The following is a 67,637-nucleotide window of genomic DNA, read 5'->3' on the forward strand; positions in this document are numbered from 1 at the left end:
TCAGATTTACAGGAAGGACTGAGAGAAAGATCTATCCGCTGGTCCACTCCCAAAGACCGCAGCTGAGCTGACCAGAAGCCAGGAATCAGGAGCTTCCTCTGGGTCTCCCACATGGGTACAGGGTCCCAAGGCTTTAGGCCATCCTTGACTGCTTTCCCAGGCCACAGGCAGGGAACTGCATGGGAAGTGGAGCAACTGGGACAGAACTGATTCCCTTATGGAATTCTGGCACTTGCAAGGTGAGGATTTAGCCACTGAGCCTTCATGCCAGGTTCTTTTTTTTTTTTTTTTAAAGATTTATTCATTTTATTACAGCCAGATATACACAGAGGAGGAGAGACAGAGAGGAAGATCTTCCATCCGATGTTTCACTCCCCAAGTGAGCCGCAACCGGCCGATGGGCGCCGATCCGATGCCAGGAACCAGGAACCTCTTTCGGGTCTCCCACGCAGGTGCAGTGTCCCAAAGCATTGGGCCGTCCTCAACTGCTTTCCCAGGCCACAAGCAGGGAGCTGGATGGGAAGTGGAGCTGCCGGGATTAGAACCGGCGCCCATATGGGATCCCAGGCCTTCAAGGCGAGGACTTTAGCCGCTAGGCCACGCCGCTGGGCCCATCATGCCAGGTTCTAAATAAATGTTTCAATTTTTTTTCAGGTTTTGTTGCATGTGGATCCAGGGCGTTCAGGTGAAAGATGCTCACCCTGTACCACATCTTGGGAAATACACTTTTCTGAGCCTGCATTTCCTTGTCTGTAAAGTGATGGGTAGCAACAGTCACTACCTTACAGGCATGTTGCCAGGACTACTCGTAAATCTCTCCTTAAGTACCTTAAGTATTTCATTGAGTGCTTACTCCAATGCGTGGAGAGAGCTCAGGAACCATTCGCAGTTAGTTGTTCTCGTTTATTAACATTATTTGTCAGAGGCCACAGGAAAAGGGTGACCCCAAGCCACACAAATTAGAACAGGCTCCCTTGACCGGTAATAACCGTGGTCATGGTGCACCTGCTACATGTCAGGCCAGGCGCCTGCATCACCTCCTTCAGGTCATCGCCAGCCTTCGGAGGGGGCTGCGCCATAGTCAAGTCTGACTTGGTCACTGGGAAGCCTACAAAGGCTAAGTGTGCCTTTGCTCAAGGTCACACAGAGCCAGCAAGCCTCACAGGCTTGTTTATTAGCTTAGTTACCACTTACAGGGTTCTGGCTGCGTCTCCCCAGGGGGCGCCAGGGAAACAGCGCAGAGCCCAGCCTCCAGGAAGCTTCAGTTTCCAGAGCTGGGGCGGGGCGGGAATGGTAAATAAACAAATCGTTGTGATTCCGCGGTAATTGCTTTAATAAAGGTTCACTACGAAAACAAACAGCAACAACAACAAAAAAAGTGGTGCTCTCGGATCTCAGATCCCCGGACGCGCAAAGTACTGAGAGCTTAAAAAATAGCATAGCACGACGGTTAAGGAACACACAGATGTCCCTCGACAACGCGCTACGCCCAAGGCACTCTACAACCTCGCAGGCTAAATAAACAAACAAATGAATGAATGAATGAATGAATGAATGAATAAATAAATAAATAAATAAATAAATAAATAAATAAATAAATAAGTAAATAAATAAATAAATAAATAAATAAATAAAAAAAAAGTAGAGGCCCAGGCTTGCTGGTCAAGGGCCAGTCTGACAAGACCGGGCAGAGCCGGAAAGGGGTTAAGGCGAGCAGGTGGGCGGGGCGCTCGCGGTGATTGGCAGGGGTGGAACCAGGCTCGTCACCCTCACCCCCTCCTCCCTGCGCCCGGCTCCTCCAACCCCAGGGCGGCCGGGGGTACAGCCTGGGCCGTGGCCAGGGCCGGGACGCCGGGACGAGCCGCGTCTCCCCTCTCCCCGCGTCCCCTAGCAGTCTTCCGCGGGCTGGAGGCGCCGGAGAAGTTGAGCGACACCCGGGCAGGGCCTGGGAGCTGACAGTCGCCAAAGTTTGGCCCGAAGAGGAAGTGGTTTCCAGCCCCGGCAGGTGGCGGCCGGGCCTGGACAGGGGCGCTAGCGGCCTGCGGGCCGGCGAAGACGAGGGCGCGTCCCGGTGTCCCGGCGCACGGGTTCCGGACCGAGTGCTGGGGTCTTCGGGCTCCGGGAGAGAACGCACGGCGGCGTCGGAGCAAACAACTCAGAAGTTGGCGAGAGGCACCGCCCCTGCTCCCGGGTCGCCGCCGCGGCCGCCGTCTCCCTGCCCCCAGCCCTGGCATCCAGAACGTCGTCGGTCGAGCTTGGGCCATGCAGCCCCCTCCGAGAGGTGGCACCAGGAGGTCTGGGTACCCTGAGCGCAGCCGCTTCCTCCCCACTGGGTAGGCAACAAAAACTCTGGGACTCTTCCTGCTCCTCCGGACGCTCCACGATGCTGCCGGCCACCTTCCTCTTCCTCCTCCTCCTCCCGGGTAAGGACCCAGCAGAGGCTAGCCGGCCCCGGGGCTGTCATCGGGCCCGGACGCTCTAACTCTCTCGAGGCCCACCTCCTGCGTACCCTGCGGGCCTGCCGCTGCCCCCCTTGCCGTTCCGTCCAGCCCTCCTGCTCTCCAGGGACCCGACCACCCCCCACAGGTCCCGCGGCCGGATCCTCCTGCCCCCTTGTTTTCTGCGCTCCTGCCCCTTCCTACAAACTCACCGGAAGTCCCCGAAGGAAGGCCTCCCCTTTCCTCCCTGTGTTGTGCAGGTGAAGCAAACTCCTAAGGGTGACTCGTTCTCCTTTCTCACTCCTCCTCTAGGGGGCGCTCTGGCTCACCTAGACGGGATCCTTTTCCCAAATCGCGGTGAGTAAGGGAAGCCGGTGGGGGCTCGGTAACTTTGGTAATAAAGAGGGGGGCACCCAGGAGACTGTCTTCCCTGAGTCCTAAGGGAGTGTCAAGAGTCTTAGAGTAGTTTCCATCCGCTTTTACAAGAGGAGTAGTTTCATGGACCGTTTTTTAGGTTCTTTCTGGAAGAGCCCTGCTTGACTTGCCTAACAAGAATGCAATCTTTACCCTGGGGTAAAGGCAGTACCTCCACTCCTGCTGACCCTGAAGTGGTGTGATGGTGTTGATACTTCAAAGGGCTGGAACTAGGGTGGGGGGCGGGACTCAGGTAGGCCTAGAGCCCAGGGCAGGTAGGGAGGAGGGAGGGAATCTGAGGGCCTTTCTACCCCGTCCCTGCCTCATCTCTCCAGCATGTGAGGATTCCCCTGTCCTGCTCTCGGAAGTGCAGGGCACCTTGCAGAGACCCCTGAGTCGGGACAGCCGCAACTCCCCTGCCAACTGCACCTGGCTCATCCCCGGCAGTGAGGAGCAGACGGTCACGGTCAGGTGAGAGGCCCGGCCAGAGCCCCTCTGCTCCCGCACAGCCTCACCACTCCTTGGCCTCTCCGAGAGGTCCTCAGGCCTCCGCTTCTCCCTGGAATTGCCCATCCTTGCCGACAGGGGGCTTGGCAGGGGTGGGGGTGGAAGGGAGACTGTCTATGTGCAGCACCTGGCGATTTGCCTCACAAGAGTTTACCTGCCAGGAAGGAGGGAGTAAGGAGAGAGGGCAGTCTAGGGCCAGAATGCTGGGAGCTCAAGGCCTCCTGGGTGAGCTCCTTGGGTTGGTTAACTGCGTATCCATTCAGCTGCTTAGAAAAGCAGGTGCTTGTTGCTGCTGGGAGCTGGAGGAGCCCAGCAGCCAGGAGCAGCCGCAGCCAAGAACATCTACTCTCCTGGCCCCTTCCCCTCTCTCGTTTCCTCAACACCCCTGTAGATTCCAGAAGCTGCACCTGGCCTGTGGCTCAGAGCGCTTAGTGCTGCACTCCCCTCTGCAGCCACGGATCTCCCTGTGCGAGGCTCCTGCCAGCCCCCTGCAGCTGCCGGGCGGCAATGTCACCATCACTTACAGCTACGCTGGGGCCAGAGCCCCCATGGGCCAGGGCTTCCTGCTCACCTACAGCCAAGGTATGCCAACCCGGGGCTTCTGACGGGCAGTGGAAGCCCCCAAGTGGATGACTGGGGGTGGAAGAAGAGCTCAAGGACTGCATGCCTCACAGCCCCTCTCCGTGGTGCTTGTGCAGATTGGCTGATGTGCCTGCCGGAGGAGTTCCAATGCCTGAACCACCGCTGTGTGCCTGCTGTCCAGCGCTGTGATGGGATCGACGCATGTGGCGATGGCTCCGATGAGGCTGGTTGCAGCTCAGACCCTTACCCTGGCCTGACCCCAGCCCCAGCCCCTGCGCTGCCCTGCAATCTCACCCTGGAGGACTTCTATGGGGTCTTCAACTCCCCTGGATACTCCCACCCGGCCTCCATTTCCCACCCACAGTCCTGCCTCTGGCTGCTGGACCCCCATGATGGCCGGCGGCTGGCAGTGCGTTTCACGGCACTAGACTTGGGTTTCGGAGACTCAGTGCATGTCTATGATGGTGCAGGGCCCCCCGAGCCACCCCGGCTGCTGCGCAGTCTCACACACTTCAGCAACGGCAAGGCCGTCACTGTGGAAACCCTGTCTGGCCAAGCAGTCGTGGCCTACCACACGGTTGCTTGGAGCGGAGGTCGGGGCTTCAATGCCACCTACCACGTGCGGGGCTACTGTTTGCCTTGGGACCGGCCCTGCGGTCTAGGCTCTGGCCTGTGGGCCTCTGAAGGTCTGGGAGAGCGCTGCTACAGTGAGGCGCAACGCTGCGACGGCTCGTGGGACTGTGCCGATGGCACGGATGAAGAGAACTGCCCAGGCTGCCCCCCTGGTCATTACCCCTGCGGTGCTGCCAGCACCCCTGGTGCCACAGCCTGCTACCTGCCCGCCGACCGGTGTAACTACCAGACCTTCTGCGCCGATGGGGCGGACGAGAGACGCTGCCGGCACTGCCAGCCCGGCAACTTCCGGTGCCGGGATGAAAAGTGTGTGTACGAGACGTGGGTGTGCGATGGGCAGCCGGACTGTGCGGATGGCAGTGACGAGTGGGACTGCACCTACGCCCTGCCCCGCAAGGTCATCACGGCCGCCATCATCGGCAGCCTCGTGTGTGGGCTACTGCTGGTCATCGCCCTGGGCTGCACCTGCAAGCTCTACGCCATCCGCACCCAGGAATACAGGTCGGTGGGAGCAGGGCTGGCTGGAGAGGAGTGGGGACAGAGGGGCAACACAGGGCCTGAGTGTGCCTGGGAAGAGCCCAGCTGTCGGTTGGGTCAACTGTGAGCAGTATAGGGAGCTGAGGGGGACTCCTGGGAAGAACAGGGTGCTGGTGCAGGCTGGGGGTACTGAGTTTGGAGGGCAGAGGCCTGGCGGGACCTGGGACAAGCTGCTCTGCTGGGAGCTTGTGGGGACCCACAGACTCTGGTTGCTTCCAGCATCTTTGCCCCACTTTCCCGGATGGAGGCTGAGATCGTGCAACAGCAGGCGCCCCCTTCCTATGGGCAACTCATCGCTCAGGGTGCCATACCGCCTGTGGAAGACTTCCCTACAGAGAACCCCAATGACGTAAGTCAAGTCATGCCCCCTGACCCTAGAACTTCCCCCTTCCCACCTGGCACTGCGGCCCCACCCCTGCCCTCCATCCCCAGTCATCCTCCAAACCCCCCATCGCCCAGCCTCCCACCTTTGACCCTGACCTCCACTTCCTCTCCTCACAGAACTCCGTGCTGGGCAACCTACGCTCTCTGCTGCAGATCTTGCGCCAGGACATGACGCCAGGGGGTGCATCCGGAGCCCGCCGCCGCCAGCGGGGCCGCTCTGTGCGCCGCCTGGTGCGCCGCCTCCGCCGCTGGGGCCTGCTTCCTCGAACCACAGCCCCAACTCGAGCTGCTGAGACCAGGACCCAGGGAGCATCTTCCACTGTGACCCCTGAGTCCTTGGAGAGCAGTGCAGGTGCAGCCCGAGAAGGCGGAGCAGTGGGTGGACAGGATGGGGAGCAGGCACCCCCGTTGCCTGTCAAGGCCCCGCTGCCATCTGCCAACACCTCCCCAGCCCCGCGACCCATGGCTGAAGCCCCAGAACCCATGCCCTCCGGACCCCTGGAGCCAGCATTACTGTCCGGAGTAGTACAGGCCCTGCGAGGCCGCTTCCTGCCTGGCCTGCGGCCTCCCGGCCCCACATGGCCCCCACCTGGGTCTCACACAGCAGTCCTGGCCCCAGAGGATGAAGATGATGTGCTTCTGGTGCCGCTGGCTGAGCCAGGGGTCTGGGTAGTAGAGGCAGAGGATGAGCCACTGCTTGCCTGAGGGGACCCAGGCTTCCCTGGGGACTCTAGTCCCACTGGCACAACCCTTTAGCGGCTAGCTCAACTTCCTCTCCACCAGTTCCTGCCATGTCCATGGTGTGTGGGGACTGGGGGCCTGCCATTGGTGCTGTGTGGCTGCTGTGACATTTAGACACCCCTCAGTCAGGGTGAGGGGGTCAGAGCTCCCTGTGCACATGACCCAAGACCACAGCCCTGCACCACCACTACCCTGCTCCCATTCCCCTCCAACAAGCTGGATGTTGTTTAAAAGCAAAATTGTGAAAGGACCACACCCCTGGGCATGCCAATCGTGCCAACACCAATACCCGAAAGTGGCTTAAAACACCAGAATGCCAGTTAGCTGGAGACCCTCCAGACCTCATTGGGATGGTCTGAGCAGGGCCTGAGGTTTTGCCATCTGCCATGCTTTCTCCAGGGCATCCTCTGTCTCACACACACAGAAAAACAAGAATACAGCCAATGCTTTTATCCCATAGCTGGGGCACTACCCAGGATGTCAAGGTTGAAAATAAAGGAATCCTAAGTGCTGAAATCTGACCTGTTGGCTCTGCCTCTCTAGCTCATCTCAGCTTATGTTAACCTTTTCTGCTTGGTCCTTCGCCTCCTGTCCTCTTTTTTTTTAAAGATTTATTCATTTTATTACAGCCAGATATACACAGAGGAGGAGAGACAGAAAGGAAGATCTTCCGTCCGATGATTCACTACCCAAGTGAGCCGCAACGGGCCGGTGCACGCCGATCCGAAGCCAGGAACCTGGAACCTCTTCCAGGTCTCCCACGTGGGTGCAGTGTCCCAATGCATTGGGCCATCCTCAACTGCTTTCCCAGGCCACAAGCAGGGAGCTGGATGGGAAGTGGAGCTGCCGGGATTAGAACCGGCGCCCATATGGGATCCCGGGGCTTTCAAGGCGAGGACTTTAGCCGCTAGGCCATGCCGCCGGGCCCGCCTCCTGTCCTCTTGCTGTTCCTCTAACAACCACCCCACCCCCACCACTCAGGAGGTTAAGAGCATTCTGGGGACCATAAGGATCACTGTCTCCACCTCCAGCCACCCATTCTGCCTGAGGAGCAACACCACGGTCAGCTCTGTAGTGACTGCCACCAGGGATGAGCACCCAGCCGGCAGCATGCCTGTCACTGGAGTACTGACTGAGCACAGACTTTGGAAGCAGACTGTCCCTGGGGAGACACAGGAGCCTTCTCCCATGCCTGCCGCCTGCCACCCTGTCCAGGCACTGGGAGGTCTGTTGTGCAGGACACCCCCCAGAGCAGGCAGAGGGGGAGCTGGGGAAGAGTCATGAATGTGTAGGGGTGGAAGGTGCTGGCAACACCCTGGTCAAACCCAAGAGTTCTTCCTGGACCAAGGTCCAAACTGGATTCTGGAGAAGTTGTGAGTACTGGTAAGAGACGTGTGAGTGCCAGGCAGGGTGAGAGTCCACAGGACAAGTCCCCTAGGGACACGTGCAGGCTAGGGTGTAGGTTGGAGCACCTGAATGAAGGAAGTAGGAACACAAGTAGTGGCTGGGGCAGGTGATAGGGGAGGGAATGAGCCATGAGAAACTCATGAGAAATGACGCAGGCCTGGGTCCCAAGTGGGCAAGGCCACAGGGCTGGGGTGGGAATGATGCCTTGGGAGCAAGCCCGGACAGTTGCCCAGCAAGAGGCCACTCAGGTACCTGTCTGACCTGGCCCCACCTCCCTGGTGGATGAGTTCTGGCAGGTTCACCATGTTAGCATCCACACACATCCAGCACCCATCGCTCGCTCCATGTTGCTCTGGCTTAGTAAGCAAGCATTAATGTTACTTTTTCCAGTCATAGTGATACTCCTGGCTGATAGAAGGAAAGGAAGGACTTGACCTTGTGTAGGGGAAACTAAAAGAGGGATTCTGTCCTTCATCTGGGCACTGGACACAGGTATCAAGGGAAAATAAATGAAGCAACTTAGGATCCTGTTCAGACACCACTGACCAAGGTGCCTGGACTCAGGGTGTGGGTAGGGCTTTTGGCAGAGAGGGTTAAGGTGCTGTTCTGGGTAGGGCAAGGGACCCCAGCCACAGACACAACCCGAGGCTATGGGTACACCAGGTCTGCTGGAATAGGGCACCTGCTGGGTGCTAGGCCCTTTATCATGAGCTATCGGTGCCCACAGCACAGCTTGTACCACAGTCACTTATGCAGTGCCCATTCCCAGGGTCCCAGATGCAATGGGGAAGCTACAGGCTGGCTTGGTCTCCACAGTAGTTTATGGTAGACCTTGTCCAGCCTCTTCTTACTGGGAGGAGGGGCTTCTCCACAGTTAAAGTGGGCCTGTTCCTGTGGCCTGCGGTGGGTTGAGGGCAGAATAGTAAAGAATTCTGGATGGGGCTGAGAGTGGGGAGAGGAAAGAGGAAGGCGGGATGGCTCAGTGGCTAAACCTTGACCTTGCAAGTGCTGGAATCCCATATGGGCATTGGTTTGTATCCTGGCTGCTCCGCCTCCCATCCAGCTCCCTACTTGTGGCCTGGGAAAGCAGTTGAGGATAGCCCAAAAGCTTTGGAACCCTGCACCCCCGTTGGAGACCTAGAAGCAGATCCTGGCTCCTGACTTCAGATCAGCTCAACTCAGCTATGGCCATTGCTGTCACTTGGGGAGTGAACTAAGGGACAGAAGATCTGTTTCTCCTTCTCTCTGTTAATTTGTCTTTCCAATAAAAATAAATCTTTAAAAAAATAATTCTGGCTAGGGCTGGTGGGGGGCGTAGGGCATGTGGCTTGGCTGTGGTTTATGTCCTAGCTGCTCTGTTTCTGATCCAGCTCCCTGTTGATGATGGCCTGAGAAGAGCAGCAGAAAATAGCCCAAATCCCTGGGCCCCTGCACCAAAGCAGGAGACCCAGATGAAGCTCCTGGCCTAGGCCTAGTTATTGCAACCATCTGGGAAGTCAACCAGTGAATGAAAGATCTCACTCCCTTGATCTCTCCCTCTCTGTAACCCTGCCTTTAAATGAATAAATAAGGGCCCGGTGCAATAGCTCAACTGGCTAATCCTCTACCTCCAAGAGCCAGGATACTGTATAGGCACCAGTTTGTGTCCCAGCTGTTCCACTCCCATCCAGCTCCCTTGCTTGTATCTTGGGAAAGCAATGGAGGACGGTGCAAAACCTTGGAACCTTGCATACCCATGTGGGAGATCTGGAAGAAGTTCCTGATTCCTGGCTTCAGATCAGCTCAGCTTCAGCTATTGTCAGCTCCAGTCATTTAGGGAGTAAACTAGTGGATGGAAGATCTTTGTCTCTGTCTCCTTCTGTCTGTAAATCTGCCTTTCCAGTGAATATTAAAAAAAAAAGAAAATAAATCTTTAAATTGTAGCTGGATCTGCAGCCCTGCCTCATTCCTAGCAGGTTTTATGCAAATAAATCCACACATCTAGTAAGTTTTCCCAACACAGGAAGCTCATTCCTTTATAATTTGAAATGCTTTAAAAACTCACTGTGGAAGGAAATGTTTCTGATTTTATATTAGTCTTCAGCATATGTGTAATATAAAATTTTCTGACTAGTGGAGCATTTATAGAAACCAGTGGTTTCTCTGCGTTAGTATCTTCAGCAGTTATAACAGGTGGCGTGGGAGTGGGGAGCTTTTGCCTTCATGCTGAATGACTTCACACCATTAGAAAGTTTGGTGTTTTTTGTTGTTTTTAAAAGCCACAGTGACAGACAAGTAGACCTCCATTGCTCACTCTGCCAAATACCCACAATGGCCAGGACTGGGCTAGGTTGAAGCCAAGAGCTAGAAAACTCAACCAAGGTCTCCCATATGGGTGACAGGAACCAAACCACCTGAGCTGTCCCTCGGGGTCTGCAGGAAGCTGCTGGTGGGAGCAGAGCTACAGAACTAGATGTTAAATCCAGCACCCCAACACAGGATGAGAGCATTTAACCTGGATTCTGGTGCCATATTATGGTCAGCTAAGTTCTGCCTTTGGTGCCAGAATCCCATATGGACTCTGATTCTATTTCTGGCTGCTCCACTCATTCAACTCACTGCTTGTGGTCCTGGAAAGCAGTGGAGAATGACCCAGCACCCACATGGGAGACCCAGAAGAGGCTCCTGGCTACAGATGGGTTCAGCTATGGCTATTGTGGCCATTTGGAGAGTGAATCAGCAGAGAGACATAGAGAAAGATCTTTCATACTCTTACTCCCAAAGTGACCGCAACAGCTGAAGCTGAGCTGAGCAAAGCCAGGACCTCCTTCTGGGTCCCCCAACTGGGTACAGGCTCCCAAAGCTTTGTGCCATCCTCCACTGCTTTCCCAGGCCACAGGCAGGGAACTGGAAGGGAAGTGGAGCAGCCAGGACATGAGCTTGTGCCTAGGATGCTGGTGCATTCAAGATGAGGATTTAGCTACTGAGCCATCGCACAAGGCCCAAGATTTCTTTAATTTTAAAGTTACAGAGAGAAAGGAAGAGACAGAAATAGAAAGGTCTTCCATCCACTGACTCACTGTCCAGATGGTTGCGATACCAGTTACTAGCCCTGGCTGAAGCCTGGAGACAGGAACTTTATCAGGGTCTCCCATATTGGTGGGTGGGCAACAGCGGCCCACCCACAGTGGGTGGGTGGAGCCATCTTCTGTTGCTTTCCTGGGGACCTGATCAAAAGTGGAGCAGCCAGGACATGATTCAGTGCTTATATGGGATGTAAGCATCACAATGGGTTCACCTACTATGCCTGTGTGTCAGCACCTCCCTGACTTTTTAAATGCTTTAGAAATGAATGCTTTAGTCAGTTTTCTTTGCTTGTTGGTTTTTTTTTTTTTTTTTTAAGATTTTATTGTTATTGGAAAGCCGGATATACAGAGAGGAGGAGAGACAGACAGGAAGATCTTCCATCCGATGTTTCACTCCCCAAGTGAGCCGCAACGGGCCGGTACGCACCGATCCCGAAGCCGGGAACCAGGAACCTCTTCCGGGTCTCCCACACGGGTGCAGGGTCCCAAAGCTTTGGGCCGTCCTCGACTGCTTTCCCAGGCCACAAGCAGGGAGCTGGATGGGAAGTGGAGCTGCCGGGATTAGAACCGGCACCCACATGGGAGCCCGGGGCTTTCAAGGCGAGGACTTTAGCCGCTAGGCCACGCTGCCGGGCCCAAAAATAAATAAATATTTAAAAACAAAAAACTAATACATCAGAAGAACATGGACAGCAGTAAGTGACACCCGATGTTAGAAGGAAGTTAACACAACAAAAACAACAAGCAAAGGGCCCAGCAGCGTGGCCTAGCGGCTAAAGTCCTCGCCTTGAAAGCCCCGGGATCCCATATGCGCACCGGTTCTAATCCCGGCAGCTCCACTTCCCATCCAGCTCCCTGCTTGTGGCCTGGGAAAGCAGTTGAGGACGGCCCAATGCATTGGGACCCTGCACCCGCGTGGGAGACCCGGGAGAGGTTCCTGGTTCCCGGCATCGGATTGTACAGAGAGGAGGAGAGACAGAGAGGAAGATCTTCCGTCTGATGATTCACTCCCCAAGTGAGCCGCAACAGCTGGTGCTGCACCTATCCGAAGCCAGGAGCCAGGAGCTCCCTCCAGGTCTCCCACGCGGGTGCAGGGTCCCAAAGATTTGGGCCATCCTTGACTGCCCTCCCAGGCCACAAGCAGGGAGCTGGATGGGAAGTGGAGCCGCCGGGATTAGAACCGGTGCCCATATGGGATCCTGGCACGTTCAAAGCGAGGACTTTAGCCGCTAGGCCACTGTGCTGGGCCTTTCTGATGTATTAGTAAAGGAACACACATGGATACATCGGTAATGAGAATTGGTAATGAGCAGTAAACCATAACAGCAGCCAGAAGAAACCTTCCCAAGCTGCCAAGCACATGTACATTTCAGCCACTAAGGGGTGCCTAATGTTCCCCCTGGCTTCCCTGTTGCCTTGTGGTTGACTTCTAGGTAAGTGGAGGGTCTGCCCAGAATTTTCAAGATTACTATTGGTCTTTCCTTTTGAAAAAGTCCAGTAAGGACAGTGATATAGACTGTTCCTAATAATAGGAGACACCAGAATATTTGAGCCACAGGCAGCACTGCAGTATAGACATGGAAAAAAAAAAAAAAACGAATCTTTGGCTTGCACAGATCTGGGTGAGAAACCCGGTGGCTCGTCCTCCCATTTCAGGATTGTCTTGGGGCCACAGCCCTACACCTGCTGCTCTGAACCCAAGGGCAGAATGAAGAAAATGCAGAAGTGCTTAACACAACACCTGGCAAAACAGAGCGAGAAATGGAAGGCAATCAGGCGTGTACTTGGGTTCTTTGGGATGTTGGGAGAAGACTTAGAAGTGGGAACTTTCTCCCACCCCACCCCAGGAAAAGTTAACTGGGATGAAAAGGCCTAGCAAAGGCGGCATCCTGGGCTGCTGTGCAGACAGTTTTGTCTCCCTTTTTTCCTGCTCTGATGAACCCAGGCTTGGAGCATCTGGTGAAGGCAGGGGACAGCAAAGGAGGCCCCCGATGATTTCTGCCTCTTATGTGCCCACTAGCCAGGCTAGGAAATGGACACTCGAGAGCTCCTAGCTCAGAAGGGGCAGGGTAGTGAGAAGGTGGCAGGGGTGCTGGCTCTCTGTCCCTGCATCTTTTTGGTCCCTTGGGCTTCCAGATCACCATTTAGTCTTTCTGCCTCTTGCACTTTCTGCCTCTTTCTTATCACTAAGGATCACTGTGGGCTAGACCCTGGGCTAGGGGGCTGCAAGAATTGACACAATTGAGGTTGAGTTCAGGCTCCCTTGGGTGTCAGCCTCCTGCTTCCTCAGTTTGCTTCTCACAGACACTCCACCACCCCTCGGCAGGCACCCTGGCCCTCTGTCCCTCTGATTTTGTCCTGTCCTGCTGTCCGGTCTCTCCCAGGCTCTGCAGTGTATCTGCTACTCAGGGGAGGGGGGCGGGTGGGAGGAAGCAACACAAAGGAAAAGAGGGAGGATAAGGGAGGGTGGAGAGGAGGGAATCCCACTGACATCATTGCTCATTAGCATGTGTGACCTCATCAAGGGGCGGGACAATTTCCCCAGGTGTATGGGGGGAGGGCAAGTGTGTGTGTGGGGGGGTGGCATTTAAAGCAAAAAGCTGACAGTGCTGCTGAGTGAAGCAGTGAGCGCGAGCCGCGAGGCTGCACACGAACACGCACACCGATGCACACGGACCTCGACAGCGGCATGGACACGGACACAGAAACCACAGCACTCTGTCCTTCCGGCAGCCCCACGGCCTCCCCACCGGAGACACCCGCGCCAGGTGAGGGCTGACCTGAACAGGCTGCAGCCGCGGCCAGGCGGGTGGGAGCTGAAGCTCCAGTGCCGCTGGCAGGTTGGGGGGTGGGGGGTTCAATCAGCAAGAGGAAAGGGCGAGTCAGGATGTTGAAAGGGGAGAAAGACCCAGCTCCCAGAGGGCTAGGGTTGCTAGGCTGGGGTAGAGGAGGACTGCGTGAGTGTACCCTCCCGTATCTCTCCAGGGCTTGGCTCCTGGGGTCAACCTCCTTTCCAAAAGGCTGGGACAGGCAGGGTAGAGGGAGGGGAAGGCCAGAGACAGCTGGCATGTCTGGGGATCCCGGGCAGGGGGCTGCCCTGGGATCTGTTGGAAGGGTTTCTCCTGGCTCCAGGGAGGCCCTGGCTGCTGACCAAGTATTGATCCTGGGCTATTTCCAGCCTCTCTCTTTGTTGTGTCTGTTCCTCCTCCTCCGATTACCCTGACCCGTGCATTGTCACTCTGCATCTCTTTACCTCTCCCCCAACACCATGTTCTCTCCCACTGACTCACAGGGACAGTCAGGGACACAGAAGAATCTCTTGCTTATACTTCTGCTCTGGGGGGCTCCCAGGTTAGGCCCACAGCTGGAGGCCCCCTCCTCGTGCATACTCCCGGTGCAAAAGCCTCTCCTGGAAAACAGACTCCCCACAAAGTTTATCTCTGCCAGTGCCTGCTGCCCAGAAGCAGGGCATAGCTGCAGCTTCACACCCTCTCCATCTCTTCTCCATGTGGGAACCACCAAAGCAGAAAGCAGTGCAGGCAGAGGGCCTCTAGGCGGAAGGAGGGCCACCTTCCCTAACCCAGCTCCTCTGGCGAGGCTAAGGTCGTGCCTGCCTGTCAGTGGGTGTGTGAACCTATACACGCAGGTGCCCCCACCCTGCCGCCATGCATGGACCTTGTTGTGGAGACCACACTGGTGGTGCCATCATGGCAGCTTTGAGGAGACTTTGTCAGTTCAGGCTTCCAAAGCAGTTTAGTGCAAGAATCAGACTTCTCTGTTTTTCTGGGTCACCGCTACTGAACAGGTGTAGCTGGCCAGAGCCCTGTGCCAATGACCAAGCCTCCTCCACTTATAGCTTCCTCTTCTCTGCCCTGTCTCTCTCCCTCAGAAGCAGATGCCACTTTGCTGAAGAAGCCAGAGAAGCTGTTGGCAGGATCGGACCGGGGTGGGCCCCCCTTGGCCCCTGTGGTTCCCAGGCGAAGGGGCAGTATGCCTGTGCCATATAAGCACCAGTTGCGGCGGGCCCAAGCTGTGGATGAGCTGGACTGGCCACCCCAAGCCTCCTCCTCTGGCTCCTCGGACTCCTTGGGCTCAGGGGAGGCGGCCTCTGCCCCGAAGGATGGCATCTTCAAGGTCATGCTGGTGGGGGAGAGCGGTGTGGGCAAGAGCACCCTTGCAGGCACATTTGGGGGTCTCCAAGGGGATGGCGCTCATGAGTCGGAGAACACAGGTATGCAGGAGTTGGGGGTGGGATGTGGGATGCTGAAATACTGGTCAGGGATGGAAGTGTCTCATGGCCCAAGCAGCACCTGGCAGACAGAACCTGGTGTTGGGGAATCCCCTATCCCCTGATGGACTTCCTTTCCCTTATTTCCCAACAGAGGAGACCTATGAGAGACGCATCACAGTGGATAAGGAAGAAGTGACTCTGATTGTGTATGACATCTGGGGACAGGTGAGAACCAAGATGTGGCTGTGATGAAGGCAGGGAAGGTAGGGAAAGGATAAAGTCTGGTGACAGGCTAGTGGCAGTGTAGGACCTGATTTTTTTGCTTGCTCTAGAACCTTCCATTCTTGTCATCCCAGAGCTCGAAGGACCTAACCCATGTGTAACCCGTGGCTGGAGCACCTACACTCTTTCCAGGATCTTTGGACCTAGGTCAAAGTCAGGGTCTGGATCTGGCAGCCCCAAGCCGGGCCTCTCACCCTGAAGCGGATCCCTGTCTATTCTTCAGCTTAGAAGGGTTCTGAAGTGACTGGACAAGAGCTCAAGACCCTGGAGTAGTGAGGAACTGAAACAAAGTGGGAACTTTGGAAACCCTGGACATAAAATTCCCATGCAGAAATGGGAGGCCCAAATACAGACCCTGGAGCTGCAATTGGTTATGATGCATTAGCTGAAGCACAGGCAGGTGGGGTGGCTGCCCCAGCCGAGTCCCATCCAGGGGTTCCTGACCTGGGTCCCCTTTACAGACACGCTCAGGGCATGGCCTTGCTGCTGTTGTAAGCAGGAGTCTTTTCCTTCCCAGCTCAGTCCCTCCCCTTCCAGAAGTAGGTGCCCCCAGCAGGATCCTTCCTGCCTCCAGCCATAACAGTCCACCACCCTCTTGCCCATCAGCAGGGGGACACAGGTGCATGGCTGCGGGATCACTGCCTCCAGACTGGGGATGCCTTCCTCATCGTCTTCTCCGTCACTGACCGAAGAAGCTTCTCCAAAGTCCCTGAGACCCTGCTTCGGCTGCGGGCTGGCAGGCCCCACCACGACCTGCCTGTCATCCTGGTGGGAAACAAGAGCGACCTGGCCCGCTCCCGGGAGGTGTCACTGGAAGGTGTGTGTCCCGAACCGAGACCACGTACTAGCCACCTCAGGGAACACACTCCCTGGTTGGGCCCCCTTTTCCCACTGGCCTGTCACACTGCACACATTGCTTTGTGTTGGGCTGAGAGCAGACCCCCAAGGCCCTGAGGATCTCTTCTCATTGTCCCTCACCCCCTCACCTCTCCTTCAGGTCCCCCCCCACCCGCCCGCTCCCTCTCCGCACACCAGCACCATCCCACATCAGGGGATATCCGGGTCTCATTGGCTCAGTTGTGGGATGCAGGGATCCCCATCTCTTCTCCATTCCCACCCTGCCCCAGTCAGGGCACAGCGAGTGGGCAGCTGCCTGAGCCGTTCCCTTCCCGCAGAGGGTCGCCACCTGGCCGGGACGCTGAGCTGCAAGCACATTGAGACTTCTGCCGCGCTGCACCACAACACTAGGGAACTCTTCGAGGGTGCTGTGCGCCAGATCCGGCTGCGGCGGGGCCGGGGCCGCGCGGGGGCTCAGCGGCTCGAGTCTGGCAGTCCCGAGGGTCCCGCACCGTCCGCGCGCCGCGAGAGCCTCACCAAGAAGGCCAAGCGCTTCCTCGCCAACCTGGTGCCGCGCAACGCCAAATTCTTCAAGCAGCGCTCCAGGTCGTGTCACGACCTCTCTGTGCTCTGAGCCACGGTCGCCATGGCCACAGCAGTTGCCATGGCTACTGCGCCCTCCGTGCACGCCCTTGCCCCGCCCCGTCCGGCTTCCTCGGTTGGAAGCCATCTAGGAAACCAAAAAATCCCAGGATGTCTGGGTGTGCCCGCGGGCGCTGCCACCACCGCGCGTTCTCCGGACGCCTGGCACACCGCGGGAGTGAGCTGGGCGTGTGGCCAGAGGGCGGGACGGGCTTGTGGGTCAGGACGCCAGGTGACTCCCTAATGGTTCTTTTGCTCACTTCTGAAAAAAAGAAAAGAAAAAGAAAAAAGAACAGACCTGGGAAAGTGCTTTGTAGACTCCTTGCCGGAGTTTACTTCCTTTATATTTTGTGTGAATCTGCCTCACCTTTATTAGAGATACTTAAAGGTAAACACTCAGAAACCTTCCTCTTCCAGAGACCTCTGAAAGCACTCTAGCTCTTCTCTGCTGCACTTGTCCACTTTGCCCCTTAAGAAGCTTTTAAAGGCAGGGGAATCCTGGGACCGCTATTCTTGGTTTGAGTCTGTGGTTTACCAGGCCACCATGGTACTTCCCCTTTAAGGCTATTAAATGTAAGGTGTGGACAGATTTTTCTGCCTTCTGATGCCAGTGTGAAAAGCTGAGTGGTGGTTAACCCCCTTTGGCCAAGGCCCAGGAGGCCTCAGCAAGGGGCCACCCTTTCCCTTTTCAATAAAGAATTTTTCTACTGCAACTGTTCGCGTTTAAGTCTATTCCCTGAGCCCCTAGGGAAGAGATAACTGTAGATGGAAACTTGCTGTTACAAACAAGAAAATTCAGGTCCAGAGGAGTAAGAAACATTCAACCCTGGGGAGGATTTGAAACTGACAGGGCCCTGGGGTGGTCCAGATAATCCTGTCTGCCTAGTCCATTTGACCATGAGAAAACAAGTCTGGACAGCAACATGGACCTGGGACACAGCACACAGAGTCAGGGTCCCACCTTCTCATCCCACCTCAACCTGCAGGGAGCAGGCCAGGGCACACGCAGTTAACTCCCAGAGCTACTCAGGGTGCTGGTGTACTTCAGCTGGCTCATGTTGGGGTGGGGGTGAGGGAGGCAGGATATTTACTGAATGGTCCAGGAGCAGGGACAGGTCTGCCTGCAGCTCCCTGGGCAGGGCCCAGAACCCTGGCTGTCACCTGCGGAGCCTATGTGAGCACTGAAACTCATTGCCTCCTCTGGGGACTCCCACGCCTGCTGCTGTCTGAACCATGGGTTTGAACAAAGGGAGCTGAGGTGGCAGCTCTCCCCCCTTAGATATTCAGTACAGCTACCTGAGCACCACAGGGCTGGGCCTCCACCCTGGAACTTGAAAGAGGAATGAGCTGTCTCCTGAGGCTTTGCATCTGGGCTAGGGTAGGCAGCCGTGTGTGGAACGGGGAGCAGTATAGTACAGGTGGCACTGAGATGATGCTATGAATGACGACACTGCCATTAGGCTTTACATGCTTTATCTGTTAAGCCTTTTAAGACCATATAAGGTGTTGCTACCTTACAGTGGAAGAAACGGTAACACCTGAGCTCACCCAGTAAGCAACAGAGCTGAAATTCCACTCCAGTTGGCTTGATACTCAGAGGTGATTTTTTTTTTTGCAACTGTACACTTACTGCTCCCCTGCCCATCAGGATGGGAGGAGGGATGCAGGAACCTAATGGGCATGGCTGTTGTGGAGTAAGCAAGCTTCAAACTTGGGGTCCATGACCAGAGAGAGTTCAAATGTTAGGACGCAGGGAAGCACATAGCGCCCATTACAGGATCAGATGGTTCTCCAGCTGGGCTGGAACCTTAGGGACAGGAGAGAAGGTTCAAGCGTGGAAAAGAAGGGTTCGAGCCCTTAACTGCCAAGGACCTTCTCTGCCAAGCAGAGTAGTGTATGCCTAATTCTGAAGGCAGTGAGTCACTGCAGGTCTGAGTATGGAAGTGACATGATTTGGCTGGTCCTTTGGGAAGAGGAGGTTGGGAGAAGGATGTGGAGATTGGAGTAGCAGAAGCGAGACCTGAGGAGCTGGGTTTAGGGTCCAGGAGCAAGAATCTAGAGGGCATTAAGGACCACTTTAAAGGGGGCGCTGTGGGAAAGGGCGGTGGGATAGTATTATAGTGATGTGGTACAAGAGTGGCCAGGTTTGGATTGGGAGGTGAGGAATTTGGAATTCAGGGCAGGGGAGGGGGAAGTGAGCTGCTCCTTAGGGGCAGAATTTGAGCTGTCAGAACAACTGAGTCTGAAATTCAGACCAAGTTAGGCCAGGAGACCCAGAAAAACAGTCTACAGACAGAGGTGGTGGGAGAGCCTGGAGAGAAGGGTATAGGGGTGGCTTTCCAGATGTGTGACCTGGGCAGCCACACAGGACGCCCTGCTCAGCTGAATGCTCTTGCACCTTGAAAGCTCTATAGCCAGGCGCTCTGCATTTTCCTTGCCCAGGAATTCTTTCCAGGGAGTGTGTGCCATCGGGCTGGGCTCCCTAAGGCCCAGACCACAGATGGGGTCTCTGGTTCATGTGAATGGTGCATCCCATCTGTGATGTGTGCCATGCATTCGTCTCAGAACAGAGCTCATGGGCTTAACCATACTCAAATGTGACTCAGCACATTCAACCCCTGACAGTTCTACTTGCTCCTGGAAAGAACAGGGTGGGTTGAAAGCAGGGGTGCAAGGTTTAACTTTTCATTGTCTGTCCCTTTTTAGCCTTTAGAATTTCTTACTGTGGCCTGTATTACCTGTTCCAGGAGTAAATAAAACAAAGCCTCAGTGACCTAGAGGAAGAAGAGGGAGCAAGAAGAGCTCTCTAGACAGATGAAGGCAAACTAGGATGGGGGCATATGGCGACTCCTGGCGAAGGGCGGGGAGGTCTGAGGGAGAGCGTCGGTGGTGGTCACAGGTGCCAAGAGGAGAGGAGCAGGAACAAGCAAGGCTCAGCAGTACCTTTTACAAGGCTGAGGCTCAAACGGTGCAGGACCTCCCCCAAGATGGGAGCCACATACGAGCCTCCCTCCCCCTAGCTCAGCCAGTCCCATCAGCTCAACCCATCTGTGTGTTCCCTCCAGACGCCTACAGGGAAGAGCTCAGAACAGACAGAAGCTGGAGTGCGCTCCAGCCAGACATAGCAGCATGGGGCAGAGCTGGGGTCTTCTCTGGGAGCCAGGCCATCTCCTCCTTCCCCCGACTCAGGAAAAGTCACCTTCAACCTGGGCTAGGATGAAAGGGTAGCTGTAAGACTTAGGGGCCCAAGCTACCTGTGCCACGAAAGGGCCCCTCTGCCCTGGTGCTCCTTCTAACCACTGTGGTTCTGTCTCAGGTCTGTGGCCCCTTCTGCTCTTTCCTCATCTTGCCCAGGGCACAGATGGCACATGTCAGAGGTGAGGGTGGCCCTTGGCTTGGGGCCAGGCGTCCTCCTTCCTGCTGCATCTAACCTTCTCTAGGGACTGAGCAGGGGCTCTCAGATGGTCTGCCAGAGTTGGGGTGGAAGTCCTCTGTGTTAAACCATCACTATCAGGAAGTCTACCCTTACTCCGAGCTTTGTTTCTCTAACATTGTTTGAATCCACTTCAATTGAAGGGAATTTGTCCCAGACATGATCTTGCTGTCACAATAACTGAAAACACCATTTTGTTCCCCTCAAGTACTAACTATCTCTAACAAGCCATTAATGTGCCAGGCCTTCAGGGTACATATGCCGTTGCTCCTGCCCCTCGGGTAGCTGGGGGGCACTGGACAGGATAGTGACACTAAGATGAAGCACAGTGGCAATGAATAGTACCACATTCTAACTGGGAGCCACATCAGGTGCTCCAGGAATTCTGAGTGGAAGAACAACCAATATGGAAGTTCCTTATGTTTTAGGAACTGGATCCTGCAGATAGAAGGAAGAAGGAAAATTCCTGTGATGAAACTACATTGAGCAAACACACAGAGCAGAACCAGCAGCCTACAGCATGGGAGGAAAAGCGCCCCACTACATGGAAAGCAGCAAAGCTTGTACACAAGGCATTGATGGATATATACTCAAGGCCAACTTTCTAGTCTTGTAACTCAAGATGTGTCTGGGGGGTAGGTCTCTGGTGTCCATGGTCAAGTTGCCACTTGAGAGGCCCACATCTCATATCAGACTGCCTGGTTCAATTCCTGGCTCTGCTTCAGATTCCGGTTTCCTAACGTGCACCCTGGTTGACAACAGGTCAAATACTTGGGTCCCTACCACTCACATGTAAGACTTGCATTGAGTTCTGAACTCATGGTTTTGAGGTAGCCTCACCCCAGCTGTTATAGGTATTTAGGGATAGAGTAGCACATGGAACATCTTTCAAATACAGATAAAAACATGTGCCAGGTTAATAACAGCCTTGGGAGCTTTTCAGAGCACTCAGAATGTTTCCTAGATGGGGTTCTATGCAGGCAGTGAGTGAGGAGAGGGAGGAACGAAAGGAGAAAAAGAGCAAGAGAGAAACATCCCTCATTTGCTGAATCACTCTCAAAATTTCTGCACTCAGGAATCCAAAATTTAATCCAGGCCTGGCAGGGACCCAACTGCTTGAGCTATCACCTGCTGCCCAAGGGTGCCTATCAGTAGGAAGCTGGCACTGGGAATAGAGCTGGAACCCAAATGCAGGCACTCTGATGTGGATGCAGGAGTCCCAAGCAGCACCTTAATTACTGCACCAAAATCCCTATACCTGGAAATACAAGTTATGGTCCACAAGGTGCAACATGCTCGGACTCAGGGATCACTCATTATCAGTTTGTCTAGCCAGTGTTGGAGGGCGGGGTGGAATGCCAACTGAAGCCCAAATGAATACTATATTGTACTGTACAATTCTTCACTTGGTTGCTAAAGTTATCACTTGTCTTCAAGCAGGCTATCTGTGCTTATTCAAAATACTTATTCAGGAGGCAGGTGCTTTAGGAATGCTGGGGATGGGGGTAGGGGATCAGGAGGACATGAAGCACAGTGCTACCAACAAGTAGTGGCTCTGGGATGTTCTCTTCCCACCAGGCACCTTGAAGCTATCTGGTGTGGGATCAGGGATTCACTTAAGTTTTCAAAACTATTTGGTTATGCTCTTGACTATATGGACAGTTGGGCACAAAAACTGGGGTAGTGGGATTAACTTCCCTGGACACTGGGCTGGATGGATGTGATAACAGGATTTCACATGAGTCTAGGAACAATTGGGCTCTTTTCCACCAATGCTTCATCCTTGTTTCCCTTTCTCTAAACCTTGAGTATTCTCTGAAGCTGAGAAGGAGAGGTCAGGCTGGAAATCAAGTGATGAGGCATTTAGAGGAATGGGGATGGTGATGATGACAGCAACAAGCTAACAGGTCCCAAGCCCTTCACACTTATCATCTTATTTAGTCCTCACAGCAGTGCTATGAGCTAGGTACTATGATCATTTCCTTTTTATAGATGAAGGGTATGAGTCAGAGAAGCGCTAACGGTTATTCAGCTTGTTTGTAAAAATCAGAACTATCCAGGCTCTGATTTTGGAGCCAGCATTGCTCCAAAGTGACCATTCTGCTACAGGGTAGAGGGGATATGGATTTTTAAAGAAAATATTTATTTTATTTGAAAGGCAGAATTACAGAGAGGAAAGACAGATATCTTACATCCACTGGCTTATTCCTCAAATGAGTCAAGCAGGTCCAAAACCAGAAGCCAGAAGCTTCTGGGTCTCCCACACTGCTGCAGGAGCCCTAGGCCTTAGGCCATCCCAGGTTGTTAGCAGGGAGTTGGATTGGAAGTGGAGCAGCTGGCATTTGAATAAACACTATATGGGATGCTGGCACCGCAGGTGAAGATTAACCTGAACCACAGCCCCCGCCCTCAGCTTTCTTGTGCCCTGAAAAGGAGGCAGTCAATTCAGCATCACTCATTCTAAACAAGTAGGCTTCCTGATGCTTGAACGCTAACTTTAGTTCCCATTCTTCCTTGCCCAGTGTTAACAGTCTGACAAGTGTCTGGTTTCCAAGGTCATTGTTTCTCCTTCCTATGAACCAACACTGACTGGCTCCTTTCCAGTCTTGAGGCACCTCATCCATCTACCCATTGCTCTCAAAAATAACTGCTTAATGGCTCTCCAGTAACTCCAGCCAGCTCCTCAAGAGCTCTTGAGAGCAGATCATCTGGAACAGCTAATACAAAATACTTTTCCAGCTTCTAAAAGTGATTTTAAAAAATGTGTGTATGTATATATAAATATACATTACTTATTCATGTATTTGAAACGCAAAAGAGACACCTTCTATCTGCTGGTTTAGTCTCCCATTGCCCACAGAGACAGGAATCAGCAAGACCAAAGCCATAAGCCTGAATTCCATCTGGGTCTCCCACAAGGGTTGCAGGGGCCTAAGCACTTGGGCCACCCCAGGATCAGAAGTGGAACAGCTGCATCACAAAGCCTGCATCCTTACAGTGACCTGTGGTCAGCATGTTTTTTGCCAAGGGATCTTTCCAAGTCATCTCAATCAGTAGGTCTGCTTCACCTCACAGCCACAGAGCTCTCTCAACACTCACAGCAAACTAGTTCTGGATATAGAGTGTAAAGGGGAGCAGGGAGAAGACACGTCTGAAGCTACAAGATTTAGTCATAAAGTATTTCAGAAACTCCTTTCCTGCATCCAGCTCATGACAAGCGCCTTCACCTGGTTGCCATGGAAACATCAGTCTCTGGTGGATGGCAAGCCACACTTTATCTAGATAAAGTCTCACAGGCTACCATGGTAACACCAAAAAGAGTAACACTGCTTCCTCTGTCCTAGGAGTGCGGAAGAAATAGATGAAGCTGCAGGGGAAGGCAGGTTAGCAGGGAGCCTTTGGGAATCTGACTTGGAGAGGGGGAATTAACCTAAAATTTTACATGTGCACAACAGAGCAATAATGCGAAAGACTTCTACGGTGAGGGTCCTAAGGCCATAACCATCTAGTGATGGTAGAGGCAGAAGATGATGCCCAATGGGACAAAAAATACCTAAAAGGGAGATTAACTCCAACTAGGAACACTTCCACGTCTTAGGATATTGATCAGCAAAAGGCGAGAAGGAAGAGATTAATGAAGACATGGGACTAGAAAGATTCAGGGTCTGCACAGTGTAATGGATGCAGTGATAAGAAGTGACATGGGGCCCGGTGCAATAACCTAGTGGCTAACTCCTTGCCTTGCATCTGCCAGGATCCCATGTGGGCTCTAGTTCGTGTCCTGGTTGCTCCATTTCCTATCCAGATTTGTGGCCTGGGAAAGCAGCGGTGTATGGCCAAAAGCCTTGGGAACCTGCGCCCATGTGGGAGACCCAGAAGAAGCTCCCGGCTCCTCGATTTGGATCAGCTCAGCTCTGGCCACTGCGGCCACTTGGGGAGTGAACCAATGGGAGGAAGATTTTTTTCTCTCTGTAAATCAGACTTCCTAAAAAAAAAAAAGGGGGGGGGGAGGGACAATGACACTTCCCCCTAATAACTCCCAAGTCCTAGCTTCCACTGGGAGCCTGAAAGGCAGGTAAGCTTAAGGTTGAGGGGTCTGAAGCCAGACTACTTGAACTGAAAATCTAAACTTGCTCACGGTGTAATTGAGGCGCAAGTTATTTAATCTTGTGGATATCAACTTCCTTATTTACAAAGTCAAGAAAATAAAAGTCTGCCTTAGATGGTGGTTATAAAGCAATTACAATGCTGCCTGAACTACACAAATCCTGAACCAATGATTATTTTTTACCTCCTACTCTTCATTTTTTAGAGCCATTATTGCTTTTCACTACCCAAGCACAGCTCTCTGATTCTCACCAGACTGTCTTAAGCATGAGGATTATATATAGGTATACAGGTCACAGCCCTGATGCTGCTGTGGCTCACATCTCTAAGTTGTTGATGTTTGAGAAGGAAGGAGGTTAAATCTCCACGTCAAGAACACAGCAACTTCAACAGAGAAAATGCTGCCAGCCTGAAAACTGGAACAGAGGTGCGAAGCCAGGCCAAGTGGAAATCTTATTTAGAACTGGGGACTGATGGAGAAATTCTAACTCTGTGGGGATACAATCTGGATCTCCGTCTCTCCCTCTATCCTGCCCTAAGCCTCCATACTCTGTTCGGAAAGCTTAATGCAGGGGAGGAGGTCTCTTTAACCTTAAACTGGCCCCAGAGGCTGTTCACTGTCCCCTTCTCTCCACTCGAACCAACCCCCTCAGGAGGGATGAGTAACAAGGAGGCACTGAATCACACACACGACAATAGCTGTCACCCACTAGACACTGTCACCTTATATGGGGCAAGAGTATAGCAGAAGCTGTCTTAGATGATTCCTTACTTCCATTATAGTCTCCCTCCCGGCAAGAGGCTGCGGCGAGCAGTAAGAACAGGCAGCACTGGGCTCGGCAGCATGGCCTGGTGGCTAAGGTCCTCGCCTTGATCCCATATGGCCACTGGTTCTAATCCCGGCAACTCCACTTCCTCTCTATCTCTCCTCCTCTCAGTGTATCTGACTTTGTAATAAAAATAAAATAAATCTTTAAAAAAAAAAAAAGAACAGGCAGCACTGTCCAGCACGATAGCCTAGTGGCTAAAGTCCTCACCTTGCACAAGCCAAGATCCCATATGGGTGCCAGTTCTAATCCCAGCAGCCCTGCTTCCCATACAGCTCCCTGCTTCTGGCCTGCGAAAGCAGTCGAGGATGGCCCAAAGATTTGGGACCCTGCACCCGCATGGGAGACCTGGAAGAGGCTCCTGGGTCCTGGTTTTGGATCAACGCAGCATCGGCCGTTGCAGCTGCTTGGGGAGTGAATCAACGGATGGAAGATCTTTCTCTCTGTATATCTGACTTTGCAATAAAAATAAATAAATCTTAAAAAACAAACAAACAGGCAGCAAGCAAGAACTGAGACAGAATGGCTAAAGTGCAAGGTGGCCAATACAAGTAGGCTTAGGAATCCAAAGAAGCCAGCACAGATCAGGGTCTTCTCAGAAAGGTGGAGAGGCAAAGCCTGGGGTATTTATAACAATGTGGACAACTCCACAGCAGATATGAGGAGGTTCAGCTCATGGCCTCAGCATGATTAACAGAAACAATCCCTTCTCAAGATGCATTAGCAGCCAAATCAATAACTGTAGGGGAACTGGGTCACAGCCAGCAGCTCCTACCTAAAAATAGTACATCAGACTCTCCTTCCCCCAAATTCAGAGAACAGATTCAATAAGACCAGGAGGGGCTGGGGGCAGGAACACATCAGCAGCAGGTGAGACTGTGGCCTGCACAAGTCAGAAGCCAGCAGAGTCCCTATGGCCTTTCACGACGTAAGCAGTCCTCTGGCACTTCATGCTTTAGTGTAAAAGGCAACCCTACAGGTCCCGGCGGCGTGGCCTAGCGGCCAAAGTCCTCGCCTTGAAAGCCCCGGGATCCCATATGGGCGCCGGTTCTAATCCCGGCAGCTCCACTTCCCATCCACCTCCCTGCTTGTGGCCTGGGAAAGCAGTTGAGGACGGCCCAATGCATTGGGACACTGCACCCGCGTGGGAGACCCGGAAGAGGTTCCAGGTTCCCGGCTTCGGATCGGCGCGCATCGGCCCGTTGCGGCTCACTTGGGGAGTGAATCATCGGACGGAAGATCTTCCTCTCTGTCTCTCCTCCTCTCTGTATATCTGGCTGTAATAAAATGAATAAATCTTTAAAAAAAGAAAAAAAAAAAAAAAAAAGGCAACCCTACAGGGCCTGGCGGCGTGGCCTAGCAGCTAAAGTCCTCGCCTTGAACGCCCTGGGATCCCATATGGGCGCCGGTTCTAATCCCGGCAGCTCCACTTCCCATCCACCTCCCTGCTTTTGCCTGGGAAAGCAGTTGAGGACAGCCCAATGCATTGGGACACTGCACTCGCGTGGGAGACCCGGAAGAGGTTCCAGGTACCCGGCTTCGGATCAGCGCGCATTGGCCCGTTGCGGCTCACTTGCGGAGTGAATCATTGGACGGAAGATCTTCCTCTCTGTCTCTCCATCTCTGTGTATATCTGGCTGTAATAAAATGAATAAATCTTTAAAAAAAAAAAAAAAAAGGCAACCCTACAGGCTGACACCACCGCAAAGCTATCATCTGCTTAGAAGTCTGAGAGCTGACAAATTAAAACCTAACAGCAATTACCCATATTTTTAGCATAATAAAATCTTAACAATCTGTTGCTATGGAGCTCAGTAACAAATAGAAGCTCCCCATACAGCCTTGCCCTTCAATTCAGGCCTTTGCTTCTCTGAGTGGCTCCCAGGTTGATAAGCCTGTTATACAAGGAAGCCCGCAGGAGGTGTCTCTCTATTCCTTGAAGATTCAGTTTCCTGGGATTCACTGGTTATAACAGGCAGAACTTGGGGAAACTTGAGAACTGAGGCAACCGATCAAGAATGGAACGTTAGGCCAGAGGAGCCCTGATGTACATCATCACAACTCCTCTGGACACTGGACAGCAGCATCTACAACAAAGAGTCAATGGCAGGTACAAAGACCAACAGGATAGAATGGCAAGCTTAGGAGACTAAGACTCAAGATCACAAAACACACCCCTAGGAGAAGATGCAGAATGTGGCACTGCCACAGTGCCATCTGGTGGAAAGACAAGATCTGTCCCTAGTCAAGAGCTCCAAAGTCTGTCCAGTGGACAGGCAGGTATGGAGATGAACTAAGATGGAGGCCATAGGATGCAGTGTAATGCAGACACCTGTTGGGAAGCCTGCCCAGGTACTAGACTTTTTTCTAAAGAAGGTAAAACAAAACAAAACAAAAACAAAGAAAACTCAATCACATCACAAATGTTTTATATGCCTAGGAGTAACATGAGACACCGAGTGACTTTAGAGACCACACATGGGCAGCAGTCACAAGAGGGCTTGCCTCTTGTACCAAGTTTATATACGTGTATGTATATATATACTTCTGTACACAGACACGGGCTATAAAATCCAGTGAGAAGGGCTCATATGTGTCTGATTAAGAGAGAGCAGCTCTAACCACCAGGGCTGAGGCCACAGTAGAGTCACACAACAGCAGTAGAGAGCAGCCTCTCCTCCACTGTCCCACCCTGGGCCAAAGGGAGGGCCTGGGAAGGAGGCCAAGTACACAGAGGAAGACAAAATGACTGGAAAGATAGCCCACCTTTTACTGAAGTGAGAGGGAGCCCTTAAGGCATGTTAACTGCCTGCCAGGACTGACCTCTTACACGCCTCTCAGCTGAGCCTGGATGGGCTCTGGCCTCCAGCTGCAGCAAGCTGAGGTTTAAGGCAGGCTTTCCAAAGCGCATGTCCAGGCTATCTTGAAGGGACCTAGTAGCACAAAATTAGCATCTTCAAGGTTCCCTTCCCAAACCCCAAATCCTCTTGACTGAAAGGATCCTAGGGAATTTCCATGACAGGTTATAAGGTAAAGCAGAAGAAAAGGAGTTAAGTCCCTTCAATTAATGCCCTATGGCTTTCCCAATGCAGGAGGAATGAAGGAATCACTAAGGGGTGTTGGGAGGCAGGAAGGTCATCTCGGGAGAGGATATCCATGGAGAAACAGGGCTTCAATGCAGGGGCTGATTCTGTTCTCTTTGACTGGCGGCTTCGCTCAGAAGAGTCCATTTCCAGTGGGGCCACAGGCAGGAGCTCTTCTTGGCGTCAAAGGGTGGTCCCGACTTTTCCAGAGCCAACATCCAGATCTTTGGGATGGCATGGTCCACAAAACAGAGACAGGGCAGTGGAAAAACCAGACGTGGAGAAGAGATCGGCAGGATCCAGACACAGGCAGGCAGTTTACTGCGCCAGATTTACCTGGGGCAAGGAGCAGAGGTAAATGGCAAGCCCAAGAACAAGAATAAACCAAGACTCAAAGGAGCTGGGTCATGAGACTCACATGGTCTGTGGGGTGAAGAGGCTTGAGAGCTGTAAGCACTGGGAGGCGATGGCCTGGGAAGCAAGGTTCAGAGCTGGACTCAGAGCTACAGAAAGAGGCAGAGAGGGTGAGTGAGCCCAGAGCATCCAGCTTCCTGGCCCCAATCCTCTCTCACTTTCCCAGGTCTATGTGTACCAGTTAGAGCCGCCGGGTTCAGGGTTCCCAGGGGGACTGCTCCATTCAGTTGCAAGGCAGCAGCTTGGGCAGCAGCAGCAGCAGCCGCTGGGGTTGGCAGTTGGAGTCCAGCGCCTAACAGAAGAAAAGGTGAAGTTAAGTCCAAATCCTTGATCTAAAATTCAAACCTAGGGGCCCGGTGTGATAGCGTAGTGGTTAAGGTCCTTTCCTTGCATGCCCGGGATCCCATATGGGCGCCAGTTCTAATCCCAGCAGCCCCACTTCCCATCCAGCTCCCTGCTTGTGGTCTGGGAAAGCAGTCAAGGACGGCCCAAATCTTTGGGACCCTGCACTCGTGTGGGAGATCTGGAGGAGGTTCCTGGCTCTGGATTGGCTCAGCTCCAGCCATTTCAGCCACTGGGGAGTGAATCATCAGATGGAAGATCTTCCTCTCTGTCTCGCCTCCTCTCTGTATATCTGACTTTCCAATAAAAATAAAACAAATCTTAAAAAAAATAATAATAAAATAAAATAAAATTCAAACCTGTGCTCTTTGCCCTATAAGAGACCGTACCTTCTGCTAGTTTGGTCATGAGCTGCAAACGTCCACCTGATGAACCCAGATCCAGTTCCTGGTCTCCATCAGGAAAAGTGATGTCTGTGGTGCCATCTGGTCGTTCTGTCACATGGCCAACCCTCATAGGTCGACCAGCAAGCTCAAAGCCATTCAACTGTTCCAGGGCCCGCCGGCCACACTCAGAATCTGAGAACTATGAGAAACCAGGCCCTGTCAGTCACTTCGTGGCCAGACACGATCTCAAAGATGAGATGCACTAATCCTTTCCCAGGAAAGATGCATGTGTGCTGTGTCACAAACTGTTCTTTCCCAGGAAATGTGACCTAAGACCCCCATTGTGCCAAAATGGTTCTCTCAATTGGACCATTTGGTAATCTCCGCTCCACTAAGAATCTAGTAACTCAGAAAGTCCATTATCTATAGGAAACCCAGCCTGACATTTTGGGAGCTGAGGGTGCTGGGTTCTAGGCGCAGTAGGAACCTGGAACTCCAGAGCACAGGCTGAGGAGGGAACAGATTCTAGTGCTGAGAGCAGGAGAGCACTGCACACCCACAGCCCACCAGTGGCCTGTAGGATCTGGCCCCTGTCAGCAGCAGCACCAACAGCTCCCTGGGACAGAGGATTTTCAGGTTCTGTACAAGTGTCAAAGATGCTGACCTAAAAGAAGCCTTTCCGCATCTCAGTCATAATGAATGGCAGAAATGGTGACGTGCCACTACAAAACTGTCACCCCCCCCAGCTGGCTTTATTTACTCTGGCACTACCTGCCCTAGGGCTTATCATGTGGTGCTGACAGCTCCTAGGTGGGTGACGTAGGAGCCTTGCCTTCACTGCATACTTCAAATGCACCTTACCACTCCTCTGCCCTGTGGCCAACTGTGGGGGTGTGTATGATGCCTAGAGTCCCAGCAGTCACATGGAAGCACCAGGTTCAGAACTGGAAACAGCTTTGTTGCAATGCTCAGAAAGTGTGCTGCTGGTGCTACAGAGGGTCTCACTATTCTCTCTACAGTGCCATTTTGATACAAAGATCTTTCTTAATGTGAGACAGTGCCAAGGTGGAGCATAACGTCCGACTCCCACCCCGATCAGAAAGCATCAACTCATTAAAACACGCCCACACCTAACCTCCCTCATGCCCCCACCCTTTCGGCTGCAGCCTAAAATAATTACTATTACCCAAGCAGCAAGCAGCAAGTTGTAGCACCAGGGAAGCTGGTTGAACTCCTGGGTACCCCCATATCAAGGCTACTGACAGAGGTCGAAGCAAAGCCAAAGTCTCAAGCAATGCACTCATCTCAAGGAGCAGAAGGCTTGTCCAAGCTCCAGGCACCAGGGTTTAAGTCACTTGAACAGTTCCTATAGGAGGATGAATCTAAGCTGCAAATTTAGCCAAGTGGACAAACTCAAAGAAAAATGACAAAGATTAGATACTCACCGTAATGAAACCATAACCTTTAGATCGACCTGTATCTGACTCCTTCATCAGAACAATATTATCGATCTGTGGCAGAACAGAAAGGAATTATTATGATCTTTTATACCTAGGACATTCTAAACAACTCTTTCTAAACAGTTTTATACCTTTAGGACACTCTGAACAAGTCTAACTTTCTACACCTCTCCAAATCTTTTAAAAAGAAACAGGTGGGGCCTGGCATGGCAGCCTAGTGGCTAAAGTCCTCACCTTGCACGGACCAGGATCTCATATGGGCACCGGTTTGTATCCTGACTACTCCACTTCTCTTCTAGCTCCCTGCTTGTGGCCTGGGAAAGCAGTCGAGGATGGCTCAAGGCCTTGGGACCCTGTATCCATGTGGCAGACCCGGAGGAAGCTCCTGGTTCTTGACTTGGTATAGGCTCAACTCTGTCTATTGTGGCCACTTGGAAAGTAAAACTGGAATTGGAAGATTTTTCTGTCTCTCCTTCTCTCTGTAAGTCTGACTTTCCAATAAAAATAAATAAATCTTAAACAAAATAAAACAAAAACCTTCCATTAAAAAAGAAACAGAAGTCACGTTCTGGTGCAGTGAGCTGTGCTGCTGCCTATGATGAGCGCGGGTTTAAGTCCTGGCTGCTCCACTTGATTCAGCTCCCTGCATTTGCACTTGAGAAAGCAGAGGAAGATGGCTCAAGTACTCTGGGTCCCTGTTACCCACACAGGCTATCGGATTCAACCTGGTTGAGTCCCAATGGTTGTGGTCACTTGGGGAGTGAACCAGTCAATGGATGGAAGTTCTATCTTTCTCTCTCTCTCTTTTTTTTAAGATTTATTTTAATGACAAAGTCAAATATACAGAAAGGAGGAGAGACAGAGAGGAAGATCCTCCGTCCGATGTTTCACTCCCCAAGTGAGTGCAACGGCCAGTGCTGTGTCAATCCGAAGCCGGGAACCAGGAACCTCTTCCAGGTCTCCCAAGCGGATGCAGGGTCCCAAAGCATTGGACCATCCTCAACTGCTTTCCCAGGCCACAGGCAGGGAGCTGGATGGGAAGTGGAGCCGCTGGGATCAGAACCGGCGCCCATACGGGATCCCGGGGAGTTCAAGGCGAGGACCTTAGCCGCCAGGCCACGCCGCTGGGCCCTAACTTAATTCTTTTTTTTTTTTTTTTTAAAGATTTATTCATTTTATTACAGCCAGATATACAGAGAGGAGCAGAGACAGAGAGAAAGATCTTCCACCCGATGATTCACTCCCCAAGTGAGCCGCAACGGGCCGATGTACACCGATCCAAAGCCGGGAACCTGGAACCTCTTCCGGGTCTCCCACGCGGGTGCAGTGTCCCAATGCATTGGGCCGTCCTCAACTGCTTTCCCAGGCAAAAGCAGGGAGCTGGATGGGAAGTGGAGCTGCCGGGATTAGAACCGGCGCCCATATGGGATCCCGGGGCTTTCAAGGCAAGGACTTTAGCCACTAGGCCACGCCGCCGGGCCCAACTTAATTCTTAAAAAAGAAAAACAATAGGCACTTGGCACAGCAACTAAGACTCTCTTGGGGCACCCACACTGTGTTCAGGGTGCCTGCGCTTGTCTACGAAACAGTTTAACCAGAAATGGAGTTCAGCTGTCAAGGTGTTGCGATTTATGGAGTGGATTCATTACAGCCACAGGGAACCGAGAGGTACACTGACCCTCCCTTTTTCTGTTTCCTTGCAGGCTTCCCTGATGCTCTACTCACTTTGCCAAAGGGCTCAAAGATGCCCCGGAGCATGTCCTCAGTGATATTGCAGTGCAGGGAGCCCACATAGAGGCGTATTGGTCCACCACCACCCTTCTGCAGGCTGTTGGCTGCGGCTGCCAGTCGATTTTTCTCAGCCTGGGGAGAGAGATGATGGGTGATACCCCAGCTTCCTTCTCAACTTTATCACCTTACACCATGTCAGTTTCTCAGCCTGCTCACCTGTGAAGCCTGGACCACAATAGGAACTCCCAGGAGCCGTTGCCCAGTTAGTCCAATGGCCAGTGGCACAGCCTGGATGTCACAGAATTCCACGTAGGCAATGCCCTTTGAACGACGTGAGTTCCGATCTGAGATGATCCGCACGTCACGAACCTATCCAGGGCACAAAGGATCCCAAGCTGGGCATTAAGGGAAGACAAGATGGGAGAGGCCCCTTAGGAGAGAGGGCTACCTTGCCAACGGCAGAGAAAAACTCCTCCAGGTCTCGAGGCCGAATACGGGCAGCCAGCTGCATGCAGAGAACCGTACGGGCATCACGCTCCTCGGGGCTCAGGTTATCCACTGGCTGCCTACAGAGCAAAATGTGTTGAGACCACAGCCACCCGCAGTGTGGTTACTGCCCTGCAGATAACCCACAACATTCTTGTGGTCTGCCTTTACCTATTTTTTATTATTCATAACTTATTCCGGAAAACTCTGTTCATTATTTACTAACCTGACCGGGCTCTTCTCTCTGATGTGAGGACTCTTATTCTGTCCATATCTAGGCCTAAGGAATAGAAAAAAAAAAAAAAAAAGCAAATTATTCACTTTGCTTCAACATCAATTTTTTCTTCACAAAAAAACTAGATTCCAATACCTCACTGTACATAATAATTTTTTCAAGATTGATGTATTCTTATCTGAAAGGCAGACAGGAGAGACAGAGACACAAATTTTCCATCTGCTGGTTCAATCCCCAAATGGCCACAATTCCCAGGAGCCAGGAACTTCTTCTTGGTCTCCTAAGTGGGTACAAGGGTCACAAGGACTTTAGCCACTATTTTCCTTGGCCATTAAGCAGGGAGCTTGATCAGAAGTGGAGCAGCCAGGACTTGAATCAGTGCCCACTTGGGAGGTCAGCACTACAGGTGAAGGATTATCCTGTGAGCCACCATCCTGGTCCCCCATAAGAATTGTTTTTATAAATTTTAGCAGATGGGAGAGTGAAACAGAGGATGGAGATCCCTGTCTCGCCTTTTGTCCCTCTGCTTTCAAATAAATCAATCTTAAAAGTAAAAATCCCCAGGATAAAATCAACTCCAAGTGGTGAGCCTAAGGTATGAAATATAAACAAGTTTTATGTTTTCCCAAAGTACCTCATTACACAGATGCAAACATCCCCAAATCTGAGAACACCCAGAACTGGAAGCACTTCTGCTCTCCTGCTGAAATGAGGGATACTCAACCTGTGCTTTCCCTCAGTGACAGCATCCGCTCGTCATCATGGGTTTTAAGTATTCTCGGGCTTGGCTCCACAGTGTACTTGCTTTAGCCAGATTAGGACACAAAGGTGATCTTATTAGCAAAAGGTGATACCCAGCAGCAAGTGGAGAACTCCTATAGCGCACACGATCCTCACGACGCCGGTCGCGACTTCGTGACTCACTACTGTGTCGACGGTCCCTGCTACGGCTACGGTGACGATGCTGGCGATCTCGGCTTCGGCTCCGACTATTTCTCCTTCTATGCCGATCCCGGTCTCGGCTGCGACTACACATGGAAACAATCTCTTTTGGTCTTTCACATAATGCCTTCCCTGCCACCTTCCCATTTTTGCAACTCCTCAAGCCCAATAGTATCCAGCAATACTAACCTGCGTTTTCTATCCCTGCTTCTACTACAGCTCCGACTTCTCTTCCTTCTGTGAAAAGAGAGGGGAAATTCATACTACTGAGGAGGTTTTGTTCTCTCTCCCAAGAAAACGGAGAGTAAGGCCAGGGTGAAACAGAGAGCACCAAAGGACCGCAGCCCAGAAGACCATCTGGCAGTAGTTCACAGCGACTACACATCACCAACTTACACATAGCCCTCGATGCTGTTGGGTGTCTCAGGTGGCTGAAATCCCCCTAAAGCCACATCAAAGCTCGTGTTCCCAAATCAGGGGCCCTCTTACTAACGCATTCAAATGAAACATACCAATGCTAGGATCTGTCCGCTAGTCTGTGCTGCAAAATGAAGACTAGAAGATCATGTAACCAAATTACCACTACTCCCATGACTCAGTGGCGCCGTTACTAAAAGCCAGCAGATTTAAGAGCAACTGCTTCCCTGTTCTCCAAAAGACGCAGTTGTTTCCCTTTCCCACGGGGCCAACCCATGTCTTCCCCCCACACTCACTTGCTCGTCTCCCCAGTGGTGGTGCTCCCACTGGTACCACTGCCACTGGTGCCGGTGCTGATGGTGGTATTGCTAGGACTGTCCTTTTTAACCTCTTTCCTTTGCTGCTCATCCTGAGGAGTTCGCCAGGAAAAGGTCACAAGACACACAGATTCCATTGGGCAAAAAGAACAAAGGTGGACAAGGAAGAAATCAAAGCTCTCGATCATCTAGCCAGGTGTTGACCGTCTGAGTCTCCTAACAAAGGGAGTAACAGTGGAACGAGGAAACTACCCAACAAGAAGACATCAGAACGGCAGCTTTGTTTGGTGTCAAACTTCAGCTACCTAACATCTGTCCGCTGACATTATCTCCAAGGAGAGTGAAACATGGGCGTTGGGTCTGAGGTCCACCAATTTTCTCGTGTCACCGAGAGCTGTGAGCAAAGCACATATGACCACCACCGAATTACGCACCCTCCCCCATTTTCTGGGGCCTTCTCTAAGAGTGTGGCCCCCAACTGTGGGTCCCCAGTAAAGTTTCCTAAGACTATGCCTTTTATGCATAATCACTGAACAAAATAAACAAGCAGGGAAGGAGGAGTCACAAACTATTGCAAATGATGATGCACAGCTGCCCTTTCTCTTAACCCGATTCCAGGAGTAAGGGGGGGGGTATTACCTCCTCTTTTTTATAGGGAGCTTCCAGCATGGCCTCAATCACTATATCAAAGTCATCAGACGCCATCGTGTCAGATCTGAGGAGAGGATACGGATACATAAGAAGCTGATTTATATTTTCCTCCCCTTCCAGCACCACATATTCCCTTCCCCCTCCAAGAAACAGGCTTCAGGATACACAGTTCTCTGTTTTTATCAAACTCCAAAGGGATCTTATTGGCTGTCATTTACCCTATGTTTATTTATGCTCTTTACAGATCTAAACTAGCTCTGCTTTGTACCTTACAAACAGCCAAAGGTCTAGAAGGACACTTGACACCTAAATAGAAACAAAATCCAATCAATCCTGCCCTGTGAAGAGAAAATGTCAGTACTCAAAAGTACTATTCACTTCCAACAGACCAAGGTCTCCATTCTACCATTCATAATTCTGAATAACTGCTTTAAACTGAAATCATAACACGAGGCAACTATTTCCACTACAAAGGTAAATAGGGCTCAAAAATCATAAGCAAGACAAGGCCAATGCCAGAATGATGCCAAAATGCCCCAGGCTCCTCCCACAGATCTCACACACCAAGCAGCAAAGCCTCGTCACCAGGGTCTTCTGTTCAATAGCAACTAGAATTCAGGTAACTCAAACACGTGACTCAGATGGGCTTAGCCAGTTCTGCTCTGAGGCCGTCTTTACAGCAAGCAGACCGCATTCTTGCCTTCTCCCACCCTTCACACCCAGCAACTGTCTTTCCCCAGGCTGTCTACCACAGGCCTGTCAAGTATGAAAAACAGAAAGCAACGAACTAAACCGATACAATATTAAAAACTCATTCACCCAGAATTGTCAGTACACATAATATGCACAAATTTCAAAGTCACCATGCAACCAGACCAAAAAAACACAATAATTCATATAAAATCCTAAAACATACATATCTTTGATCACAGAAAGCAGATCAGTAGTTGCCTTAGGACAAAATAGGTGGGGAAGGGCTGGAAAAAAAGGATTAAAAAATGGGAGGGGGCATAAAACAATCTTTGAGGGTGATGAGTTTCTCGGGTGTTTATACACATCAAAACAAATCAAACCAGACAGGTTAACAAGCTCACTCTTATCAGATGCCAATACACACACCTTAATTGCATTGTGGGGAAAAAAATCTGAAAAATTCCAATATAAAAAAGATATCCAGGGGTCAGTATTGTAGGGTAGCAGGTTATACTGTGTCTGTGACGTCAGCACCCCAATCTGGGCACCAGTTCAAGTCCCAGTTATTCCATTTTCAATCCAGCGCCCTATTAATGTGCTCAGGAAAGTAGCTGGTCCATTGTCACCCACGTAGGAGAGAGATGAAGCTCCTTGTTCCCAGTTTCCACCTGGCCCTCTGACCTAGTCATTGTAGTCACTGGGGAGAGAACCAGCAGACCAGCACATAGAAAATCATCTGTTATCTCTATAATTCTGCCTCACAAATAAATCCTTTAAAAAAAAAGATTTATTTTTCTTGGAAAGTCAGATACACAGGGAGCTAGAGAGACAGAGAGGAAAATCTTCCATCTGTGGTTGATTCACTCCCCAGGTAACCGCAACAGCCGGAGCTGAGCCAATCCGATCTGAAGCCACGAGTCAGGAGCCTCTTCCAGGTCTTCCATGCGAGTGCAGGGTCCCAAGGCTTTCAGCCTTCCTCTACTGCTTTCCCAGGCCACAGCAAGGACCTGGATGGGAAGTAGTGGAGCAGCCAGGATACAAACCAGTGCCCAAATGGGATTCCAGCGTATCCAAAGTGAGGACTTTAGCCACAAGGCTACTGCATCAGGCCCAGATTTATTCATTTCCATTGGAAATGTAGATTTACAGAGATATAGATTTTCTATATGCTGGTTCACTCCCCAAGTGGCCAAAACAGCCAAAGTTGAGATGTTCTAAAGCCATGAGGCTACATGTAACCACGTGAGTACAGGGATCCAAGGTTTTGTGCCATCCCCCACCTCTGCTGATTTCCCAGGCCACAAGCAGTGAGCTGGACAGGAAGTAGAGCAGCTGGGACATGAACCGGCTGCCATAACAATCTCTGCACTTGAAGGGGGAGGATTAGCCAACTTAGCCATTGTGTCAGGGTCCTGGGACTAACTCTTGATCAGAGAGGTCTTAAGACTCCCAAGTGTAGAGATTGGCATGTTGGCACAGCAAGCCTCGTGACACCAGCAAACCCACATGAGTGTTGGTTTGTCTCCTGGCTACCTCACGTCCAACCTAACTTCCTGCTAAGCTGCCTGATAAGTGGAAGAGGACAGTTTGAAAAGTTCATGCCATACCCGTGAGAGACCTGGCTCCTGCTTTTGGCCTGGCCTGGCTCTTGCTGTAACAGCCTTTCAGGAATGAACCAACATAAGGAAGAACTCTCCTTCTCTGCTATTTTTCAAACAAATAAATACATCTTTTGAAAAAAAATTAGAAAATAAAAAACAATAACAACAACAACAACAAAAAAATATTAGGGACCCAGTGAGGTGGCCTAGCGGCTAAAGTCCTGGCTTTGAACGTGCACCAGGATCCCATATGGACGCTGGTTCTAATTCCAGCTGCCCCACTTCCCGCTTGTGGCCTGGGAAAGCAGTAGAGGACAGTCCAAAGCCTTGGGACCCTGCACCCATGTGGGAGACTTGGAGGAAGTTCCTGGCTCCTGGCTTCAGATCAGTGCAGCACTGGCCGTTGTGGTCACTTGGGGAGTGCATCATCAGATGGAAGCACTTCCTCTCTGTTTTTCCTACTCTGTATATCTGACTTAATGATAAAAAATAAATCTTTAAAAAAAAGAAGAAAGAAAAAGAAAAAAATATTAGGAACCAGAGTAACTGCAATATACATGCTCCACTTTGGGAAATGGCTCTGAAGACACATATTTTTCATTCTCAAACTGTTAACTGCAACCATTTTGCCTACCCTGACTACTCTATTTTCTTTTTTTTAAAGATTTATTCATTTTATTACAGCCAGATATACAGAGAGGAGGAGAGACAGAGAGGAAGATCTTTCGTCCGATGATTCACTCCCCAAGTGAGCCGCAACGGGCCAATGCGCGCCGATCCAAAGCCGGGAACCTGGAACCTCTTCCAGGTCTCCCACGCGGGTGCAGTGTCCCAATGAATTGGGCTGTCCTCAACTGCTTTCCCAGGCAAAAGCAGGGAGCTGGATGGGAAGTGGAGCTGCCGGGATTAGAACCGGCGCCCATATGGGATCCCGGGGCTTTCAAGGCAAGGACTTTGGCCGCTAGGCCACGCCGCCGAGGACTATTCTATTTTCTATAACATGCTTTTTCCTTACCAATTACATGCTTCTAACCTCATGATCTGTTCATGGTTGAGGTTCCAATACACACACAAGTACTTTCATTAGGCAATCCACTATGAGGAAAGTTTTTGAAGTTTTCACTCAAATGAAGGAACCTACTTAAGCGTATATTTAGTATAGAATCATGGTGTTTCAACAATTCTTGTCACCAATGAACCATGCAGATACAAGCATGGTCCCTCTGGGTGACACTGCAGCTGCCCTCGCTTGTGTGTTTGTGTAGGCAACAGTCCACATGTCCACCATCACACTGTTCAGAAGGTATACTTTTGTTCAGCATTCAGTGATGACATATGTGCCCTATACTTTGAAACTTGGCAATCTCGCGAGGATTATATGTCAAGATGTCCCCAAACCAATGAAGTGCCAAAAGTTTCCCAATTCCACATCCTAACTTATGGATGGGTCAAAGTCATTCAATTCCATTAAAAAAAAAAAAGCAGTATTTTCTTCCCCCATCTCCAAAAACTGCACTCAAGATTCACAGTCATGGCTAGGCCTGCATCTTGTTATACAGCAGGGTAAAGACCCCACTGCTGAAGGGACAGAGGAGAGTGACGAATTCGTAGGAATCCTAGAGAGTCGTGGGAGCGCCGTTCTGGTTCTGCCCACGGGGTAGAGCACAAACCCATCCGAATTGAATGCAGCTTAAAGAACAGGAACACGAGAAGGCTAATGGCCAAGGCTCCATGCGGTCCTTGTAAGTTACCGACGGGCACCAACGTCCCAGCAGTCAATCCTCCTGCGAGCCTCGCCCTTCGCTAACGAGGTAAAAGTGAGCCATGCAGACCAACACAGCGAGCGACAGCCTTCAAGAGACTGGGACCCAAGTAAGACATCTCAACGCCCTTCCCGCTCAGCGGCGGGTCCAGGCTTCCCAGCCCCCTACTCTCTCACGAGCGCCCCTGGGTGTCTGAGGCCAGGCGACCCCGAGGCCGCGGACGGCAGACAGCCGCGACGGTGCCGTGCCAGCGGGCTCATTCAGGTAGGGAACTCTTCCAAATCATAATTAACAAACCGCTCAAAACTTTGTTAAAAGTTTGCTCATTTCTGCTCGTGACGCCATTCCTACTCCTGACGTCAGGGGGAGGCGCCGAATGCCCACGTCACGCAGAGGTGACGTCGCGAGGGGGGTGAGGAGGACTTGGAGATGTCTTACCAGTTCCGGGTCCCCGAAGGATGGGTCCGGGTTCTCTTCGCTGCTTTGGGAGAGTTGACGAGCGCGAAGCCCGGTTCTTTTCTAGTCTCGGCAGTAAAAGCTCCGCTGCAGCCGCAGCTGCTCCTCTTCCCGCAAAATGGCGGCAGCTACGCTGTCTTCCAGAACCTTCTCCAATCTGCGCCTGCGCGGAAATCCGACAGTGCGGAAACCCTTTTCACCGGTTTCGCGGCAACAGTCCAAAGTATGGGCTTTCATTGGCTACAGCCCTGTGGGTGGGTGGAGCCAAATGCAAGTGTCTCTTAGCAACCGCCAGGTTCCCGTTGATTGGCCAACCTCTCAGAGACCGGCGAAGTGGAGAAGCCTCCTTTGGCAGCCGCCGGCCACCGCTCATTGGCTCAACGGCTCGTGGAAGGCGGGGAAACGGCACAGAGCTGCGAGCTCGGAGGGCCCGCTTCCTCCACCCGGCGTGCTCGCGAAGGGCGGGGCCAGGAGGTGGAGGACGTCCTTGACTGTCCCTACTGATTGGCCCGGGCAGGCCTTACCTGGCGCTGATTTGCGGAGACTACACCTGTTTCACGTCAGAGGTGCCCACCTCTCCACGAATCCTGGGCGAACCGTTTCCACCACCCTCCCAGTCTCAGTGCTTGAGGATCGAAGAAAGACTGTTAATTCAAATTCGTATGCCATTGACTCCCACTGCAAGGGCTAACCAGGAAGCAGGGATCAATGCCCACCCTCACTTCCCCAAGGCTTCCGGGGTCTCTGCAGGCTTTGGTTGCCTTGCAGAGCTGATGTGCAAAGTTGGAGAGCCGGACTAACATTACTTTGCTCGTGCAGATTTCATAGTCACTGTCTGTAATATCGGAGGTTGAATTTGATGATCTCTTCGAATTCCAAACTCTAATTGGTTGATTTTACAAACCCCATACTTGACTTGTGGGTGCTCGGCTTCCAGAAGCAGCTCGGTTAGGTGGAGGGAAGCTAGCTTCTCTCTGCAGGCCTCTTCCCCCGAGAAAAGCCTAACTACAGATTCTAATGGAAGAGGGCTCACTGTAGCTAGTTAAAAGGCTTATGTCCAAGGAGTCAAGGGTCATCACTCAAGGAGGGAACAAATCCAGGCCCCCAGGGTCCTGACAGCACAAGGTACAGACCTGAATATGCCCGGGCCTTACACAGGTGTGAAAAAGCAGAAGCAGACGGCAGCAGACTAAAGCGGAAAAGGGCCATAACCTCACTTTTATTTGTGTTTCCTCTTACACAAAACCATCAAACAACAACAGAGGAGAGCAGGGGCGGGGCAGAGCAGTTTTCCATCCACCCGTGCTCAGGGCCACTCCCGCAGCGTTTGAGGCGCAGTGCCTGCTGGCGCAGCTTCAGATCCCACACTGTCACTTGCTCCTATCCTGAGCGGAGGAGGTCTTTCACAGATTGCCGGCTCAAGCCTTGCTGTGATTGTTTATCCTCTGCCCACCTCGATGGAAGGCAGGCAAGTAGACGGAAGTGCTCCTCGCTGACGGGGGAGGGGAATCACAGCCCAGACATGGACCATACTTCTTGTGCTCCGACAGTGCACCCTGAAGCTGCATTCAAGGCTCTGGCCACTTGAACCGCGGCACTAGAGGCCGATGGTGTATGAGCGGCCAGTTGGGTTGTGAATAGCAGAACAAACTGGTGCTGTCACAGCCCACTCATACCACACCTTCTTGGAGTTACTGCATCGCCAGAAACGCACACAGATGGTCTGGCCTTCACGCACTGTAATGGGTTGCTGCAAGGAGAAAGATACGGAGATTCAGTGTGGAGCTTATATACTGTTGTATGGAACAGCATATTAAGGGAGATATGGAGATAAAATGACAAGCCTGACTGACTGTTCCAGCCCTAGTGAAGCTGATCTGAATACTGAACAGACCTGAGTGAGGTGTGATAGCTGAGCGTCCAAATCCTCACCTTGCATACCCCGGGATCCCATATGGGCACCGATGCATGCCCCAGCTGCTCCACTTCCCATTCAGCTACAGCCTTGTGGCCTGGGAAAGCAGCAGAACATGGTCCAAAGCCTTGGGACCTTGCACCCGCATGGGAGATCCAGAAGCTCCTGGCTTCGGATCAGCTCAGCTCCAGCTGTTGCACCCACTTGGGGAGTAAGCCAGCAGGTAGAAGATCTTTCTGTCTCTCCTTCTCTCTGTAAATCTACCTTTCCAATTAAAAAAATATATAAATCTGTAAAAGGGAGAGCGGGACTGTTGTGATAAAATAGTGGCTGAATCCTTGCCCTGCATGCGCCAGGATCCCATATGGGAACCAGTTCTAAACCCAGCTGCTCCACTTCCAATTCAGCTCCCTGCTTGTGGCCTGGAAAAGCAGCAGAGGATGGCCCAAAGCCTTGTGACCCTGCACCCACATGGGAGAACTGGCTCCTGGCTTCGGATCGGCTCAGCTCTGGCCGTTGCCGCTGTTTGGGGAGTGCACAGGTGGACGGAAGATCTTTCTGTTTCTCTCTGTGAATCTACCTTTCCAATTAAAAACAAAATCAAAACAAAGTAACTTGGGCAAATCATCAAAAGCATATGAAAAAAGAAATGTGCTGTGAACACCTACTAGCAGGGCTGGTGTGATGGCACAGTGGGATGCCTGCACACCTGCAATGCTGGCATCCTGGATCACAGCTCTGCTTCGAATCCAGCCCTCCACTAATTAATATACCAGATAAGGTGGCAGAAGATTACCCAAGTGCACAGGCCCCTGCCAGCCAGAATAGAGTTCCAGGCTCTTGGTTTGTACCTGGCCCAGCCCTGACAATTGTGGCCATTGGGCAATGAATCAATGGATAGATGAGCTCTCCCCCACCGTCTCCATCTTTGTAACTCTGACTTAAAATAAAGAAGTCTTTAAAGAAAGAAAGAAAACAACAACAACAAAAAAACCCTATGAATGGTAGTCAGAGAAAATGTATCTGGTAATAAGACTGTCTAAGGAGACCTTGAAGAGAAGTTAGCTGCGGGAAGAGAAGAGCAAAGAACCAGCCAGACATAGGTGAGAGGTGAGAACACGCAAGGGAAGGAAGACAGGCACCTAGGCTCCTGGAAGAAGCAGACGGCCTGTAGGGCTGAGATGACAGAAGCAACAGGACAGCTGCTGAGAAGGCAAGGCAAGCTGGGTCCTACCGATGTGGACCTTCCTTAAGGGCTGCGGGAAGGCACTGAAGCCTTAGAAAGTTTTAGAAAGACATTTTAGAAAGATGATAGGGATGTAAAAAAAGGAAATAAAGGACTCTTGCAATAAATAAATACAATTTTTAAAAAAACACATAAAAAAGGACTCTTGCTCAAGCAGAGAATGGGCAGATTAGCCAGGACAGATGTAGGTGGCAGGCCACTGCAGGCAGCTGCAGCACCTGTCAGTGGGAGCGGAGAGCTTGTGAGAGCAGAGCGTGGGTCACAGCTATCGGCCAAGGCGAGGGAAAGGGGCACAACCCCACTGGCAAAGTCACTCCTTAACCCTCAAGAGGATGCCTACCTTAATAGGGAAGAGGATTGGAAACCAAGAGAACATTCCAGGAGAGTGAGTCTCTGGACGGATACCTGTGTGGACAAACATAAAATATCAGTTCTGAGAACCAGAAGAGGCCAAGTGGGGTTGCCTTGTAGTCATGGGAATAAATACCCAAAGAGCTTCATTCACTGAATCCTGGCCTCCCAGGAATCCAGAGGAGACAAGCTACCCGGTAATGCACCGCCGTATCCTGCCATCTGTAGCCCAAGACACTCACTCAGAGTGATGTCCTGATAAAGCACCGTCTCAAAGTAGCCCGCGAAGCCATGCAGCACTGTGTTCACCTCCACGGGAAACTCCAAGGTGCAGTAGCGGTTGTTGTCAATCATAGGATCTGCAAGGAGACAACCACATGACTGATGAGCGACCACAAGCCCCAGGCAACTTGATGCAGCTTGGACCCAGGAAGGACCCGTACAGGGTGGAGAGGACAGCAAGGGTGGGGTGGGGTGAGGACAGAGGCCAGCCCCGCAGGAACCTACCTCTGTTGGGATGGCTGAAGGTGAAACACGGCTGTGGCGCAGAGAGCTGGTGGAAGTTGTGCAGCCGTACTACATACGGCATCTCGAACTGGGCCTGTCCCGAGTAAAAGACAAAGAGCGAGAGAGTGAGAGAGCGAGAGCTGCGGGAGACAGCCAAGAGATGCCCATTAGGGAAAGACTCAAAATCCCAGCAACCTGGAAGAAAGGGAGCCACCATTTCACCTGCCTCCCTGGCTCCCATCTCTGACTCTCCAGCTCCTCCACCTCTCCAGGAGAGAGGAGTTGCTATTGGTGCAGAATGGGGAGACTAGATGAGTGCTTGGCGCTTCCTGAAGACCGGGGCTCCTCACCTCAGGGTCTCGGTCCTTCTCCCGGCAGGCTCGAACCTCATTGTACAGCTTGGACGAGGAGATGGGAGCCAGAAAGGAGGTGTACTCCCCGGGGATGCTCACGCCATCATCTGCCAGAGCAAGAGGAGGGTCAGATTCCCAAGGAAGGGAAATGAGGTATATCATTTCCCTCAGGCCTCCCACATCCACCCAGACTACCCCTGGCAGGGGATGGCAGGAAGAAGTCACTCATTGTTGTCAGGATTTCCAGGCTGGCCTGCCCCTAAATCTTGGTGGGGGAGAATGTTACTTCTAGATTAACGTACAGAGTAACACAAGATTAAAACCAAAGGAGGGAAATAGTGTGGTGGCACAATGGGTTAACCTGCCCAAAAGCACTGGTTTGAGTCCTGGCTGTTCTACTTATGATCCAGCTCCCTGCTAGTGTACCTGGGAAGGCAGAGAAGCATGGCCCAGGTACTGGGGCTCCTGCCACCCTCATGGGAGACCCCAATAAGGTTTTAGGCTCCTAGTTTCAATCTGGTCCAGCTCTATCATTGCTGCTCTTTGGAGAGTGAACCAGCAGATGGAAGATAGAATCTTTCCCTTTCCCTAATTCTGCCTTTCAAGTAAACAAATAAATAAACTTCTAGTCCTCTCATGCTGCAGACGTGGACACGGAGGTTGACAGAGAGGAGTTCATGTGACAAAGGCCCCCCAGGCAGTGACTCTCCACATCACATGAGCTGAGGCAAGTTCCCCTCAGCTTCCCCACCCACCCCCTCCCATTCCAGACCCAGGAGGCACCTTTTAAAAAGTTCTGGGCGCCATCCAGGCACTCCGGTGAGAGCTCATTGTCAGCAAAAGAGCCCAGCAGCTCGCTGACAATGATGTCTGCCTTCTCCGGAGCTACCCACTCCCGCATGTCCGAGGAGACGACGGTCACCTGGCTGCCCCACTCTTCAAACTGCCAGTTCTCTAGCCTGAAATGAAGATGAAGCTGGTGAGAGATGCTGAAGCCAAACTGGCCCCAGGCACTGGGCTCCCAACCAGCTGGCCACAACTCACGTCACCACAGCGTTTGGATTCTTCTCGACGGCGTACAGCTTTATCCGTCGGTCAGCTTGCTTGGCTGCCCGCAGGGAAGCGTTCACCAGCGGACCCCGGCCTGCTCCCAGCACCATCAGCACCCTAGGAGAGAGAAGGGGCCAAGCAAACTAAGCACCCAAAGAAATGTGCATGCAAGGCCCTGAAGGTGGCAAGGGAAAGTACCCACTGGACATTGGAATCCTTCTCCTCTTCTGGTACCCGGTCCAGCAGGCATTTATAGATGGCCTGGGAGAAAGAGAGACCTCATGGCTGTGATTCTACCCTCACCCAGGTCAGCCTGGCCCTGTGCTTTGCCCAGCCTGGGCCCACTGTACCTGCTGATACTGAGAGTATTTGATGGGGTCCTTTTCAAATACTTCATAGGTCTGAGACTCCAGATTGTCCATCAAGGGCTGACAGTGAATCAAAGGACAAATGCAAATGAAGCTGCTGACAGAGCCCAATGCATCAGAACACCAACTACTTCCCATGACCTCCCACGAGCTCTTTCCCAGGGCATCCCCAGCCCACCTGCAGAGGTGACTGCAGATAGTCTTCATAGCCCTTGGCAAAGAGTTCATAGGCATTGGGCGGAGGGCGGTTCTGGCTTAAGTATTCCAAGTATTGGAGGTAGGAACAGAACTCCTTCTCTGAATGGTGGTTGGTGCCGGTGATGATAAACTGCACCTCCAGCTATGAGGGAAGTCAGAGTATTAGATGCAGTTTGCACACCAACATTCTGGGACATTCTGGTCTAAAGCCAAAGAGCCTCAGCGTCAAATAAAGCCCAAGTCAACAGTTTTCCAGTGCCTGTCCCAAATGCCATAACGTGGCTCAAGAAACTTCCAGGGCCTTCTTAAGCTACCTAAGAAGTAGGTACAAAGTACAATGGATCCTTACTGCAAACTTCCTAAACAGAACCCCATAGGGTCCAGTTCCCTTTCAACGGTTGCTAGTCCTCCCAAGGACATCTGCTTCTTGTAACCTCACAGCCCCAACCTTGGCTGAAATTGCCTCAAAAGGAAAAGTCACCTCTAAGAAACACGTGATATATAAGAAGTTAAAAAATACAGCTGGTCTACCTTTAGAATCCTTCAACCACCACCTACCTTAAGCAGGCGGAAGATCAGCCTCTGGTGCATCTTAGAAAGAACAGGAAATCCCTTCTTATTGGTCAAGAAAATGCTGGTGGGAAGAATGGCTGCTTTGATGGGCTCCCCAAGCCAACGATCAATGACGTGGTTAGATGGGAGGTCGGCCCCAATTTCAAGAGCTACAAAGGAACAGAAAGAGCTGCCAACTGTCGACAGGCGAGAAACCCTTCCTCGCTCCTTTGTGTTATGATATCCCTGAGCTCGGCACAGGGCAAGTGGTGGTGCTTGCTTGGTACAGACAAGGCGACTGATTCTGGCTCCCAGAAACCACAGGAAGACTATTGATGCCAGGGCCCTGGTGGACTTACCAACAGCAATCCTCTTGCTATAGTCACACAGAGTTCGGAAGTTGTGCCACCTATCCAGAGTCAGACACAGAAAAATACAAACACATGTGACGCACTGACCGCCACAGCTCAAGGCGGCTTTCGGCCAGGCCCCATCCTGTGCCTCCCCAGAGCAACCACAAAAGAAGACATACCACATCCACGTCTTCTCCTCCCCGCTGTACTCCTCTGTGTGGGGAGTTGGCGCATTCTCAATTATATCATCTCTCAGGTCCTCGGGGGCCACCAAGGGCACACGCATCCAGAACTGCACATCAACAGGTGTTCTCTCAGAACTTGGCCTTGAACTCACTGGGTCCAGTAAGCACCCAAGAATTAAAGACCGGGATCCAAATCTCAAATTAACCCTGCTACATGGTTTTCCTAGTTTGTGATTTTCCCCATGTATCCTGTAAATGCACATACCTGCCTTGGCTTTCAACTATTAAGTTTCCAGAAAGAATTATGTGTTTTATACATTTTGAAACTGTGTGTTGGCAGGGGCGTGAGCAGTGTTACTTGCAGTTTGCCAAATGCCCCTGCACTGACTTGGTAGACCCGAGCAGGTCCTGAACAGAGCCTAACTCCCAAGCCAAAATGCAGCAGAATAGCAAGCTCTTCAGCCATACCATGGAGGAGTGGTGGCCGGTGTGGATGTGGTTGGTCAAAACTCTGGCCAGGTTTGTGTTATCCTCCTGATTAAGGGGCAGCAGGAAAGCCGGTAGACCCAGATAGGCCCCAAAATTCAGCTCCTGTAACATGGCCTGGAATGGAGAAGAGAAAAAAAAAATGTTAAGAGTTGACTTTCCAAATAACTTTCATTGACTTTTACTGATTGATCAACCAAGTTATGGAGGAGGGGGTAAAAAACACCCCCCCCCCCGCCCAGCCTGGTTATAGATGGTATCTTTAAAAACAGCCTCTAGTGAAGAGATCCACAGTCTTACCGCCTCAGAGTTCCTGCGGATCTTCTCCACTTTGGAGTCTGGTCGGATCCATGGAGAAAGCTTTCCCACAATGAGCGTATTCCAGTCTGTACTCCCCCACCCAGGAAAGACAAAAATCAAATGAGGTTCAGCACTTTATTTGTGCAACTTCTAGTTCTCGGTGGGGAACAGAAAGTAGAGAGCCAAAAGATATTTGCTGTCACAGACATGGGATATAGCTTGTTGCAGAATGGGTAAAATGGGTAATGGCTCTTTTTTTTTTCAACGCAAATAAGCAAAGAGATTAGAAGAATTCTCTATATCCCAGGGGCTCACCATTATAGCCAAGTCAGAAAAGGAGAAGAATGAGGGCTCTGATAAGCTACAAGTTGGTACTGCTGCTAATAAGTTAAGGGGCATATGGGATTGTCCCTACCCCTTCCTGACAGCAGTAGGTCTGAGCGTGTCTGGGGGCCAGGCCGATTCTTAGCAGGTTCCTGAGTGAACTCCCTCTTGAAACGCGGGTGGAAGACAGGCATGCAGAGGAAATCAAACCTACAACCGCGATAGACCCAGAATCATCAGGTAAAGAGAGCGGTAGTGCTCGCAGATCCAAGCAACTGGACTCAAGCTAGCCCAACTTTGCACAGCCCTTTCGGAGGCTCCAGAGTGCAGCCCAGCCTGGGACTCAACACCGCCCTGCACTGTGCCTCAACTTCTCCCCCAAAATCACAGCCAAAAGATGAGTAAGGAAAACCGAAGGAAACCCACGCCAACTCGTATTATTGCTCCTCTGCTGTCTCTGACTTTCTGGGGTGGTCCCGTTCAGATCTGCCCCGGTCCAGCCTACACTTGTCCTCCCCGAAAATTAACCTCTTCTCATGTTTGCCCCCAACACTTCCCCTTACTCCCGGAGCCCTGCGATACTGGCTGCAGGCTCCCCTGTTTGAGTTTACCCAACAACTCCCCCGACTTCTGGACTCAGTGGCCATACAACTCCCTTAAGTTTCTATTCCGGGAGGCGAGGCTTCTCCCCTCAGGAGTAAAGGTTTTCTCACGCCCCCATCCTACCCGATCCCCTCATCCCTGCCTCTCTGGGCAGGGTAGCTTTCCGGTCCTCGAGTTCGGACCCTGCCTCCCCCGCTCACGGAGGTCCGGCCCTCACCCCTGCTTGGCCACAGCCCCCAGTGTGTCAGCTATTTCAGGGACGCAATTGAGGTCCCTCCCGCTGGACACGCGGCTCCCACCGGCAGTCCCGACCGCCATCGCCGCCATCTTTTCCCTCGCGCCGTCCACGCCGGGATTCCTTGATGTTAGCAACCAATCACAAAGCTGAACAAGGTCCCGAGGAGGCGGGACGAGTCGCCTTAACAACCAGGGCGTCCTCCACAGCCCCGGAGCCGGAGCCGGAGGCGTGGAAAGCGACTCTTGCCGCCAATCCGCGGGCTGTACCGTGACGTACGGTGTGGCTCCTGCGGAACCACCAATCCCGGGGTCAGGTTCGTCGCGAACCTGAATCTCCCAGAATGCTTTGTACAACCGCAGGAAAACTCCAAAGGACTACACGTCCCATGAAACCCCGCAGTATCAGCTTGAAGAATCATCATGGAGCCGAGCGTCGGTGTCTCGGGGCCAGTGGCGCAATGGATAACGCGTCTGACTACGGATCAGAAGATTCCAGGTTCGACTCCTGGCTGGCTCGTTGGGACTGGTACTCCTTTATTGCAACCCTTCCTTGTAAAGGGTGCTTAGCAGTGTTTCATTTATAGCCTCCGTTTTGTTTCCATTCTCTGTGAGAAGGTTGTTTTTGTTGTTTTTTGTTTTTTTAACTTCACCCTCTAGTTTGTCACGTCCGGAGTTATTTGTGTTCTACGGCCATGCTAACCTTTTCTGTCACCTCTTTGAAGGGTGTTTCTTGACCCAAGAAAACTGGATGCATGGCTGGTGCAAAGAGAAGACTTGTCCCCTTACTCATGTTATATATATTTATTTACTGTCACGTGTTTAAATAGATTGTGATAGCAAAGACACTCGTTCCTGCCATCGCTGGCTCATACACAAAGGCTGTAAAGCAACAAGGCACACTCATCGCCGCTTGAAAGAGAAACAATTCTTGGTGAGGGCAAAACAATTTTGCCCTTTCAGTAGCTGCTGGAGTAACGGAAAAGGAAGAAAGGAAGCGAAGGAAGACGTAGAGAGGGCACATGGAGACTCTTGAAGGCAGGGAGTCCATAGGCTCTGAGGAGTGGAGAGGCAGCTGCAGCACCGGGGGCCCTGAATTTAGGGTCCGCCTGGCTGGGGCCCAGAAGTTGTCAAGGTGATAGTCCCGGGTCTGTCCCGGAAGTCAGGAGAAAGGACAAAAAGCAGGATTTGGGTCTGGACGTGCTGAGCTGGGCGCCTAGGGGGCGCTGTGTCATAGAGAGTTGGCTGAAGCGTGTTCTGAACCTGATAGCATGTGGAACTTGCCAGAAGAAAGGTAATGAATGCCTCCCTGAGAGTGATGACCTGAGATGACCACAGGCCCGTGCGGGAGCAGACACCCGGGAAACGGGGAAGGGATGCGGGAGGAGTGAGCGCCGAGGACTCCACGGTCCAGTGTAAGACTCCAAAAGGTGAAGAGCTCCCAACGAAGAGCTGTGGATTCTAAGGGGTTGGAGATGCTTGTGCCTTATTATTGTTGTTGTTATTAACAGTCAGACCTTTTCCTACTTCTGGGCCCCATTCAGGACGCCGAATTACATTTAATTGCCATGTTGCCTTTGGCTCCTCTTGGCTATGACAGTTTCTCCAATGTCCCTTGTTTTGGGTGATCTTGGTAGCCAGGTGTTTCGTAGAAAACCGCTCCGTTGGCATTTGTCTGATGTTCTCATGAGTCAGCGGGGCTTATGTGTTCGTGGAAGGAAGGTCATGCAGGGAAAATACCATTTTCATCACGTCACGCAAAGGGCACGTGCTTCCCACGTGACTAATGCTGTTGGGGTTGCCCGTGATCACCTGGGAGAAATAGGGTTCATCAGGTTTCCCTCATGGGCAGGGATTATCTCCCACCCCAACTTCCTCCAACTGTTCTCTCTGGGGTGAAGTGACTGGCCCTGACTCACTCAGAGAAAGGGGAGTTGGGCTCTCCCTCCCTCAGGGATCGGTGGAATTCTTTCCAGGTCCTAGTAGTACGTAGCTGTCCACAGGAAGTGGGTACTTACATTTTCTGAGGTAAGAACTGTTGAGCCTGTGTGTGTGTGCGCGCGTTCCCTGCCCCAGCTGTGACCACCCAAACTCTCCGAGCTGCAGAATGTTTATTAGATGTTGCTACGGCTTCAGAAGCTGATTATCTGGGTTGTGGACCATCTGTGCTCCTGGCAGCTCACGCTTGATATCAGTCCGATGGCTTGCTCTGTTGGTTAACTAACCCATCCATGGGTGAGAGAGAGAGAAAAATCTAGAAAGCAATAGCATCCATCCTGCCATCCGTTTAAATAATTTGCAAAGAATCTGTGGTTTAAAAAAAAAAGCTTAGAATAATTTCTGACTGACCTTAAATTTCTTTTTGTCTGGGTGGTCTTTGCTTCTTTATGCAAAGTGGTCTCAGGTGTGTGGCAGGCATCCACGTCCTACTGTGCTTGCCTTGCCTGTAGCGCTTGCTTGTGCCATGAAGAATAATAGCATGTGAGTGTGGGCCTGCGTCTGTACCCTGCAGAGGAGCAAGAAGAGAAGGACTGAGGAAGAAACAGAGAAGCCCACAGTACCGGGCCTTGTGTGCCAGGCATGAAGTCCAAGCTGCTGTGGTCTGTCCCGGGCTTGCCTTTCCAGACTCTGCCCTTGACACTGAACACCTGTGCTCACCGTTACACCACTGCAGGGCGTCCTTGGCTGCAATGAAAATGTAGGGAAATGGTCAAACGCTAGGGCAGATACCCTGACTGGCTGAGAGAAATACTTTCCCATTCTCCAACGGGCCAGAGCATAACAGCATAAATCCAGGAGATTTTCTGGAAGGTGACAGGTACCTACTGGCCCATTCTCCCACTGAGCTGACAAGTACTTCTCACCTTCGAGCCTACTACTTGCACTTGATCCTGAGTTTGTGTCCTTGGTTAAATAGCTAGGCCATTTTAAACCTTGTTTTCCCCTTCCTCCCCCAGTGCTTGCATGCCTCCCTCCCCTGTCCCACCTTCACTCACCTCTGAGCCGGCCCAGCCAGCCGCACTTGTCAACACCAAAGAACTGACCTGTTTGACCCTCCCACCGCTCCAAATTGCTTCCTCACAATCAAAGCTGTCCTCCAGCTACAAAAGTGGCCGAGTTACTGAGGCAAAATAATCTGTGCCAATTTGCATTCTCTTCCTTGTCATCTTTATTATACAGTATTTATCTGTCAAGCTGAATAGAAAGCAGGAACTGTTCAGAACCTAGAAAAAGATGGAAAAGTACTCAGTTTATTTATGAAATCAGAGCACATTTAATAACAAAACCTGTCAGAAATAGCACCCCAAAAGAGCCATCCAAATAGCACCCCAAAAAAGCCCTCTACCAATCTCATTATTGATCTAAAAAGAAAAAAAAAATCCCAACAATATTGGCCTGGTAATTATATAACACAACCAATTAGGATTTATCCCAGTAATTTCCACAAGATTATACATTACAAAGTTTATTTCATAAACCAGGTCAAAAATAAACAAGAAAAATATTTGATCATGTTTTACTCATCAAAGAAGAAAACATGGTGACTCAACACCACTTACTCTAAACATTCTTCAATTAATCCTACTCTTTATATCATATATGTACAAATATGAAATCAGCAACCTATATAAAGATAAAGCGAAGTGAGAATGTCGAGTTTAATCATCAGGTTGCTTCATATTATTCTGAAAAATCCAATCCAGTAAGACTGGAAATGGAAAAACAGGTATTGTAACTTTTGGAAAAGGAGAGGTAAATTAATCATTGTTTGTAGATGAAATGATGGGATATGTAGAAAATCCAAGGAAATCAATTTTTTAAATGATGAGAATTAATAATGGAATGCAGGGTTGTCACTTGAGGCAAGGAGATATGAAATAAATCTGTAGCTTTGTTTCCTACTGAAAGGAACCAGTTGGGAGATATAATTAATAAAGTATTTTAAGGTAACAACCATTAAGAGCATGGCCTTAGGAACCAGATGACCCATTTACCATTCAGTGTAACCCCACCTCTTCTGGCCTCACTTTCCCTTCATTAAATGAGAAGGTTGGCCCAGCAACTTGGAGGTATAGCATGCTAATCTTTTACCTACGGCATAAACATCCAATATAGGTGCCAGCTTGTGTCCTGGCTGCTCCACTTACTGTCGAGTTCCAAAGGCAACAGAGGTGTATGGCTCAGGTCCCTGAACCCCTGCATTCCTGGCTCCCAGCTTCAATCCAGCCCAGCTTTGGCCATGGCAGTCATTTGGAGAGTGAACCAGTAGAGGGAAGATCTCTCCCTCTCTGTCTTTCTGACTTTAAATTAAAATAATTATATACATATATTAAAGATTTATTTATTTTTATGGAAAGTCAGATATACAGAAAGGAGGAGGAGAAACAGAGAAGAAGATTTTCCTTCCAATGATTCACTCTCCAAGCAACTGCAACAACCAGAGCTGTGCAGATCTGAAGCCAGGAGCCAGGAACTTCCTCCAGGTCACCCATGTGGGTACAGGGTCCCAGGCCTTGGGCTGTCCTTGACTGCTTTCCCAGGCCACAAGCAGGGAGCTGGATGGGAAGCTGGGCTGCCAGGAATAGAGCTGGTGCCTATATGGGATCCCAGCACATTCAAGGTGAGGACTTTAGCTGCTAAGCTATCGTGCTGAGCCCAAATACATATATATATATATTTAATTAGAAGGTTAGGGCCTAAATCCTCACCTTGCACATGCCAGGATCCCATATGGGCACCAGCTTATGTCTTGACTGCTCTGTTTTCCATCTAACTCCCTGTTTGTGGCCTTAGGAAAGCAGTAGAAGATGGTGGAAAGCCTTGAGATGCTGCACCCACATGGGAGACCTGGAGGAGACTTCTGGCTCCTGGCTTCAGATTGACTCAACTCCAGCTATTGCAGCTATTGAGGAGTGAACCGGTGGATGGAAAATCTTTCTCTCTGACTCTCCTCTATAAATCTGCCTTTCTAATTAAAAACAAAAAGTAAAAATGAATCTTTTAAAAATAGTATATATTGTTCATCTATAATGAAAGCCGATTAGTAAAAGCAAAGAAAACTCAGTAGAAAGAAAAAGGAAATTTCTCAGCTGTACAACTGCCTGGTTTGCCTTGTACCTAGGCAGGACCTGGTTAATAACAAATTTGTGTTAATTATAATAATGTCCTCGCCTTGAACGCGCTAGTATCCCATATGGTCACCAGTTCTAATCCTGGCAGCTCCACTTCCCATCCAGCTTCCTGCTTGTGGCCTGAGAAAGCAGTCAAGGACAGCCCAAGGCCTTGGGACCCTGCACCTGTATGGGAGACCTAGAAGAAGTTCCTGGCTCCTGGCTTCAGATGGGCACAGCTCTGGCCGTTGTGCTCACTTGGGGAGTGAATCATCAGACGGAAGATCTTCCTCTCTATTTCTCCTCCTCTCTGTAAATCTGACTTTGTAATGAAAATAAAATAAATCTTAAAAAAAAAAGATATGAGGAGCTCTGGGGCCGGGACACACTACCAGGCCCCTGGGGCAGCGCTGCAGATTACTGTGGAGGGGAGTCTAGGGATGTGTTGGAGTGGGAACAGCTGAGGGAAGGAATGATATGTCGGGTCTTTCACACACTAGGCCACTGAACTCATGGATAGGCAAGGGAGCTGAGATCAAGAGGTTTAGAGGTGGGAAATGGAGGACATGTTGGTTCACGCTAAGGCACCTACCCATGTGGGAGACCTGGATTAGGCTGAATGGCATTACCTACCACCTGTTGGTGCATGCACAATCTAGGACTGGGGGCCATGCCTGGCTGGACTGGGCCAAAGTACACATCGGTGAGTGTTGACACAGGGGTGGGCAGTGTCAGGCTGGGTTGCAGCACATACCAGAACACATCCTAGAACTTCCATCCCCTGGCTCATTCCGCAAATGACCTCACTGGCTGGAACTGAGCCCATCTGAAGCCAGGAACAACTTCCAGGTCTCCCACAGTTCACATCCTTGCTGTTCCACTTCCCATCCAGCTCCCTGCTTGTGGCCTAGCAAAACAGTAGAACATGGCCTAAAGCCTTGGGACCCTGCAACCACGTGCGAGACCTGGAGGAGGTTCCTGGCTCCTGGCTTTGGATTGGCACAGCACTGACCTTTGCGGTCAGTTGGGGAGTGAATCATCGGACGGAAGATCTTCCTCTCTGTCTCTCCTCCTCTCGGTATATCTGACTTTCCAATAAAAATAAATAAATCTTAAAAAAAAAGAGAGAGAGAGAGACCCTGGCTCCTGCCTCCCAACTTTGACTTGGCCCTGCTCTGCCTGTTGCTGCTACCTGGGGAGTAAACCAGGGGTTGGAAAATTTCCTTAGGTTCCTTAGGGGTATCTCTGTCTTTCATTCCAATGTTAGTAAATGTGCTGTTAAGGCAAGCACTGTCTCTTTCTTTCAAGTAAGATGAAATTTTGAAAAGAATTCTTGGCAGGTGGAGAACAGTAGCAAACCCGGGCAGGAGAAAATGATAAGTGAGACAGTCAGAGGTGGCCTAAGCTGTACAGAAGACGTCAGTGCTGGGAAAGGTGGGCAGGCACAGCTGCATCTCAAGGGCTAGAGTCCACGGCTAAGCATGCGTTTGGTGTGTGTGCAGAGGCTTAAAGTGTTTTGAACAGAGAAATGACAAAATGAAGTGAAAATTACAAAGTACTTTGAAAAGCAGATCAGAGTCACCATGAAAATTGATGTGACAGTGGTGTGCGTAACGTGAGAGGAGGGCAGCTTGGGCAATTTACTGAGGACCAGATGGAGAGCTGAGAGGGAAGGGGCAGAGGGAGGGGAATTTGCCCCCCACGCACACCACCGGCTGTTTCACAGTGTGGCAGGACACTGGTGAACTCTTCGGCCCTGCTTTTTGGGGGACGTGTCTCAGCAGACATTCTGTGTCTCAGCAGATTTTGTTTGACTCCCCAGCCCCTGGAACACCTAACTAGAGACCGGGGTTGTGGTGTAGTGAGTTAAGCTGTCGCTTAGGATGCTAGCCTCCCTTCTGGCTCTTGTGCTTTGGATCCAGCTTCCTGCTAATGTGTCCGGGACGGGAGCAGAAGATAGCTCATGTTGCTGGTCTCTTGTCCCTCATGTGAAAGACTGGGACGGGGTTCGTGACTTCAGGTTGGCACAGACCTCACTGTAGTAACCATCTGGGGAATTGATCAGCAGATAAAAGATCCTATCTACCCCCGCGGCCACTCTGCCTTTCAAACAAATAAATTCTGGGGAGAAAACAGCACTCAGCAGTGGCAGGGACATTCGTTTGATGAAGCATTCCCTATCCCAGATGAAGAAACCATGGAGACCGAATCTGAAAGCATAGCGTTTCCTTTCCTTTCCTTTCCTTTCCTTTCCTTTCCTTTCCTTTCCTTTCCTTTCTTTTTCTTTCTTTCTCTTTCTTTCTCTTTCTTTCTTTCTTTCTTTCTTTCTTTCTCTCTTTCTTTCTTTCTTTCTTCTCTTTCTTTCTTTTCTTTCTTTCTCTTAAGTCAGAAATGGAGGGATAGACAGGAAAAGAGATCTTCTATTCACCAGAGCCAGGAGCTCATCCACTTCTCCCACATAAGTGCTCTGGGACCATCTTCTGCTGTTTTCCCCGCCTGGGTCAGAAGTGGAGTAGGCAGGATTCAAACTGGCACCTATATGAAATGCTGGTGCTGCAGGTGACAGCTTAATCTCCTATACCACAGCTCCAGTCCAGAATGTTTCTCTGTCTCTCTCTGTCTCTCTCTCTTAAGATTTATTGAAAAGGCAGATTCACAGAGAGAAGGATCTTCCACCCACTGATTCGCTCCACAAATGCCTGCAATAGTCAGAGCTGAGCTGAGCCAGGGATCTCTGACCCTTCTGGTCTCCAATATGGATGCAGGGTCCCAAGGGATGTCTTCTATTGCTTTCTCATGCCACAAGCAGGTAACCAGATGGGAAGTGGAACAGCTGGGATTTAAACTAGTGCTCATATGGGATGACAGCATTGGCGGGTGGAGGATTAATCTGTTGAGCCACTGTGCTGGCCCTTGATAGAAATCTTGTAACCAGGGTTTATTCCTGCCCCCAGTGTAGTCTTTCTCCAGTTACCTAACTTATGTCCATAATTCAGTATTTTTTTCTTTTTTATTAATTTTTTAAAAGATTTGTTTTATTTTTATCACAAAGGCAGAATACAGAGAGGAGGAGAGACAGAGAGGAAGTGCTTCCGATCCAAAGCCAGGATCCAGGAGCTTCTTCCAGGTCTCCCACATGGGTGCAGGGTCCAAAAGCTTTGGGCTGTCCTCAACTGCTCTTCCAGGCCACAAGCAGGGAGCTGGATGAGAAGCTGGGCTGCCGGGATTAGAACTGGTGACCATATGGGATCCCAGCATGTTCAAGGCAAGGACTTTAGCCACTGGGCCATAGTGCCAGGCCCTCAGTACCTTTTTGAAACAGCCTTGGGCTGGATGAAAATCTAATGCCTTGTGTGATAGTTTGTTGTTGTGTAGGATTTATTTACTTACTTAGTTAGTTAGTTAGTTAGTTAGTTAGTTAGTTGAAGAGTTAGAGACTGAACCCTTCCATTTACTGCACTCCCCAAGTGGCTATAACAGCTAGGATTGAGCCAGGTCAAACTCAGGAGCCAGGAACTATCTCCAGGTCTCCCACATGAGTGTCAGGGACCCAAGCTCTTGGGCCATCTTCTGCTGCTTTCCCTGATATAATTGCAGGGAGCTGGATCGGAAATGGAACAGCCAGACTCAGACTGGTGCCCATGGAGGATACCAGCATCGCAAGCAGCAGCTAAACTCATTGTACCATAATGTCAGCCCATGACATTTAAAAATATATTTTTTTGAGATTTATTTATTTATTGTTTTTGGAAAGTCAGATATACAGAGAGGAAGAGACACAGAGAGAAAGATCTTCCATCCACTGATTCACTTCCCAAGTGGCCTCAACGGCCAGAGCTGAGCTGATCTGAAGCCAGAGTCCAGGAGCTTCTTCCAAGTCTTTCATGTGGGCACAGGATCCCAAGGCTCTGGGCCATCCTCAACTACTTTCCCAGGCTACAGGCAGGGAGCTGGATGGGAAGCAGAGCCACTGGAACACAAACTGGCACCGTTACGGGATCCTGTTCAAGGCGAGGACTTTAGCCTCTAGGCTACCAGGTTGGGCCCATGACAGTTATTTTAATCTGTTGACTTGACTAGCCTAATGCACTCAGATACTTGAACACTAATCTAGATGTTGCAGTGAAGGTGTTCTGTAAACATGGTTAGCATTTATAACCAGATAACTTCATGTAAATAAGAATATCACCCTTGGTAACGTGGGTGAGCCTCATCCAGTCAATGAAGGCAATGAGAGCAAAAACTGAGGTTTCCTAGAGAAGACATTCTGCCTCAATTCCCCACCTTCGTGGAGCTGGTTCTGTGCAAGTTCAGCCACCACCTGCAATGTCAGCATCTTATATGTTGGTTCAAGTCCTAATTGCTCTACTCCCATCCTTTTTGCTGCTTATGTACCTAGGGAGGCAGTGGATAGTGGGCCAAGCGCTTACTGGACCACTGTTACTCAGTGGAGGACCAGAATGGAGTTCCTGGCTCCTACCTTGGCAAAGCTCACAGTATTGTCAGCACTTGGAGAGTGAATGAACAAACGAAAGATCTCTCTTCTTTTTCTTCTTTTTCTCTCACCCCTGCCCACTCTTTCTCCCTGCCTCTGACTTTTAAATAGTAAAACTAAATCTATTTTTTAAAGATTTATTTATTTATTTTTATTGCAAAGTCAGATTTACAGAGAGGAGGAGAAACAGAGAGGAAGATCTTCCGTCCGATGATTCACTCCCCAAGTGACTGCAACAGCTGGTGCTGCGCCGATCCGAAGCCAGGACCCAGGAACTTCCTTCCGGGTCTCCCACACAGGTGCAGGGTCCCAAAGCTTTGGGCCGTCCTCGACTGCTTTCCCAGGCCACGAGCAGGGATCTGGATGGGAAGTGGAGCAGCCAGGACACGAACTGGTACACATGTGGGATCCTGGGGCATGCAAGGTGAGGATTTAACTACTAGGCTATCATGCTGGGCCCCCTAAATAAAAATCTATTCTTAAAAAAAGACTGAAGCATTCCCTTCTGCCTTTTTCCAGCCCACTGGCCCGCCCTCAGATTTCAGACTTGCCAGCCTCCACAGTCATGTGAGCCAATTTCTTAAAATAAATCTATCTATATATATCAAGTTCAATTTCTCTGGAAAACCCTGGCCTTGCTCTCCAGATAAGCCCCGCAGCAGATGTTTCCTTTTGGTTACAGTTTCTTTCTTCAGCCAGGCCTGGTACATTTAGGTCTTTAAATTGCAGCTGCATTTTCCAAAGATCAGATCTTTGCTCCGCCTCAGATACACACCACCTTTTGAGATAAATTGTTCCCCGGATTGCTAATCTATTTTGAATTGACTCCTCTATTTTCACCATCTCAAGGTGTAAGGAAATCTGTTCCTTCAGTTTAGCAAAACCCAGTCAGATCTTTCCATAAGGTGGTTAGATGCTTCACCGGCAACCAGGAGGAACCTTTAGGGGGCGCCAATTTTCCAGTTTATGGCAACTAAGCAGGAATATGAGCTAGCTCCTGGGTCACCCCTAGATTCTCCCTTCCTTGAGAATACTGAAGGAGAAAACTTGGCTTGTCCAAGATCCCTCGAGTTTCCTTACTCAGAGAATTCTATTCCAAGTTCTAACGATTTCTTTGGCCTCCCGCCATGGGGAGGAGTCAAACCAATTTAGCAGATGTGAGGAGAGTTGAGTGGAGAGGTAGGACTGATGAGAATGAAATCCAGGCAGTGGATGATAATTTCTTCTGAAGAGCGTTGGGAAGAGAGGGAAACCAAAGCCCACGACACCACGACACTGACTCTCAGCTCTCACTGGCACTGGCAGGCTCTCACCTGCTGTCCGAGCCCCCATCCTGCCCATTGCCCCATGTGCAACCACCCAAGTCAAGGGCAGCTGGGGATGACCTCCCTCTTTGGGGTGAGTCAAAGGCCCAACCTATTCTCTTCTTCTATCATGACATTGCTGTGTTTTGATTGGCTTACCAATTATTTAGTTTTCATTTTACGTGAAAGACAGAAGACACAGGGAACCTTCACACTGGTTCACTTCTGAAAATGCCAGCAATAACCAGACCAAAGCCAGGAGCCCAGGACTCAGACTAGATCTCCCACATGGGTGGCAGGGACCCAAGGACTTAAGCTCTCACCTGCTGCCTCCCAGGGTGCACATTAGCAGGAAGCTGGGTTTGGAAACAGAGCCAGGAACCAAACCCCTGCACCCCAATGCCAAATGGTGTGTTCACCGCCCTGCTAAACACCCTCCTCCATGGGACTGTTTTCAAGGGCTTTTTTTGCCAAATTACAAACATAAGCACAGTAATTAATTTGTTTTCCATGAGATAACTAATATTCTGGATTGATATACTGATTTACCCTAATACCAGCAATCAGCAAAAGCACTTGAGCAAGATATATGTGCAGTGATATTCAATGAAGCATTTTTGTTATGGAGCAAATTGGAAAACTTAATAGCTAACATGAAGAGAATAGTTAAATTATGATACAGCCATACTGTAATATTAGCTAATATTTATGTATGTGTTTGTACATTTATAGAAAAGGATCTGACACTATGTGCTCCAAATCACCCTGTTTCCTCGGGGAGGTGGACTGGTCTGTGGGTCATGTTGGCAGAGATGGGAGACAGGAAGTCTCAGAAGATGTGTGGTTTATTCTTTTTACTACATATATTTTTTATTTAAAAAATTTTTTTAAGTTTTTAAGCCAATAAAGCCTTTTTTTAAAGATCTGTTTCTTTTTTATTGGAAAGTCATATTTACAGTGAGGAGACAGAGAAAGATCTTCCATCCATTGATACATTCCCCAAAGGGCCACAATGTCCAGAGCTAAGCTGATCTGAAGCCAGGAGCTTTCTCTGGGTCTGCCACATGGGTGCAGGCTCCCAAGACCTGGGGCCGTTATCTGCTGCTTTCCCAGACCACAAGCAGGGAGCTGGAAGGGAAGTGAAGCAGCCAGGACATGAACTGGCACCCATATGGGATCCCAGCGGATACAAGGTGAGGACTCTAACCGCTAGGCTACTGTGCTCAGCCCCAATAAAGACTTTTTAAAAGGCAGCTTGGGCACTGGCACCATGACACGGTATGTTAAGCTGTGGTTTGCAATACCAGAATCCCACCCTGGAGCTCCGGTTTGTGTCCTAGCTTCTAACTTCATACTCACTGCTAGCATGCCAGGGCAAGCAGCAGGATTGGCCATGTTCACGTTCCTCTGTTACCCATATGGAAGACTCAGATTGATTTTGGGCTCCGGTTTTTAGCCTTACTCAGTCCAGGCTGTTGAGGCCAGTTAGAGAGTGAACCAGTGGATGGGTCATCTCTGTCATTCTGCCTGTCAATGAATAAATAAGATTTTTAAAAAGTAGTTTGTGCAGAGCACTTGCAGAAAATGTTTTCTTTCTTTTCATTTTTAAAGTCTTTTTTTAAAGATTTATTTATTTTTATTACAAAGTCAGATAAAAAGGGAGGAGGAGAGAGAGAGAGGAACATCTTCCGTCCGATGATTCGCTCCCCAAGTGAGCCGCAACGGCCAGTGCTGCGCCGATCCGATGCCGGGAACCAGGAACCTCTTCCGGGTCTCCCATGCAGGTGCAGGGTCCCAAAGCTTTGGGCCGTCCTCAACTGCTTTCTCAGGCCACAAGCAGGGAGCTGAATGGGAAATGGAGCTGCCGGGATTAGAACCTGTGCCCATATGGGATCCTGGCGTGTTCAAGGCGAGGACTTCAGCCGCTAGGCCACGCTGCCGGGCCCTAAAGATTTATTTTTATTGGAAAATTAGATATACAGAGAGGAGGAGACACAGAGAGAAAGAACTTCTGTCTGTTGATTCACTCCCCAAGCAATGCCGAAGTCAGGAGTCAGGAGCTCCCACGTGGGTACAGGGTCCCAAGGCTTTGGGCCATCTTCAATTGCTTTCCCAGGCCACAGGCAGGGAGCTAGATGGGAAGCGGAGCATCTGGGACATGAACTAGTATCCATGTGGGATCCCAGTGTTACAAGGTGAGGATTTAGCCACTGAGCCCTTGTGCTGGGCCCAATTTTCTTTTGGCATTTAGGAATAGAGGAGATAGTTCATGGTCAGCCCCCTTGCCATTTAGGGAGCCAGGATGACAAAAGCTTAGAAGGTGTTTTTCTTTCTCAGGCTGTTGGAAATTTAAACATGTTTCAAAACCCAGCTCCTCGGTCTTGAGTGAAACCACGGGATCTATTTCTCCAATTTGGATCACTTTAATGAAAATGCTCATTTTCCAAGCATATAAATCACTCATTCTGAACTCTGCCTTCACACAGCGCTCCCTCCTCTTCTCTTTGTTGCTTTTCCTAGAATTTTATCTCAAAACTCACCTCTCCCAAGCGTAAACCAAATCTTCCTTCCCTATGTGGGTACCACTTTGTAATTTCTGGTTCACTTCTCGGTTGGCAGCTGCATTTATTTGCACTTCTTATTATTTTATGTTTGACTCTTCTGGTGTGTCTGTAGCCTGTAAGTTATAAACATTAAGGGCAGGTCTACTTCTTTCTTATTACTTCTATTATTTCAAATACCAAAACCTAGTATGGTTCAGGATGAGTACCTAATTCAAAGAGAAAGTCAAATGCTCTAGTCAGGAAGAATTATCAGATATTTTTTTAATTTTAATTTTTTTAAGATTCATTTTTTAAATTTTTATTGGAAAGTCAGATAAACAGAGAGGAAGAGAGACAAAGAGAAAGATCTTCTGTCTGCTGATTCACTCCCCAAGTGACTGCAATGGCCAGAGCTGAGCCAATTTGAAGTCAGGAGCCAGGAGCTTCTTCCGGGTCTCCCATGCAGGTGCAGGGTCCCAAGGCATTGGGCCGTCCTCTACTGCTTTCCCAGGTTACGAACAGGGAGCTGGATGGGAAGTGGGGCTGCCAGGATTAGAACCAGCACCCATATAAGATCCTGGTGCATGTAAGGTGAGGACTTCAGCCACTAGGCTACTGTGTCACGCCCCAATTTTTATTTTTGATGATGATTACATGGTTGACCAGGGAGGAAAGGATCAAGGGTTAGGGAAAGTAGATGAAATCATTGTTTCCAAATTCTCTATTTCTTCTTGTCTCTGGGGAAAGGGGAAAGATAAAGCAGGAAGCCATACCCAGCCTCCCAAATGTCCCAATACCCAGGGATGGGGAACCGCCACCCAATATCAACCCAGCGTCCTGATGTGGTGCAGATATTTTATGTTTCTTTTAGAGATGCTATCAAGAGAAACACCTTTATACACTGGAGAGATATCGCCAGGTATCTGGCTGTTACTATCTCAACCAAGCAAACTTAGCATAATTAATAGACATTTTGTCCCAATGACACTGTAGTGTGATGTAATGTGAAATACATAATATCATATATTATTTGCAAAAATACTCGAGCTGAATCTAATCAAGCATACAGGCCTACCTGCATTTGCAGGAATCACAGGGTAAGCGCTCCTTCCAACAACTTCCTGCATTGATGTAAATGTTCTATACCTGCACTGTCCCTTACAGTAATCACAATCTACTGAAAGCTTATTTTAATTAAATTTAAATAACATGTGGCCTGTGGCTTCTCTGCTGGACAGAACAAGGCAAACACTAAAAGGAGGTGTGGAAGCTTGGCTCTGCGGTTGCAATGCCACTTAGGGATGGCTGCACCCCGTAAAAGAGTGCCTGGGGGTCAGCCCCAACTCTCCTGCTGCTTTTTTTTAATACTTTTTATAAAAGTATTTTTAAAGATTTACTTATTTTGATTGAAAAGGCAGTTGTAGGAGACAGATCTTCTAGCCACTGGTTTCACTTCCAAGATGGCCCTCAACAGCCAGAGCTGAGCTGATCCAAAACTGGGAACCAGGAGCTTCTACCAGGTCTGCCATTTGGGTACAAGGGCCCAACTACTTGGACCATCCTCCACTGTTTTCCCAGGTCATAAGCAGGAAACTGGATGGAAAGTGGAACAGCTGGGACTAGAACTGGTGCCCATATGGGATGCCTGTGCCATAGGCAAAGGTTAGCACACTGTGCCACATGTTTTGAGATCTTCCATCTGCTGGCTCACTCCCCAAATGGCCACATGGCTGCAGCTGAGCCAGTCTGCAGACAGGAGCAGGAGGTTCTCTGGAGTCCCCCATGTGGCTGCAGGAGCCCAAATACTTGAGTCATCTTTGCTGCTTTCCCACACACATCAGCAGGAAGTTGGATCAGAAGTGAAATGGCCAGAACTTGAACCAATGCCCATATAGGATACTAGTGCAGTAAGCAGTGGCTTTACCCACTATACTATAAAGTCAGCCTCTGTTTTAAAATATTCTATTTATTTGTTTATTTAAAGACAGAGCATCAGAGAAAGAGAGAGAGATCTTCTATCCTCTAGTTTACCTCCTAACAGGGCCAGGCTGGGTTGAAGCAAGGAGCCCAGAATTCCATCGAGGTCTCACATGTGATGGTAGGGACCCAAGTAGCTGAGCCATCACCGGCTGCCACCCAGGGTATGCATTAGCAGAAAGCTCATCAGAAGCAGATGCAGGACTCAAACCCAGGCCCTCTGCTATGGGCTGCAGATGTCTGAGGCAGCAGCTCTTCCACTGCACCACAGTGCCCACCCCTCTGGAGATCCATCCACTCAGTTCTTCCTGACTCACATAGCCTTTGATATTCTTTTTCCATCTTTGCCCAAAGAAAAATACTGAAATCCTGAGATATAATGATATCACTTTACTTAGAAGATAGGCACAATGCAGGGCTGACCTCAGTGAATAACTAATCATGGAATGATACAAATGTGCTTGCTGAGTTTTCCAGAAAGGGCTCAGTCACTGTGAACAATGAAGAGAAAGGAGGAGGGTGGCTAAGCAACCCTAGTGTTTTCAGCAAGCGCCTCTGGCTCCCGTGGCGAGGGCAGCCCCAGGGGGCGGCAGTCCTTGTGGCAGGCAGGGGCAGTGGCTGTGTGCAGGAGAGGCATTTCCTGGCCCTGGCCCTTTCAGCGGTAGGCCTTGTTGAACTCCTGGAGGGCCCAGCGTTTGTTCTCGGTTGCCTGCTTGAGCTGCGTGTACTCTTTCACCAGCCTGTCAAACTCCTCCCCCAGCACCTCGTAGGTGTTCAAAACCTGCCGCGACTTCTCCATGTCCTGCTCTTGAAGGCGAATGGCTCCCTCCAGGCGGTCCCTGCGAGCCCAGGCAGAGAGTGCACCATGAAAAGGGGGCTCCTCAAAATGGGGAAGTGTTCAATGCACAGGCCTTGGCCATGCAAGTGGCAGCTGTGCCAGGCTCGGGTTGGGGGGGGACAGTTCTCACCTGATGAGGCGATGAACTTCCACTTTTTCAGCAGTGTAAGTGTCGGACAAAATCTTGAGCTCCTCCATCCTGCGACAGGGCGGGAAGAAACGTCGCACAGATCACTGACTGTGGCAGAGCTAGGAACAGATACCTTGCCTGCCCGGGACCAGCAGTGACACTGTTAACAAGGCCACTTGGATCCCTGAGCCCCGATGTCACAGGAGAGCACCTGGTTCAAGCCCGCCAAGAGCCTTTTGGGTCATCCAAAGGTTAACACAACTGTGCAGTGTGGACTGGGGACCTGCACAGTGCTGGGCATAATGCACAGGAAAAAGATGCCAGGGAGGGACGGTGTGTGCAGGAGAATTCCAGCTTTCCCCCAGGGGTCACCCGCACCTCAGCTTGAGAATCATGGCGCTACACTTGATCTCCAGGTATTGGGCATTGATGCGGTCCAGCTCCGACTGGGTCTTCAGCCGGTGCTCCTGCAGGAGCCTCTGCAGCAAGGCCAGGCAGCGGAGGAGCACCTGAGCCCCGGGGGAAGAAGCCAGAAACCAAGGCAGATTAGCACCCCAGGCTTCTGCAAGGGTGCACCTGGGGGTCAGGCTGAGGAGGGAGGGGTACCCAACGCACCCCGTCACACCTGGGAGTAGGTGGCGCTTTTCCTCTCCAACAGCACCATTTGCTCCTTCTGCAGGCGCTTGGCGTCCTGGCACTGCCGCTTCTCGCCCACCAGCACCTCCGCCAGCTTCCACACCTTGACTGCTTTCAGGGTTTCGCTGTCAGCATCTGGTCAGGTGGACAGAGCACCGATGGGCAAACCCCTGATTGCCACTGTTGCTCTTGCATAGTGGTTTCTTACATGTCACCCTGCAAATTCTGCTTTCATCTGTTTTTTTTTTTTTTCCCCTCCTGCAGCCTTGTCAAAGACCATCAAAGACTGCTCTCATAGTTAAGTTCTCTTATTCTGACCTTTAGTTCCAGGTTTGGCTCTTAATTTGTAAGTCATAAAGAGGAGGGGAACACATCAGTGTCCACCTGAACTTCCCTCTTTGCCATTGTGCCCCTGCTGAGAAGAAAGAACTCGGCCTTCTCAGCAGCAGGGCACTCAGGGTTGCTGAATAAAAGCAGTCCTCACGGGCCTGGCATGATGGCTCAATGGCTAAATCCTCACCTCGCAAGTGCTAGGATCCCATATGGGCACCAGTTTGTGTCCTGGCTGCTCCACTTCCTATTCAACTCCCTGCTTGTGGCTCAAGTCCTTGGGACCCTGCACCCATGTGGAAGACATGGAAGAGGCTCCTGGCTTCAGATTAGCTTAGCTACAGCCATTGCAGCCATTTGTGGAGTGAACCAGCTATAAATCTGATCTGCCGTCCCAATAAGAATAAATAAATCTTAAAAAAAAAAAGAAGCAGTCCTCACCAAGGTCTCGGTTTTTGACAAAGGATGACCATCTGGTGCGTGAAAACACCCATCCCAAAACTAAGATCTAGTACATCGTTCCCAAAAGAGCAGAGCAGGGCCCTCAAGTCTGGCTGTGAGCAGAGCTCAGGGAGCTGGCCCTCACCTGAATTGGGGTCATGGTAGCAAAGCAGAGCGAAGCATTTCTTTTTGAGCTGCTCTTCCACTTCCTGCTGGAGCCGGGCTCGCATCCACGTGAAATCCTACAGCCGTGAGACCAAAATAGACATGTGAGGAGACTGTCAGAACCACGAAGACACAGCCAGGGAAAACATGATAACTACATCAGTAATAACAAAGAAAATGAATCAGAAGATATCAGGGAGATTCACTGTAACTCTGTAAATTAGTAAAAACCAAAATGACTTATTATGCCCGTGTCCCATATCCGGGTGCCTGGGGAACACACCCACCTCTGGCTTCCAACTCCAGCCGCCCACTGATGCAGACCCAGGGATGCAGTGGCGCTGGTTCAGGCAGTGCTTCCCTGCTGCCCATACAGGAGGCCGGCACTGAGTTCCGGGCTACCAGGATTGGCCTAGCCCAACCCTGGGCATTACAGTTTAGCAATGTACCAATATGCTCTAGGTATATATGCTCTGACCCAGTGATTCACTTTTAGCACCAATGTCAGAGAAATGATCATACAAAGAAGATACACATGAACTAGCAAAAGGTAGCAGTAACCATAATATCTATCACTAAGATTCAGCAAATTCTGCTA

At 50.7% G+C, this 67,637-nt stretch overlaps 5 protein-coding genes and 1 non-coding gene across 12 annotated transcripts in view; 3 read left to right on the forward strand and 3 right to left on the reverse strand.

Moving 5' to 3' along the window:
• The first annotated feature begins 1,789 nt into the window (after positions 1–1,789).
• On the forward strand, positions 1,790–6,635 carry LRP10 (LDL receptor related protein 10). Its single transcript, XM_004584676.3, has 7 exons — positions 1,790–2,423; positions 2,751–2,795; positions 3,188–3,323; positions 3,751–3,941; positions 4,058–5,075; positions 5,331–5,460; positions 5,613–6,635. Exons 1-7 carry the CDS (start codon positions 2,384–2,386, stop codon positions 6,198–6,200), a joined length of 2,148 nt encoding a protein of 715 aa, XP_004584733.2. The 5' UTR covers positions 1,790–2,383; the 3' UTR covers positions 6,201–6,635.
• A 6,410-nt stretch (positions 6,636–13,045) lies between these two features.
• On the forward strand, positions 13,046–17,382 carry REM2 (RRAD and GEM like GTPase 2). 2 transcript variants are annotated; one of them, XM_058666200.1, is made up of 5 exons: positions 13,046–13,476; positions 14,601–14,939; positions 15,091–15,164; positions 15,828–16,038; positions 16,397–17,382. In XM_058666200.1, exons 1-5 carry the CDS (start codon positions 13,374–13,376, stop codon positions 16,690–16,692), a joined length of 1,023 nt encoding a protein of 340 aa, XP_058522183.1. In that variant the 5' UTR covers positions 13,046–13,373; the 3' UTR covers positions 16,693–17,382. The 2 variants fall into 2 exon arrangements, with proteins under 2 accessions (XP_058522183.1, XP_058522182.1); XM_058666199.1 differs by having other exon boundaries at positions 13,048–13,476; positions 14,598–14,939.
• Positions 17,383–27,479: 10,097 nt separating this feature from the next.
• On the reverse strand, positions 27,480–40,211 carry RBM23 (RNA binding motif protein 23). 4 transcript variants are annotated; one of them, XM_058666203.1, is made up of 14 exons: positions 40,027–40,210; positions 35,520–35,595; positions 34,860–34,972; positions 34,336–34,383; positions 34,059–34,232; positions 33,196–33,249; positions 32,932–33,049; positions 32,700–32,852; positions 32,478–32,615; positions 30,738–30,803; positions 29,296–29,491; positions 28,743–28,856; positions 28,569–28,653; positions 27,480–28,486 (listed from the first exon to the last, which is right to left on the reverse strand). In XM_058666203.1, the coding sequence occupies exons 2-14, from the start codon at positions 35,583–35,585 to the stop codon at positions 28,483–28,485; spliced, it is 1,329 nt and encodes a 442-aa protein (XP_058522186.1). In that variant the 5' UTR covers positions 35,586–35,595; positions 40,027–40,210; the 3' UTR covers positions 27,480–28,482. The 4 variants fall into 4 exon arrangements, with proteins under 4 accessions (XP_058522186.1, XP_058522184.1, XP_004584735.1 ...); XM_004584678.3 differs by lacking the exon at positions 27,480–28,486 and having other exon boundaries at positions 28,565–28,653; positions 40,027–40,211; XM_058666201.1 differs by lacking the exons at positions 35,520–35,595; positions 40,027–40,210 and having other exon boundaries at positions 34,860–35,504.
• Positions 40,212–41,234: 1,023 nt separating this feature from the next.
• On the reverse strand, positions 41,235–49,261 carry PRMT5 (protein arginine methyltransferase 5). Of its 2 annotated transcripts, XM_004584681.4 has the most exons (17): positions 49,053–49,261; positions 48,324–48,442; positions 47,909–47,994; positions 47,591–47,725; positions 47,117–47,229; positions 46,944–46,993; positions 46,591–46,754; positions 46,013–46,174; positions 45,817–45,894; positions 45,669–45,727; positions 45,461–45,583; positions 45,200–45,375; positions 44,414–44,523; positions 44,064–44,157; positions 43,799–43,915; positions 43,546–43,610; positions 41,235–41,794 (listed from the first exon to the last, which is right to left on the reverse strand). In XM_004584681.4, the coding sequence occupies exons 1-17, from the start codon at positions 49,160–49,162 to the stop codon at positions 41,642–41,644; spliced, it is 1,914 nt and encodes a 637-aa protein (XP_004584738.1). In that variant the 5' UTR covers positions 49,163–49,261; the 3' UTR covers positions 41,235–41,641. The 2 variants fall into 2 exon arrangements, with proteins under 2 accessions (XP_004584738.1, XP_058522187.1); XM_058666204.1 differs by lacking the exon at positions 48,324–48,442 and having other exon boundaries at positions 49,053–49,192.
• Positions 49,262–49,516: 255 nt separating this feature from the next.
• On the forward strand, positions 49,517–49,589 carry TRNAR-ACG (transfer RNA arginine (anticodon ACG)). Its single transcript has one exon. It is a non-coding gene; the product is annotated as a tRNA-Arg (tRNA).
• A 15,285-nt stretch (positions 49,590–64,874) lies between these two features.
• The window catches only part of HAUS4 (HAUS augmin like complex subunit 4), a 9,121-nt gene continuing 6,358 nt past the window's right edge, over positions 64,875–67,637 (reverse strand). For both annotated transcript variants that reach the window (XM_058666206.1, XM_004584906.2), the window contains exons 7-11: positions 67,020–67,116; positions 66,093–66,238; positions 65,846–65,976; positions 65,468–65,536; positions 64,875–65,338 (exon numbers count right to left, since the gene is read on the reverse strand). In XM_058666206.1, coding sequence (XP_058522189.1) covers positions 65,155–65,338; positions 65,468–65,536; positions 65,846–65,976; positions 66,093–66,238; positions 67,020–67,116 — 627 coding nt within the window. In that variant the 3' untranslated portion in view covers positions 64,875–65,154. The remainder of the gene's footprint in view (positions 65,339–65,467; positions 65,537–65,845; positions 65,977–66,092; positions 66,239–67,019; positions 67,117–67,637) is intronic.

This window comes from Ochotona princeps, chromosome 6 (assembly GCF_030435755.1).
Source record: "Ochotona princeps isolate mOchPri1 chromosome 6, mOchPri1.hap1, whole genome shotgun sequence".
Taxonomy (NCBI): Eukaryota; Metazoa; Chordata; class Mammalia; order Lagomorpha; family Ochotonidae; genus Ochotona; species Ochotona princeps.

What these genes read in the sequence shown, in the direction of transcription:
- LRP10 (XM_004584676.3), top strand. Translation starts at nt 2,384, where the DNA reads ATGCTGCCGGCCACCTTCCTCTTCCTCCTCCTCCTCCCGG. An exon ending in GAGCAGACGGTCACGGTCAG is followed by an intron (nt 3,324 to 3,750) that starts GTGAGAGGCCCG and finishes ACACCCCTGTAG; the next exon opens with ATTCCAGAAGCTGCACCTGG. An exon ending in CTACAGAGAACCCCAATGAC is followed by an intron (nt 5,461 to 5,612) that starts GTAAGTCAAGTC and finishes CTCTCCTCACAG; the next exon opens with AACTCCGTGCTGGGCAACCT.
- REM2 (XM_058666199.1), top strand. Translation starts at nt 13,374, where the DNA reads ATGCACACGGACCTCGACAGCGGCATGGACACGGACACAGAAACCACA. An exon ending in TCATGAGTCGGAGAACACAG is followed by an intron (nt 14,940 to 15,090) that starts GTATGCAGGAGT and finishes ATTTCCCAACAG; the next exon opens with AGGAGACCTATGAGAGACGC. An exon ending in CCGGGAGGTGTCACTGGAAG is followed by an intron (nt 16,039 to 16,396) that starts GTGTGTGTCCCG and finishes CCCTTCCCGCAG; the next exon opens with AGGGTCGCCACCTGGCCGGG.
- RBM23 (XM_058666201.1), bottom strand. Translation starts at nt 35,068, where the DNA reads ATGATCGAGAGCTTTGATTTCTTCCTTGTCCACCTTTGTTCTTTTTGC. An exon ending in AGAGAGAAGAGCCCGGTCAG is followed by an intron (nt 33,050 to 33,195) that starts GTTAGTAAATAA and finishes TTTGCTCTGTAG; the next exon opens with GCAGCCAGTGGATAACCTGA. An exon ending in TCTTTGAGCCCTTTGGCAAA is followed by an intron (nt 30,804 to 32,477) that starts GTGAGTAGAGCA and finishes GTTCTGCCACAG; the next exon opens with ATCGATAATATTGTTCTGAT.
- PRMT5 (XM_004584681.4), bottom strand. Translation starts at nt 49,162, where the DNA reads ATGGCGGCGATGGCGGTCGGGACTGCCGGTGGGAGCCGCGTGTCCAGC. An exon ending in GAGGAGAAGACGTGGATGTG is followed by an intron (nt 46,994 to 47,116) that starts GTATGTCTTCTT and finishes GACTCTGGATAG; the next exon opens with GTGGCACAACTTCCGAACTC. An exon ending in CTTCAGCCATCCCAACAGAG is followed by an intron (nt 43,916 to 44,063) that starts GTAGGTTCCTGC and finishes GTCTCCTTGCAG; the next exon opens with ATCCTATGATTGACAACAAC.